We start from the raw sequence: 72,089 nt of genomic DNA, 5'->3' as shown, positions 1-72,089 counted from the left end.
CTTGGAGCATAAAACCTGAAGGCAGCTTCACCAGTTTTGGTTGGGACCCGCAGAAAAACCAGATGGCTGGGAGGCCTAGCTGGTTCACAGCTCACAGGCATGTCAGGAAGATATTGGGGTGCCAGACGAGCAACTTTAGAATCACTTCCTCAGCACAGGTCGTATTTCCCTTTTCTCGTTCAAACACTAGCAGCTGTATTCTGGACTAGCTGCAGTCGATCGATCAAGCCGACTGACGGACATTCCTGCAGTCTATGGAGAGGGCATAACACTTGTAGTAAACATGCCTTTATTCATCAGATATTCATTGCCTAGGCTCACAAAAAATAGAACAACAAGTGTGGACACTGTGGATACGAGAGAGAGAGAGAGAAAGAGAGAGAGAGAGAGAGAGAGACTGTACATTGTATTATTGGCTGTAATAACCACGTTCAAAAGGAAGCAAGGGTGCATCTAAAGAGTACAGTAACAACAATATACTCTTTTGTCACCTGAAGAGAAAGTACCAGACTTGCTTAAAAAATATGTTTTGTGAGTTGTTGAGCTAGGGGAAACTTCCTAAACTTTGTGAAACACTGTCGACATCAAAATCTGTTTTTGTTTTTTATTTTGGAGGCTTTTTTTGGCCTGTATCTTACGGTAAAACAGCTACGAGACTGACAGGAAAGAACAGAGAAGAGGGGACGTGCAGCAAAGGGACGCGGCTGGAATCGAACCCAGGCTGCTGCAGGCTCAGTGTTTGGGGTGCGTGGTCTACCAGGTGACCTCGTCTCAGTTTGTCCTGGCCATTTGTCCATTTAAGGGGAGTACGATCGGTCGGTTCATCTGCCGAGGTAAGGAGCAGAAATTTTTGAACACACCATTTCAACTGATTTCCAAGTTTCAAGAAAAACAGTATGGAAAATTCTTAATTAATTGTCCCCTTTGGTAAATTCATACCTGAATCCTGACCTTTTTTTTAATCTTCATATTGTACTTTAGCAACCTAATGATTGTTTTCTTTAACATTTCTGTGTGTGAATGCACCAAACAAAAATCTTTAGAGGCGCTGACAATGCCGAGCACTTATGTCCATGTGATACTTCATATTTCTGATTTCAAAAATTTCTAAAATCCTGTTTGGTTTTGTCATTGTTTAGTGTGGATTGAAAAGGGACAAAATGAACTGAAAAGATTTCCACGTAAGGCTGAAACTTAAAATGTTATTAACCATGAAGGTGCCTGAATACTGCTGAATGCACCGTACATCCTACCCTTGTGAGAAGGGTATCAATCCCTTCATCCAATCTGGGAACCCCTTGGCTATCATCTGACGAGGATTTTGCTTCTCTTGTTTTAGGTCCAGATGATATCTTGGCCAACCTCTATCGACAGATATCTGCATATAATATGTATAATGTAAATTTGAAAAAAGCGGATAAAAAAACCTGAATTGTTGTTGGACAATAGCCAATGGGTTTGAGACTGCATTTTGGCTAAATCCCACTAATGCTAATGTTGGCCTCTTTTACTCTCCACATGGATTGTTTACCTGCATGCAACCAAAGCCTGCTCAAACGTGATTGGTCAATACCTCTCGAATAGAAACATACTACAAACGGAAACCAGAATGCTTCAGATACCAACTGATTCTGCGTTCATATGCAGATACCTGTTTATAGAGATGACTTCAGAGCATCAACTGGTCCATGCATTCATTCATTCATTTGCTGCTCTAAGTGCTGCATATACTGTAACAAAGAAAGCAGACTGTTGCATTCTGCATCACCATTCAACCCAGCCTCTCATTTCTTCTTCACTCTCCCCTCTCTTCCGTCTTGTCCTTCCCTCTGTCTACCCCACTCTCCACACAGCCGGCTGGATTTATCCTCGTTTCACCTAGTTGACTCAGTTATTACTCATGCACTGCAGTGCCAGAAGAACTTGTTGAATTATACAAATGGATCCTGAGCAGCACAGCTCTTTGGAAGCAGCTAAAACAAACAGTTGTGTCCAATCCGAGAGCAAACTGTTGTGTTGAGAAACTGTATTCTTTCCTGGAAAGGCTTCGAAAGGATGTTAACAGCAGTTTGAGTTTGCCATCAAACAGAAAAAAAACAGTGTATTCACACATTGTTTGACTTGCCTTTCTCTCTCAATCGTGGCACTTGTCTGAGCTCACCTACTCGCCTCCAACATGCCACACTACACACATACTTTCTCTTTCCTTTCTCCCCTTCCCTGCTCTTTCTTCCACCATACTTGTGCTTATGCACACACTTTCCCTCTAACTCTTCCTGTTTTTACACAGATGATGCATATATTCCCATATTGTCATAGTTTTTACTTCTATTTATCTCCCTAAATTTAATAGGGGGGAATTTCACAGTTTTTGAGCTCAGGCTTGAGTTGAGAATGTTACAGTATGTAAATTAACTGACAGTACGTTGATTTCTGGAAATGAGTCACATCTGTTTTTCCTTAAATAGGTCCAATAATGACCCTAGAACATGTGCATTATTCCAAAAGGCAATGAGGGTGGAGAGGGTACACATCCATTCATATTTGGCTATTATAATAGTCTATAATCTACAGCCATGCTTGCAGCTTTGTCAGGCAGTACATAATGTTTTACAGTTAAATGCAGAGAATTCAGATATATAGCACTGAATAAGTGAAAATGTTCTGTTTGTGACAGTAGGTGAAAAAAACACATCAATAACTTTGATCCTTTGGCTACCGTAGATATCTGTACCATATTTAATGGCAATCCATGCTGTAGTTGTCAAGATATATACATATATATATATATATATATTTTTAATTATGTGATTCAACCATGGGGGCACGGTGGTGCAGCAGGTAGTGCGCGTGCCTCACAGCAAGAAGGTCGCCGGTTTGATCCCCGGGGTCGTTGTGAAGTTTGCATGTTCTTCCTGTGCATGCGTGGGTTCTCTCCGGGCACTCCGGCTTCCTCCCACAGACCAAAAACATGCTCATTAGGTTAATTGGTGACTCTAAAATTGTCCTTAGGTATGAGTGTGAGCATGAATGGTTGTCTGTCTCTATATGTTGCCCTGCAATTGACTGGCGACTGGTTCAGGGTGTACCCTGCCTCTTGTCCGTTGACAGCTGGGATAGGCTCCAGCCCCCCCACAACCCCGAAAGGGATAGGCGGTACAGAAGATGAATGAATGATTCAACTATGCAAGTTGTAAACTGTTTTCGGGTGATGGGTGCTTTCTTTATCATGTGAGCTGTCATTCATGTCTGTTAAATAGCTTTGTCTTTGTGCATGCATGTTTTCCCTCACAAAGGTTATAACATTGCATCATTACATTTTTGGGAGCTTCAAATACTCTGTGTAGGCTAGCCCTGTTTTTCATTCTTACAAAATGCCTACTCCGAAGGTCCCATTCCATGTTTAATATCTTAGTGTTCCTGACAAAAATATTTTATTACCATGGTCATAGAATGGTCTTTCAGGATCATTCTTTGTTTTTTTTTTCTTGAGTGAACTGTTTTCATAAGATTTATTTCATTTATTTTTGTCCTGTTTCCATCACCATTCATCATGCTGAACAGGTTCTCAGTCAAAGACATGCAGTCTTTGTCCATGTCCCCTGAATTCACTATGACAAGAGATGCCTATATCATTACATTCATTACATTCAGTAGCCAATGCACTTCAAATAATACAATTATTCCACCAGAACAGTTACTCATGTCAGACAGGTTCTCAACAATTTGTATACAACTTACATATCAAACTTAATGCAGCTTGCCTTCAGTATCCATCTTTCACGAGTCATTATAATCATGTGCAATCGAAGAGCAAGTGAAAGAACGAGCCTGCAACTGCAGAAAAGTAATAATTAGACTGAACTATACTGAACTTAACAGACTGTAATGCTGAGACTTGTTATTTTGAAATAACATGACCATCTGGTTGCACTGCGGGCTGTTCCTTTGTGAAAGTGAGGTCCATGTGTTGTGTGAGTCCATGAGGTTTTTTATAAGGTTAGTCGCATGTAGATCAACAGTTGCTTCCCTTTGCTGGCCTTTATTCCTCTTTTCGGGTTGATACTACTCAAGCGCCTGAATGTGTAATAACAGGGAAAGCATATATGTGGTGTAAGTAAAGATTGTCTGTGTGTAATACATTCACCAAATACAAATTCTAACATGCTTTCTCATGATAATCACCTCTGTGTCTCATCATCATGAAACAATGATTTTTCTACACAATTTTATCACAATGAGGAAGCAAACATGATTACAAGTTTCCCCACCCCAGATGAGGACAAAAGCAACAAGACATATACAAAATAGCTCAACAAGAAATGGTAAAATAGAGCCTTACCGCAGACGTTTGATGAAATTACAAATTAACATGAGTTAAACGTGAATGACCAACGTGGCCAACTCAGCTTAATTTGTTGATTGTGTAGGAATTTTGTTGTCCAGGAGGACAGCAGCACTTTGTGTCTGTCCACTTTCGTGCTGTCTTGTCAGCTACTCCACAATCTTTCCACGTAGCCCTTATCAACAGCAGACATTCCCCATGGGAATGAGTACCCCTGGGTGGAAAATTACAAAGAAAAAACAAATTTACTGTTGACAATTTTTAATTTGTTGACTTCATAGAGAATAGTAACTAAAGTTTAACACAGGAGTAATATGTTTTCTCATCTTTGAAGTTTCATGCATTGAGCAGCATAATGCTGGTGTTGAATAGGTCAGTATATGTCTGCAGTAGTTGTATAAGATACTTCGTCTTAGCCAGCAAAGAAGCAGAAATGGCTTTAAGATGAGGGCAAAAACTGCTGCTGCTGCTTCACAGAGTGGAAACAATTTACGGGAAAAAACAGAATTCAAACAAAATGCAGATGTCTTGTTTTTATCTTGACAAATAATGCGTTAGCTGGTGATTCAAGCTACAACTAGCTCTTCAGATAAATTACCCTTATTTCGCAATTAACTCACTCAGAGATGCTGCGTGTAGAAATGCTGTGTTTGGATTATGTTGGTTTTAGTCAGGTCTAACAGACACTTGAGCTTAATTTCACAACAAACGATGTTATGTGAAATCACTGTGCTTAAGCTGCAGTCCTGTAATGGTGTTAGTCTGTATATACGAGAAGTTTCACTTTTGGTGAGGTCCTTCAGGACATCAGCTTGCATACAAAATGTGGACAGTAGTCTTCATTAGCAGATGGAGTTGCTCAGTTGTCTGCAGATGCTTTGTTAGCTTAAATGATAAACTGATGACGACTGTGTGGTATGGTCGAAAGCTCGGGAACAAACTTGCATCAATTGATGAGGGCTGTGTGATCCAACTGAAAGGTCAGGACAAGCAAATATGGGAACTGTTAGGATCTGCAGTTTTCCTTCCTTTTCCTATGGTGCCTTCGTGTTTCCCTTCCCATCTGTCTCCTGTCTGTCTCACATGCTGCCACAGTTTATAAGGATTGGCCTTCCACCCAGCATTCGTCAAATCGTCTGTTCATCTACGTGGTGCCGAACCATTGTTTGCTCCAGTTCACGCCCTGTCAGTCTGTGTATTGTGAGTAATCTGGATTTGGACACTCTCCCTGCTTGTTTACTCTCAGTCGTCTCGTCAGCCTTTGTGTGTGGATCTCCTCGATTGTCTATTGCACATTTTAAAGTATTCATTAAACCACTGACATTTCCTTACACTGCTCCTGCCTCCACATCTGAGTTCAGCATTTGAGTCTGTTTTTCTATTGTGTGACAAACGTATCATGAACATTGGCCATGTTTCCATCAATATACTTTAATGTGCATTTTGAAGTATTGCCTTTGAAAAGGTTGATGGATATGGTAAAAATGCTAAAAATGGTTAAAAAAAAAAAATGCCCTCAATTTCACAAAGATGGTTTTTGTCTTTTTCACAAAGAGTTAATACACGTTATGGGAGATGGAAACATCTTTTCTGAATAAGTTTTGATGCAGCGAACAGTTTCCTCCAGCTAACATGAAAGAATAGCTACAACTTGCCCGCCTAAAACAAATTCCTGAAGACCTCTTTCCATTTTTCTCTTGTAGATGGCTAAGGCAGCTGGTTTTGCTTCCTCTTCTTCTTTGTGATCTCTATTTCTTCCATTCTGTTTATTTCAGCCAAATGTAAAGTAGCCTATGCTGAATTATTCTGCATGAGTTGGGGTGAACATAAAAACCATCTCCTCAAATAATACTTTGAAATGTGTAATGCTTTATAGGTTTACTGTTTCAAATACTCCTGCCTTGATACTGTGTGTCCCCCCCAGAACATGTTTCAACACAAAAGACAACAACACTGACGAATGCATTCTGTGCCTCTTGGATACATCTTTGGACCATTAGAGTGAATACAGTGAATGGGTGCCTTTCTATATAAAAATTAGCTACTTTTGAACCTGTTTTGACTGGATGGACAGGTTCAGATCAGACATCATTAGGTAACAATTACAACCATCAATTTCTAAAGGACATCATGTTATTGTGGACTGATGGATGGATGGATGGATAGATAAATGAATGTACAAAGTCCCTCAGGAGATAAATCTCCTCTCCTTGCATAGAGGAGAATTATTGCACAGCATTGCTGCGGTGGGTAGGAATGACTTTCTGAAGTGGTCCTTAACACGGAGCAGCAGAGTTGAAGACACCTCCAGCTGAAAACACGCTGCTGTCTGATGAGTCGGTCATGCAGGGTATGTGAAGTGTTGTCCATCAGCAGTTTGTGCAACATCCTTGCAGTGTAATTAGGTAAATGTACTAACAACAGAAATGGTTGAAAATGATCAAATGAAACAGTAAAAGCAATACAACGAAGAACTGGAGTTAAGGCCTTAGTTCATTCTCCTGTATATTTGCTAACATCTTCTCATCTTGTAAGTTGTGAAAGTATAAAAGAAGTTATTAAATATGTCGTTTTCTCAAGAACAAAGTAAAAACTGAATAAAATATGAGGAAAAAAAATACAGTTTGTACTGCCAAGGCTGGAGGAGGTCATGAGAGGTCAAATGCAGAGATGTAAATGCATAAATATCAGCTGTCCTGTCAGAAGGGCAGAGTTGACATACACTCTATTGCTTTACCACATTACAAAACATTTGAATAAGTTGGTCTCATTGTCTTTAAACCTACAATGAGAGTGTGAGCATGGCAGGCTGCACTAAACCAATAGTCAGAAGTTACGTAAAATCTAGACTTATTCTATCTGTGATACAGTAATCATGGAAAGGCAAGTAATTCTACTGCTCAGCTTTCCTTTGAAGAGGCCTTTTATCTGATAATCCAATAACATTTCATTTAATTCAAGGTCTCTGATATGTTCTTCTCATGTCCGCAGGGCCTCCTCTCAGGCTGTATACAGCCCCAACAAACTCTCCCAACAAGTTCGGACAGAATGTATAAAGCCTGCGTGGTGAAACCTGGGTAAAAACACACACGCAGTGCTCTCTTCTGCTTCTGAAGCTTATGGTTGTGAGCTCACTGTAAAAATTGAAGGCGAATTAGATGACCGTACAGCACTTTTATCAGTTCCTCATCTGGATTTTGGCAGCTGTAAAGTCGGGGGACAATGTTCAAAGACAGTTCAGTGAGAAAATCAATCTGAAACTATAAAAGTGAGGCAGCCAAAATTGGATTTTGAAAAGTGAGAGGGACATGCCTCACCATTCCCACTGGAAATTCCAGCACTGTTTGTCTCTATTAAGTTTATTACTTTTACTATTAATAGTAACATTATCATCTTTATGATAGTCTCACTTCCAATTTACCACTGTGTCTCTTACTTTGTTGTATTGATCCATCTTTAATAGCAACACTTGTCAAAGTAATGGAAACATCCATGTGTTGGTGGTGTTAGACAGAGGACATAGAGATTAATAATCATGTTGCTCATCAGTGTGTCTGTCAGGAAAATGGTGGATGACTAGAGCACTAGGTCCCACCTCCAGTTCCTCCATCAGCCATCTTCATCAATAAAGCTGACAAAAAAAATCTATGTGCTCAAATATCATTTGTAATAATGTCAACCAGTCCTTTAAAATGTCTTGTAATGTGTTTGTAATTGGACTGTTGCACTGTGTGTTTTTCCAGTCAAACAAGAACTGATTCTTTAATCAGAGGATAAATTAACTGAACTCGGAAATTGTTTTCTTTTATCTCCAAATAGTTGTATCAAAAATACATATCCAGTCACTGATCAAATCAAAGTTATCTAACTTTAGTTTTACAACGTGTGGAAATAATAGACAGAATTGCAGAAAAAATTATTACCATTCTTTGTGTAAGACAATTATTTTAAAAAGGAGCACATTTTCTAAACCTATTTAAATTCAGATGGTAATCAGGAGTCGCTGAGAGATAGTTATTTTATTTTTATGTCCCTCCACGGTGGTCCATAACGTCCTCATGGCGGCATCTGTCTATTTGAACACATTCTTGTGAACATAACTCAAAAACATGATAGAAGCTGCACCACAGGACCCTCCTATGGAGAGGATTATTTAATTAGATTTAAGAGCCCTAGCTGCATAAATCTGCATACTAATGCGGAAGACCGGATTTTGATGAAACCACTACTCCATTTCTTATTCTCTTAATGTGATATGATTCATATTCATTTCATGTTGCCATAATATCATCATCGTTTGTAAATGTAATTATTATTATTCATGACTATGTGGAGAAATAAATATTTTCTACTTAATGCAATAAATAGCGAAATTAAAACATTCATTATGTCATTTATTTCTATTTATTGTTGTGATTAAGTGGCCAGCTGAAGTGCCTCTTCTTTTGTTCATTTATTTTTTGCACTTTCTTTAGCTATACTCGCTCCTATGCCAACCACTACAACTAATAGGAGTTGAAACACACAAAGTTATTGAATATTTTTGGTTGACATTTAAATTATTCTGCTCCTCTACCAAATCGAAGGAGAACCACCACTCCTCCTCAACAGCAGGGTCCTGAAGTAGCTGTGATCAGAGAGAAAGCCCAATGACAGGAGAAGGGGCAATGGACAACCACACAAAAAGCAGGGTTTGTACAATGTACTTTGATCAAGACATTCAGAGCCTTATTGCTAAGAGCTAAATTTAAATGACTTATTAAGAGGACTAAGGGCCAGATTTACTACGAAATGGTATCGCACAGTGTTTGCTCCTGATTTAGTAAGACAGCAGCTCATTACGCAATCAGCTCCTGCACTTAGCCTCATAACGAACCTCCAAGACACATTCTGTCTGGGAGGGAGAGCTCATGCATGCACTTCAGTGGTGGGATTTCGATGATGATTGTCAGGCTTAGAAAACAAATGATAAATATGTGATGTTGTCTAAATGATAACATAGGGTAGTGATCTTGATTTCACAATGTTTCCTTCCAATGCAGCCAAACTCCTGATGTGAAAAAAAGTTTGTTTCTCAGAGAAATCTGACAACCTTCAGGATTATGAACCTAATGGGAGACAGATAAAATGTATGGGGAATGCAAAAGAGATGGAATGAGACACACAAATACACGTAAGACGTCACTAAAAGGAGATAGAGAGAGGGAGATGCAGCAGATCCGGCAGCCTTAGAGAGCAGCAGGTGGAGGTGGAGATGGTATCGATGCAGCTGATGTTTCAGTAAAACACTAAAGAGAAATGAATACCTGACAGATCAGTTCTGTTGCAGCCTGTAGTAATTTTACTATACAATCAATATCAGGCTCAAATGAAAATTTGAAAGCTGAAATGAAAGCTACAAGTGCCCACACCCTGTTCATTTGGTATAAAATATATCATTATTCCTCATTTTCCTTTCTGTGCAGGTTCAGGTTTAGTTATGTTATTAGTTTATTTTTAGATATGCCTCCCACAGGATATTTCAGATTACTCTCTATATGATGCCACTGAGATTTCTTTAGAGTAAAGGTGAAGTCTTTTCCTACTAAAACCTTCCTTGTGGCCAGTGTAAACCCCATCTGTGTGTTTATGGCTGCTATGCAAGTAAAGTAGCTGTAATTGTAAAATAGCTGTGGTCAGTATCAGGGGAGTATTTATATGTCTTTATTAGATAATGCCAGTAAAGATATCATAGGAAATGAAGCAGAAAGAGGTGCAACAAAGGCCTCCAGATGGACTGGAACCAGGGATGGTGCAGTTCATGGTCAGTTTTTTGCTTATGAGGTGTGGTGGTCCATCTTGCAGACTGCTACTATGTGGACAAGTGAAAGCTTTGTCTGGAGGTCCAACATAGAAAAGGGATCACCTATGAGCCTTTCCTCTCCTCCCAGAGGATGAATTGGAATAAAAAAAAAATCATGGCAATCCAGGAGATAGTTGTTGAGACAATTCAGTCTGGACCAAAGTGGTGGATTGACAGATTGACATTGTGATCCAGAGAGTCTCGCCATTAGCAAAATCCAATCCACTAACATGGCCTGGAAGAGCAAGGAAAATTATAGCCATGTAAATGCAGCCCAGCCAGCTGGCAGTGCTCACCAGGCTTCAGTCAGTCAGAGACATAAAGTGCAATTGTGTAACTGCAATAAAATCACGACAAAAGTCTTATAATAGAGCGACATCTTAACAACAAGTGCATCAGTTTAATCTAGAAATCAATGACCAATCATTCCACAAGCATCAGAGGTGACATACTTCGGTTTAATGCTGGATTTACAATTACATTTTAAAATCATTTTAAATTGTTGCCTGAATTTTAGGCTCAGGAACTGCTGTGAAGATTTTCATTCACTCAGTGATCTTTTCACAATTAGGTGTAACCTCATGGTCTGAAGGAAATCCTGCTGTAACCAAACCTCTTAAGATGATTTACAGTGGGACAATAAAAGCTCTGGACTGGAAGCCAATACTCTATTGGCCTCATATATCAGTCTCATCCTGGAAGCTGCTGTGACTGCAGGGCTCCACATTGTTGTGCTTCTCCATGTTGAGGAGTATCCTGAGGGAGCAGGAAACTGCTGGCTCTGACCTGAGTGTGCTGCTGATAAACAACCTGCACAATTCAAAGGTGCTGTACATAAATCTGAAACGTGCTACATACAACATTCTAATCTGGGTCTGGTTGTAAGATGTGTTACACTGGCCTACAAGTTAGGCCAGTCTTAACTTCTTTTTAGACTCATCGTAGTTCCACAAAAATAAAGACTCACTTGAAAGCGATCTGTTTCCCTGGCAACAATCACCGACTCCTTCAGACATCAGCATCACTGGATGTGGTTGGGCGTGGTCAGATGTGCCTTGTTGCACCTGTAACCACAGCCTAAAGTGATGTCACAATGTACTGACTCACCTTGGAGCAAACATCTGCATCAATGTAGCAGTCTTTTTTTTTTTGTCAGTTTACACCACAGAGTTGGGTAGTGGAGCAACCTCAGGTACAATCTGGATCACTTTACTCTTCAGATTTTTTTCTGTTGCACTCTGTTGTACCGCCATGTTTTTATCACTGTAAAATCTCAAATTGTGTCTAAGCTCTTTGCTAATGTTCCTAATCTCTACAGCAGAGGGATCCAGGCCTTGTTTGATTCCTTATTTTTTCTTTTGTTTTAAAAGTATATTTGATCACATTTTAGTAATACATCTCCCTATTTGGGGCGGCATGGTGGTGTAGCAGGTAGTGCACGTGCCTCACAGTAAGAAGGTTGCTGGTTTGTTCCCTGGGTTGGGGAAGAGAGTGTTGGGAGATGAACAGCAATGTACAGACAAAGCTGGCTTTAAACTGTAGGTTCTATATCAGTATATCTTATCATAATAGAAGAATGTCTCCCTGCTTTCTAATCTGCTTTTCTTTTAATTTGTTGTTGATGTTGTTTGCTGTTTGTGGAAACTCTTAAATTCCTCCATATACCTGTTGTCATGATAAATTTACGACAATCATTAGTCCCATCAGTACAACAGTCATGACATACTACATACCCACTCTGCTGCTCCGAGTTTTCAGTTTTCTGAGAAAAATACGGTTCATGTGTTCACTCACAGTATTTCTGGTCACCTTGTGCTGTTCTTTTGATCCATGTAAAGCTACTGTCAATGGCACTCAGCACTTCCTTATACATGTGTCAAAATAAAGGTTTTGCAGTAGCTCAAAGAACATACTCCCTACTGCAACATCTGTAGGAAATCTTAACTTCATTGGCAGTAGCTTAACAGCTGAAAAAAAGTCAAAGTGGAGCCAAATTAAGTGATAAAAACAACTCCAGAGATACTCTATTGCAGTTAGTGCTATAGATATGTACATTATGTTGACTTTATCATGTGAACCATTACATTACAGGGTTTAAAAGGTCTTTGAAGTAGCAGATATTTCATTTAAGGCTAAACCTTTTAACATGAGTCATCTTCATCTTCTTCATCTTCTGTCAATTCTGATGATAGGTGGCGATACCATCTCTCTACTTCATCAGATGATCAGTGAGGCAGGCCGTGTTCATGTTCTTTCACAACCCTCTCTTCTGAGTTAAATACGATTTCGGAAGCATCAAGCTGGTTTCAGGAAGTCTGTTGAATAGCAAGCATCTCTTTGGCACCCCAGCCCCGTGTGACCTCCGGGCTCCCATTGATCATCAAATGGTCCCTACGGAGCGGCACACAGCACACACCACGGGATGACACTGGTGAGTTGGAATTATAAATCAGCAACAGACTCAGTTAGATGGAGAGACCTGGAGAAATGGGCCATGATAGGGGCAGTGGATATGTTTGGGACCCATGGTTAAACTGGAAGGAGCTTAATCTCTGTTGCATGGTTTTTTTTTTAGAGGTGAGTGGGTGTATAGTGTGGTATAAAAGACCCTATAATTTCTTATGTAAACAATGATCTCTCTGGAGTATGTGACACAGACCTGGCTTTGTCCTACCTTTAATTAAAAAGGCTGCATTTTTAATTTTTATGGAAATACAAATGTACTCTATCTTTGGAAAATATACTGTTCACTTTTTAATGACACTTTCAAATAAATTGCAGCTAATAGGGAAATTTATCTAAGAATTTGAAGAATAAAATCTAACATAAATGCAGACAGGAGCAGTCTGCTAAAATTCAAACGATGCAATTGTAGGCGACAGTGTGTCAGTTTACAGCCGCACGCCTTGCATGGCCAGCATACTCACCAGACATGTCACCCATAGAGCATGTTTGGGATGCTCTGGATTGGCACATACGACAGCGTGTTCCATTTCCTGCCAATATCCAGCAACTTCGCACAGCCATTGAAGAATGGACGAACATTCCACAGGCCACAATCAACAACCTGATCAACTCGAAGGAGATGTGTTGCACTGCATGAGGCAAATGGTGGTCACACCAGATACTGACTGGTTTTCTAACCCCCCCCAGACCCCCCCAATAAAGCAAAACTGCACATTTCAGAGTGGCCTTTTATTGTGGCCAGCCTAAGGCACACCTGTGCAATAATCATGCTGTCTAATCAGCATCTTGATATGCCACACCTGTGAGGTGGGATGGATTATCTCGGCAAAGAAGAAGTGCTCACTAACACAGATTTAGACAGATTTCTGAACAATATTTGAGAGAGAGTGGTGTTTTGTGTATATAGAAAACGTTTTAGATCTTTAAGTTCAGCTCACAAAAAATGGGAGCAAAAACAAAACTGTTGCATTTATATTTTTGTTCAGTGTATATTTATATTTTTATTCTTTTTCTATTCTGTATCCTGTGCACTTTTTTTAACTTTTGTGGCAAGGTTTTTGCTTTTTGTAATACTTGCTGGCTGTAACAACTTCATTTCCCCGGTGTGGGATCAATAAAGTCTTATCTTATCCAATCTTATCTTATCTTGGTCAGATAGGGAATGGAATTAGTTAGAGGCTGAGAAGCTTGAGCTCTGTTGTGGCTATCTTTATTTTGCATCTGTACATGTCCAGTCCATATATTAATGTTTTGTTTGTAATCCTAGTCAAACAATGGGTAATACTGTAAAATCAGTGCCTGTCTGGTCTTGCTGGTATGTTACATTATTCACTTTGGTTGAGCCTGGCACCCTCAAGATGGTTAGGCATGTGGTAGAATTTGGTTGGGTAGGTGATGAACTAACATATTACTGCACCCCAGTTATTTTGCACCATATTTATAACCTGGTCAGACCAGGAATGAAGCCGGTTGGTGCAGACTCTCTTCATACAGGATAAAGACATGCTTCCCTATGAGATCTCCTTCACATTACCCTGAGTGGTGTTGGGAAGCTCAGTGGTGTGGTGTCTGTAATCTCAAATGGTGGTGGCTCTGTGCCATCTGGGACGTCATGGACTGTTTCACTGACACCAATGGCAGGCAAACCTGCAATGTACGGACATGGTTTTAGGGCTCCACCCATCCTGTCAGTGCATGAAGGTAAACATATGAATATATATTTATATTTGTTCCTCTGGAAAACCATTGATGGAAGTACTTAAACCTATGGAAATCCTAATAATAGAGGACATAACTTACTCAGTGTCAGGGGGTGCATCATTTGTGCCAGCAGATGCCACTACATGTTGCTATGCTATGTATGCAACATGGATGATACTGAACTGATTGGATTAACCAACACATTATGTACCAGAAGCAGTGATAGATAACACATCATATGCAAAGACCAGGGACAAAGTCTTCATCTGACCTGTCACTTTCAGGACAAGCAGAATCCACCTCTTGAAGATCTTCATCTGTCTAGTCAATACTGCCAAGTACATAAATTGTAATGAAAATCTGAGCCCAATAACTGAATGAAATCAGTCAATACCTTGCTTGTTGTGATAATTACTTCATCGTCATTGTAACTTGCACACTGTTTCTCAGATAATTGATCTCAATGTTTCTGTCCAAGTTCTGTTCCTCCTTGACATTCATGTCATGTAGGTTAAACAAAAAAGTAAAATGTCATTCTTTGGATGTGACAGTGTCTTCTGTTCCCTAGCTGTTGATGCTCCCTTCACAACAAGAGTCACTATATTGTAAAAAAATGTTTATCCACATAAACATCTTTTGGGACTTGCCAATTTACTTCTTTGACTTAGTGTTTGGATGAGAATCTATGTACCATGTAAATGCAGATAAATATCAGGAATATTGCTTAAAATACTCATCGGTCTGGCGAAAGTGAACCATAAATACTGGGTCTGGCAGGGGCTGGAGTCAAGCGACAGTTCTTAAGTTTGAATGGTGTGGGCATGTTAATAACTAGTGTCCAGGGTGTACACTGCACGACTTTTAAAATCTTATCAACATGCTTCACTGTGATGATGTGTTATCATACCATCTACATTTGCTTATCTACGGTACTGAATTCTATCATATTAACATTTTTAAAAAATACTGAATTCTAGCAACTTGTGCCACAATCACAAAAATCCAACTGAGAAAAATGAGAAACAAGGCTGATATCACCAATCTCCGTGCCCTGGAAAAGACACAAAAATCACCAGGGATTACCTTGGAAATCCCGAAAACAAACAGCAGGGTTGTCATTGAGGACGGATATCCAGTTTGTAAAAAGTGTTGAAGCAAAGTGGCTGCCTAAGGAGGAAACGATCAAACATGTTTGCCCGTCTTGGAGAACACCATCTGTTCGTGCAGATCAAGGTATGTTTCCCATTTATAACTGTAATCCCTTATGGAAAAAATTGTGAATGCTTAAACATCAAACTTAAAATGTGCCATATTAAATTATTTTCCACATCCTAGCTCCAGGCTACATATTTGTTGCCTGTTAACCTTACAAGCAAACACACACACACACACACACACACACACACACACACACACACACTGACCCCAGTGTGACCCCATAAAGAAATGCAGACAAAACTTCCACTGCTCAGGCGACCTGACATATGTGAGTGTGTGTATAAGTTAAAGATAGACACAGGTGAGTCTGGCTCCCTTAATTGTTAATTGCCACAATAGCCGTATTTCAATCTGTAGTTAAATTTAAGTATTAGTCCAAAAAAAAAATAAATAAATAAAAAATCTCATGCCATTGCAACCACGGCAGGGGTAAAGACTACAATTTTGAAATTGAAAAGATTTTAGGGATGTGGAGTTGAACTTAGCTTCTGTACTTCTATAGCCCACTCCTCATCTCTGTTTGAAGCTAGCTTAGCCATTACTAGCATGACACATGGAACACATGTTGACATGACGAGGCACTGGGGGCAATGCCTGTCCAAATGAACTCAAAATTAATTGTGCTACTATTCTAATAAATATTAATTATGATAACAATATAATGATAAATAATGAACACTATTAATTTGCTGACAAATCAAATTTGATGGCACTGCTTTACTGGTTATTCAAAACATGTTGTCATCATCAATGTCGATTCATGTTTCACTTCCAGCGAAGCTAGCTAGTAAAGTTTAGTTAAGATTAACATGGAACAACTGATTAGAAAGCATATACTTTCTAGTTATAAACTGGAGGTTGATTAATGGAACTTGATACATTATGACTACCTCCACACTCTTTCGTTTACTTCATTTCGTTATAATTCTCTGCATTTTGGTGTCTTACATCATAATCACATGATGCAGCATAGATTCTTTTTTATTCTTTTTATTTCACGAGTGTAGACATAAAACATTATGAATATTTGTTCACCATTGTTTAGCACTAATTTAGGAGCTATGAAGTGAATGGTTAAAAAAAGGTTATGCAGCAGTTGGTCGACTACTATACAATGACCTACTGAACATTTTAAAGAAAAAAAAAGGAGAACTTGTCTTCAGTTATTATGAATATGCGGATATGCAGACAATGTATTAATATTTAGTAAGATAGGACCAAATATCAATCAAAAGGACATCTGAGAAGTTTTCCCATGCTTTACTCTTATGGTGCACTTAATGTTTAGAGGTACAATAAAATATGAACTCAAAACACAATATGTACCATTGCAGAAGGTTTTAGTCTCTGATGTATCCTGTGACCTTTGCAGAGCCAAAAACTCAGTCTCCTCTCAGGGTCAATAATATTTCACCTTGTCTCATTTTCAGAGTATTGACAAGCCTGAAATTGGCTTGGATTTTCAGTTCCAAATATACAGCAGCATCAGTATCGCAGTGTCATCATCACAATAAATGTGTTACCACCATCATTTGTCCCTCACAAGGCTGTCAACTGAAATTATTTACAAAGTCTTTTTCCAGAGCTGTCGCCTCCCGCCTTGCCTCTATAACACTTGACAACTCCGGCACTTTATCCTTCCACGTTGGTTGCAAACACACCACAGCCCTCGAACCGAAGAGGCTAAAGGCTTTGGGTTATGATTACCCTTGAACTACAGAGGTGGCAGTTCTCGTATTCTCTTTGAAAACTAAATCCTGTCTCCGGCCCTTGACATCAAAAAAAAGGCAAGAGATCAAGACGAGGAGGAGGAGGTGCTGCTGCTGGTGGTAGGGGTGCTAATTAAAGGCATGGATTATTTATTTGCATCACAGTGGCATTTTGCTTGTTTGCCAAACAGCTGCTGTGGGCTGAGCACTGCCTTAGCTTGGCTGACTGCCTTACACTGGCTGTATTGTAGACACATGGTCATACACACAAATTCTCCTGCTAACAGATGCATTCACTGCAACACACACCAGTATTTCCGCTAGAATTTTATTCCTGTCAGGGTGGAAAAACCTCTGAAAAAGTGTTAGATGGAACTCACACTGAATGTTAAATTACCTACAGTGTGAAGGCAGGTATTGAATTTGAATTTGGTGAAACAGAAATTGTATTCCATTGTCTAAATTTATAATGTTTCCAGATTGAATTGCCATATCTCTCTAAATAATGGCCTCTTGTAAGTATTTGCTTTTGTCAGATTTGTCTCCTTGTCCTCATGCTGGCTCAGCCAAACAGCCAAAGTATGGCAGGTGCCTCAAGTGAATGATGTAAGAATGACTTATTGTCATGGTAATGCTGACAAATTATAATTGGAGTGTTCAAATGCAACTTGCATGTAGGTCACTTGCCTTGGGGATCAGATTTGGCACCGCGTGTTACATATCCATGTGGTCCAGATGGAATTTAAAAAAAAAAAAAAAAAAGAGAGAGAAATACAACTCCATGAAGCTTTTTTTTGCTGCTCACACTGATTAAAAAACATCAGATCTGTGTCACATGTGAGGGGACTGAGAACTGGGACACTTTCAGCTACAGTGTGGCTGTAACCTAAAAGTCTTGAGAGCCAACACTAATGAAATTCTTGTAGGTGGGTTACCAGCTTGTTAGGACAGAGAAAGGTTAGGACAGTTAGGACAGAGCTGTAATAATTCTATTAGAAAGGAGCAGTATTATTAGAGAAAATGGCTGTTCTGTGTCACATATAATAATATCAGATGAGTGAAAAAACATTTAATTTGATACAAACACAAACTGACAGATAGTGCAAGGGTCAAGTTTCCAGTTCATTAAGCACAGTGGTCAGTTATTATGATGATATACTGTATATATATGAAAGACGGACATTGTAGTCAACCAACTCATGTAGAATAGGTTCAGTGTAGATATTTGGCACCTACGCTCTGACCTCGTCAGTCCCCACAACAAAACTCCAAGCTGAGACAGCAGCTTGTTCAACTGCTCATTCACACACATTACACCAGTTAGCACATTATCTCCAGGTGCACATGGTCAAACACCTCTGTATTTAAAAGGTTGTTGTGCCCTTTGGGTTATCAGAGCCAGGACTTCTGGCTTTCCCATGGTCAAAACTGAAAACTAAGCATGACCATGCTTTTGCTGTGGTTACACCTTGACTCTAGAACTGCGTCACAAAGTCTCAGAGAAGCCAGATCAGTGCTTATCAATCATCTCAAAACTGGTTTGTTTTCCTTAACTCTATCTTGATTTTAAAACTTCTATTTTGTGGGTTGTACACTTAACACTGTTCCTTCTTCCCGTAAAGCACTTTGTGACGTCTGTTTTGAAAAGTGCTGTATAAATATAGTTTGCTTGCTTGCCACGACATTATGAATGTTGGTGTTGGTGACAGTCTGACACCCATTAACCGATAAATAACCACTCAATGTTGAGCTGAGGAGCACAGTGCACTGCATCTCAGTGCGGGTTTCCCTTGGAAAAAATTGTTGACAGTCCATGTGTCTTGGAAGATTTCGATTTCCTGGACAAATGGGGGAAATGTTCTGGTAAAGAACAAGATCCTTTTAATTTAACCTGAAACAGCCACAAATTAAACACAACCAAACCTTCTTGGTTCGTCTTTCCATGGGTTTGGTTCAAATAAACTTTATTTAATTGTCTCGAGACGTTACAGCTAATGTTGTACATACTGCCACCTGCTGTGCTTAATTTAGCAAACAGGTCAAATAGGCGGTTATGCCTTCCTTTCTTAGTGCACAGCTACTCAGGCCTGAACTGCTAACAGGAGTGTGTTGTGTGACTGTCCCGGACTCCAGTTACCAACTAGATGCAACTGATAACACCACAAACTGTACAAAGTAAAGGATTTACTTGGCAATATTACAATATTACTCTTTCTGCTTTGGTTTAAACTTTCAGACGGTGGTCTTTTATTTAGTGCTCTTCAACACACTACTGCTGTATTATTATATAATTATATTCTATTATATAGGACTGTGCTCTATCAATGATTAATGTAAAATTACAATATGAGTTCTTTTTCCAGTTTGACATGCACTATTACAAGTTATCAATATAACTGAGGATAAGGTCTTCTGGTATTTGTGTCCAATATAATTTCATTTTAGAGCCATATTTATATTGAATTACACTGAGTTCATCTACAGCAGTTAGTGCAATAAATATTACATTACAAAGCTGGAGTTACCTTTCAAATAACACTGAAATGTAATGATTGAATAGCAACAGTTAATACAGTACATTTTCCATTCATACTTACTTTTGAATAATGCTTGAAAATGTAGTCTTACATGCATTCCCCAAGAGAACAAACCTACTTTTGGGTAACATCTGGTTTATTTAGTCAGAGTCTTGCTACTCTAATAATGATACAGATAATTTGTCTTTCCTTTTTTCTGGTCTTCATAGTGCCTCAAATGAATTACCCATTCATACAGTGACCAAGTGCAGTGTGCATGAGAACAGGTTAATGTAGCTGTTCAAAACATGTCAAATTTGCACTCGAAGCTGTGTGATATCTGAAACAGCCATTGGGACACTCCTCAAAGGGAAGCAGAGCTGTGCTCACTGTGAGTACTTTCATCAGCGATCTAGCCAACCAATGGTGAAAAACATACCAGCAGGGAACCTTCAATTTTGTGCAGCAGTTCTGTTCACAGGCTAATCGTGTGATCATAATGTGAGGTTTGGCTCAATACATAATTTGTTGCATACCTTTCTGGTTATTAATGTTTATATGATTATGTTTGCCAGTTCTATTACAATCCATTGCTGTATCTCTGTCAGCAAACTCTAAAATTTACCTACTTCTGTTTTTAAACAGGCAGTAATGAGAACCTGCATGTCCACGGGTGTGGGTCCTACAAGGCCAACTGACTGCTTCAGACTGCCGTTCACTGCCTGGTCTCACTGGTGGGTCATGGTTTCTAAGACTACACAAGAAAATCAATGAATAAAGATTCCTGACAGGGCAGTTTTAGAGCTGAGGAGCACTGCTTCAAAAATACTGATGAAATATTTTCACGTGTCTGTTTTTAATGAGGTTTTTCATATATTCATATACTTATCAGTGTAAAGACTACCTCTTTGAACGGCCTTGGTCTCTTTCTGAAACTTATGTTTATCTGTTTCTCACAAGAGTTTTTGCTGAGAGCTGATCAACTGAGTTGTCTACTAGAGGCTGCCATCTTTCTACTCAGGGCCGTGCAACATCTCTCAGACTGTCGTCCATCTGCACAGGCTACCAATCAAGTTCCAGATCACTGTAAAGATCCTCATCTTCATCCTTCAAGTCCTTTCATTGCCAAGCACCTAATTACCTTTGGAACCTCCTCTACAGTTACACTTCATCCCTCAGTTTGCGCTCCACTAACACCACCAAGCTAAGGTCTATGAGTGATAAGTTTTTTGGTGTTTCCCTTATAGTGTGTTGAATCGCCCTGCTGTTCCTTTTTGTCCTTGGATTTCTTTGTCCTCCAGCACACAAAGTTTCGGTGTTCCAGGTGACTGCAGCAGCTGTGAAAAATGAATATACCATATTGATGATCAGCCTTTTTGTTTTTAATCAGTGCTTTGCCCAAAATGGGAATAATCTGCTGCAGGTATGTCCCATAAACAGTTTGCAGCACACAGGGGTTAAACTAACACAGTTATACAGGCAGCACCCTCAATCTGCTCACACCTATGGCACCTATGTGTCACCTGCATGTAATGAAAAGCAGCATATTTTTGTGACGGTGCCATGCATTGATAAATGTATCATAACCACTCACGCATAGCGGAGTCAGTTCCTACAGTGTTTGAGCAAATATATATAAATACGAAAAATTGCGATAATACTCTATTTCCCGGCCGTGGGAAGTGGTATGAAAGACTGACTGGCCATGTCTTTGGGATCTGTATGTTGGCAGGTTCAGCACCCTTCTGCTGTCAGAGTCCGATCACCCACTGTGTTAAACTGTTTGCCAAGCTTCCAATTTCCTTCCATTTGAGATGGCCATCTTAAAGAAACATATTTTATATATAATATTTTCTTCAGCTCTGTAACATGAAGTGTTGAACAAGTCAAAATGGAAATGAGATTGCAGCCATATCATATGAAAAAATGCCTTAAATGTTTCAAATCTCTTTAGACCATCTGAAATGGATTTGCATGTCAGTAATTGTTTAAATTGAAGCACTTAAAGGAACTGAAATTCTACCTAAAGCTGAAGCACTGTAAGAAGTTGAAGTGACAGTTGAAATAGAAACACTATAAGACAATTAAGAGGCAATTATAGTGGAAGTGCTAAAAAGAGATGAAGTACAAGCACTGAATGGAGTGCAGGTGGAAGACATGAAAAGATGGTACATCGTAGTGACAGCTGAAGTGTAACTGCCGAAATAGTGTGAAGCAGCGGTTGAAATTGAGGTACTGAAAGGAGATGAAGTGGTACTTAGAGTTTAAATGTAGAATGTGCTGAAATAAGTTTCCAGTGATGAGTAAGCATGAATATGAGTTGAAATGAAAAGTCTAGACTTTGCTGAAACGTGGGATTATTTCTTTGATGGAAAGTAGTTCCAAGTTCACATTAAGGTTTCAGTCAAAGGGACATTTCTTTCAAAAATCAGACATTGCTGTTGAGTCGTTTAAATGTCACTATTGTACTTAGCAAGCATTCCATTCATCTCCATGGAATTGTGAGAGGAGGCAAAACACACAGATAGAACACATAGAAATATCACCCCTTTTTATTGTAGGAGTGACTGTGTGGTTGACTTTTTTGTAACAAATGTGCAATATTGTTGAACTGAACAGCCTTTGACACTGATAACACCTGCATATACAGACAGACACACACACAGTGGCAAGCCTAGTGAGACTTTTGGCAGGGCCAGCGTGAAACAGAGTTCGGAACTGCAGGGTGTCACACACAGAGGGATGGGTGGATCAGATTAGCTCTGTGGGGGGAGGTGAGGATGTATCTGGGGTTGTGGGCATACAATTAATAAGCAGCCACTGCCTGCCTGTCCCAAAGCCATACTCTGATCACTAATGATTTGACACTTATCCTTCTCCTCTCCTGCTCTTTTTCCCGTTCTCATCTTTGTTAATCACGATGTGTGCTTTTCCATGGCAATTAGTGTGTGATTTGTCCACAGATATTGTAAGGCGGGTGTCGGCTCCCAGTGATCAATCTCTCTAGTGGAGTCCTTCTGCCTTTAGTGCAGCAGGACTCTACAGCGACATGAAGGGTTCTCCGCAGCTCTGATTAGCACTCAGTGATTGAAGCTGTGCCTTTGAAAGGGATGCTTTTAATTGACAAGTCTTCAGACCCCTGTCTCCTGTGATATCAGATTCAGATAAAGTACTAGATGAATTCTCTCCTTTCGTTTATCTGGAATACCAGCTAGAAGAGGAACGTGTCCTATGTCTTATGATCTAGCACCCATGTCTCTTCCTCACAATATCTTCATTTCTCAACCAGATGAAAGACAACATGTGACTGGCAAAGGTATCAAACAGAGACAAGATATAACATAGCTGGACAGTGGCCACTGTGGCCCCAAGACAAAAGCATTTAACCCATAAACTCCACAGATTCAGAATGTGAATCAGAGTCTGTTGCTGTAATATCTTGAAGCTCAGAGAACATCACATTATTGAGTGGGAGGAATGGGACCACCAGCAGGAAACAACAAACATGTATCCTGGTGAGGTACAATGTGCTTACTTTCTGTTTTGCTTTTTGTGATAAAACCAAAGGAATGCCAGCTGTATCTATGACATGCTGAACTGCAGCAACAGTCCAACTAGTAGAATAAAGTCATACAAATGAAGTGACAAAATACGGTGTTTGTAATTTCCCTGCCAGAATGACACCACGGCATATTCTTATCTGACGGCCTTGTGGACAGGACATGTTTGTGTCTACCCGGTTAGGAAGCCTTCATCACCATGCTTAAAATAAACCAACTTTTACTGGTGGTAAGTACTTCCATATAGTAGTTGACATTGGTAGTGGCGGAGTCTGCCATTCCTGGGCTGGACTCAGATTGCCTTCACTTGAGGATTCTAAGGACAATGATACATGCATGTAATCCAGCATAGCTTCATCTCACTGATAACTCACATTTTGTGTTCCATGCACTTTCTCAGAGCTGTATTCATTCACTGCTAATGCAAATGGAGCATCCCGCTGCGGCTGCTTCACATTAAAAGCATTTGAAAACAAAGGGGTGGCTTTTGTTGTGAAGAAACCATCTGAAACAATATCTACAGTTAACTCTCATCACATTCATAAAACAAACCAACAATCAAACAAAACGTCTATAAACAAGACAGTGGTCATTTTGAGCTTTTTTTGACAGCAGGTCTTTTTTAATTTTCGCAGGGAGTAATAGAAGAGTGTGCAGACACCACAGTGAGCTGTTAGATGAAGAGCTTCTGGCGACAGACTGCACACCTCCAGCTCCTCAGCAAGATAAAAAAACTTTACTGTGTCCTGCTGTTTTTAGAAAACTACTCATGCTGTGTACAGCATGAAATAAGATGGTGGTTGGAATTATCCGTGACTGACTTCTTTACTGTAACAACAGTTTATTTTGGCTGCACTATAGACAGATAAATCAGCTGGACCTTTGTTGTATTTCTGATGTGGCTGCTAAACCAGCATTTGTTGTGCTCAGAATTTTGGCACCTGCACCAGTAAACCGCACTTGCTGTCGCCACTGTACCAACAGGAGTTGGAAAATCAAGCGAGACTGAAATCTTTAAGAATTATAACTTAAACGTTCATGTGATACACCAGTTTTTGAGTCAGGGATACTTCTGTTAAAATGGAAGATCATCTGTTCCATGAGATGGACAAGCGACAGTTGTCAAAAATGTGGTTGCTGTGCCCAGGATGTGTGTTATAACTGCACTTTAGCTGATTAATGCAACAAGATACAGAAGAGAGAAGCTGTTTTCTGCATCAGGTAAGCAGGAGATCAATTATTAAAGCAGGCTTAATACTGTGCTTTCCAGAGCCCACTCTTCAGCAGGGCTCATCAATGCCTGCATTGGTTGATTTTGGTACATTAGGTTAGTATTTATGTAATATATTGCGTCTAGAACTACTCGAGTTTCATCTCATATTAAAAAGAATCATCAAAACGAACCATAAATAATGTATATTTTACACCAGCCGCACAGAGCACACCATGTCTGCTGAAAACTGAAAATGCTCTGCCAAACGTATAATTATTCTGGTTCTCGAGCCCATCTTTCCTCTAACTTCCACCCAAGAAAAGGTCTCAGTATTTGATCCCTGAGATATTCTATCAATTCAGCTCAAAGGGTCTTTGTTGATTTATCTCCTTCATGCAATCACTAAATGTCAGCACTATGCGGTTTAATACCTGGGAAACGAGATGGGAAATGAAGGGATGGGGATAGAAGAAATTTTGGGTTAATAGTGTAGTGCATTATTTATTTTCCACATTCAGGACCACATGAATAGAACACAACAAGAAACATCAGCAGTGTTGGCCCACCAACACTGTCGTCTTCCTGTAACATGAAGATGAACAAAACAGCTTTTAAACTCTGACGGAAGATTTGGTGTTTTTGCATTTTCTATTCATTCTCTTTGTTGTTCAGTCAAGTGTTATTGCACTCCATTTTTTTTTTTTTTTTAAACAATAGAATAAAAGCAGTGGAGGGTTTCATTGAGCCTCCATAGACAAAATACTGTTTCAAAGGCTTTTAGACCCTGACAAAAATAAACCTACATTTCACATTCACTGAAATTCTTATCATTTTTCACTTGAATAGAATAATTCAAAACTTCTCGGCCATTATGCATTACATTATCCAGGGCAAACCGAAGTGCTGAGTAACTGTGTACAACCTGAGCTATAGATCCGAACCCTGGCAATTCCTTATCAGACAAACGTGATCAATAATTCCAACACAGAAACCTGTCTCACGTTTGGATGTCAGTCACACACAGCACAGGATCAGTCTTATCAGGAAGTGAAGCTGCAAACACACCAAGTCTTACTCTGAGGAGCCGGTTTGACGGATGCAGGCAGTGTTACAGTTCGAAGCCTCTTTGACACTTTGATCTGAAAATATTTTTTCTTCACTGGCTTTTCACTGACGTCCAAACATTCCATCCTTTGGGTTTGCATCGAGTTTAAAGAGAAATTTCTGCAAAAAAAAAAAAAAAAATGAAGCATGTTCCTGAGGTGTTCAATTCAAATTTAGAGTATCAAATATCAACTACGGAACTTGATATTACATATTTAAACCTTATGACCTGAAATAGAAAAAGAAAAAAACGTGCCAGTGCTGCAGCATGTGTATTTTTGTTACTGGAACTTGGTTTGGGAGACAGAATTACTTCACTTTCTCTGGAAAAAAGGCAAAAAATGACGTTTGCAGTAAACAGTAGTCTGGGGCAAGAATCAGTTGATAGATGATAAATTGACTGTACGTATAATTTACTAGTTCAGACAGTGTAATTAGCATTTAGCATATTTAGACTACTCTTTAAAGGTTTTCTTTGTTAGCTAATCACATTCAAATTTATGCAACTTTATACTTCAGCTCCATCACATCTCCACTACATTTGCCTGACAGCTTTAGTCACAAGCTGCTTTACAGATTACAATTTTTCATATCCTTCCTGTCCAGTGAAAACCATGTATCTCCTACTTTTTTTGGCAACTGATGGATTAAGTGTTCCTTTTTGGAAAAGTCTCCTTCTTAAGGTAAATAAACTATTCAGAAACCCTCTTGTATTAGCTGCAAAATGCTTCGTCTCATAGCTGAAAACGGCTGTTTTTCTAAGCTCATGAAAAGCTGACTATTTAGAGATATGTGGTTCCCACAGGACAGCGATGCTAAAAACCTATGATGATCTTAAAGACTATGATGCATTGTTGTGGATTAAACTACCCAACGGTGTTTAAAGTAGTTAAGATTAGCTCAACCTTAAACATCTGCAGCAGAAAAATGCAACATACATTAATGCAGCAGTAACATTAATCCAAAAACATCATATATGATAATAAAATGTTGACAGGGAGCATTTTACTGCATAATTACCTCTTTTTTATACTTTATTTTTTGATACTTTAAGTATATTTTGCTGATAATACTTACATACTTCTACTTAAGTAAGGTCTTGAATACAGGACTTTTACATGTAGTGGAGTATTTTCACAGTGTGGTGTGTAGTACTTAAGTAAAGGATCTGAAAACTTCCTCCTTGTTGAGAAACAAAGCTAACTGCCCAAAAAGAAAATAAATGCTGAGTTGAGTTTGACTTGTGTGAATGAACTTTGCATGTGTTGGTTCCTGGTTTGACCCTTTGTTAATGATTTCTTGTGATCATCATTCACCCGATATTTCCCAACACTGGTTGGATGCCTCAACGTAATGTGTCATTTCAAAATCTTTTTGACTTGTTTTTTTTTTTCATTTACAATTTGTATAAGAATGTGAGATTCTTTCTATTGCAATCTGTACTGATTTATTCATGAAACTCCTTCAGATATTCATAGTTGCATTTGAATTGCCACTTGCACTAGGCATGCTTGGAATATCATTAACTTTTGCAGAGTTAACAATGCTGAGATTCACGTTCATTAGTTGTAAACTGATGTGTTCAGTTCACCATTCACAAAAACCATGAGCACGTTCAATGAATGTAGTCGTTTAGCGTGGTCAGACACGACGCAGTGCATCAAGGTTCTGTATGGATACCCATGGGTGTTTACTGTTAGCATTCTCATACATAACAGAGCTTTAGTGTCAAATGGAGGCTACCTCAAAGTTAGATGAATGTTTGATCAATAAAGCTCTTGATTTTAACCACGCTCTATAGGGAACAAGTTCATATTCAGCAGTTTGTTCAAGACAAAAGGAATTTACTTCACCTCAAAACAACCCTGTCAAATCTCAGATCTGGGGAATAAGATTGTTCAGTAGTGTCAACTCACTCTGTATCTGCAGGAATGATTAGATATTAATGTTAAAGGAGCTGACAACATCTTTTTTTTTTCTGAAAGTGAAGCAGCTGTCATGTCACCTCCATGCCAACTCGTCAATGTGACATCCGTGACTTAATTATTTGAATTTCCTTTTTCTCCTCTTTCCCATCTCTTTCTCTCTGCATCGCCCACTGTGTCTCTTCTAGCTTTACCTCGTCTATAGATCAACCTTGCCAGAGCCCTCAAGTCTCCGACACATATCACTTTTGACTGGTGAATCAATAACTGAATTACTTTTATGAAACCACACCACTAGAAGTGATGAGGGCTCTGCGGCTGCCTCTAGCCAACCACTTAACATTTTTAATCTTGCAGGAGTTCAGAATGGATCAGCCAGTTGGGGAAGAAGTGGAGGGAAATCAGACACCCGGATGTTTTTTAATTAGAGGCAGGAGCCAAACAAGCAATGTCAGCTAGGCCGCTTATCAACATTAGTCAGCAATAGTGAATGTGTGTGGAGGGTGGGGGCAGAATGTGCAATCGTACAGGTCACTTAAATGGACAAAAAATACATTAGCATTTTAGGCATTTGGCTGAAGCTGTTATCCACAGCAATTTACAGGAAGCTGATAAGCAGACACTAAAGGGTAAGTCTATCAGTAAGAGTTCATGATTATCAGTCAAAAGACATTCGGACTGAAACTAGGTTAAATTTAATCAAAAAAGTTAACATTCAGGTGTCTAGGCATCTTTTCAGCAGCATTATGGCATATGGCACCATCATATCATTACTACATGCTGAAATGTTGTCATTGATAAGCTTGTAGAACAATGGTGACATGTACACTAAATATAGACATTTAAAAAACAAAAAGGCTTTTCAGAGTCAACTCACTGAATATCTTTTAACTTGACTGGATTCTTACGGGGACTAATACCATTTGGAGACTGTCCTTCCAAGCAGAATGATAGCATCAGTTGTTTCAGCGAGGGCGCTGGTGCCGGCATTTTATTTTTTAAGGAATGGCTATGATCATTCCCTAACCTTAAGTTAGTGTTCCACTAATTCTACCAACATGATGTCTGGTTGGTTAGCCACCACCATCTTGTCAGTCTGAATCTTGAAGTCTTACAAGACCTTGGCTGTGTCATTTTCCACCACTTTAGGAGGTGTCTCCCATTTTGACCTTGGGGCTTCCAGCCCATACTCATTACAGATAATCCTGTACACAATGTCTGCTACTTGGTTATGGCGTTCCATGTATGCTTTTCCTGCCAGCATCTTACACCCTGCTACTATGTGCTGAACTGTCTCAGGGCCACCTTTGCACAGCCTGCACCTGACTTGTGCAATTGGCCTCCAGAGTTGTTTTCCACAGACCCATTGAGTTCTTGATGACGGCTCTTAGTGTCCTGTTGATTTTGTCCAATTCCAAGCATTCCAAGATCCATGTGTGTGGCTTTTTTGTAGTCAATCCAGGTGGGCACAGGTTGTTTTGTCTGGTCTTACAGTCTTGGGTGACCACTCTATCGACCGCTTGGCTCCTCTGGTATTGTGACCGATTTCTATCTGGATCCCGCTCATGTATTGGGCCATTCATCTTAGCCGCTATGATGCCTAACAGGAGCTTCTAGCATATCTCTTCAAGTGGGTAGCCAGAGCTGTGACTCTTTGCTTGGCGGTCTCTAGTGGCTCTGGTAAGGACAGTTGGTGGTACTTCTCGGGAATCCCTTTCTTCCCCACACCTTTCTGGAGCTCTGAGAGTTGACTTAACTTCTCTCCACATTGCCTTGATCTTGGTCTCTAGCCTCCATCTCCATGGGGATTACTGCTCCTTGTGGCTGTTCATGCTGTTCACCTCTGACCTGTCATCCTGCCTCCCCCTTGCCATAGCATTGGCGTTGTACCTCATCAATCTCTAGTTGTGATAGCAACTGCCGTTTGCGGATCTTGGAACACTGAGCTAGCCATTGTTTCATTGTTGGTCTAGATGTTGGGTTGTGCAGCATCCAGTCATCCCACATCCTCTTCATGTACCCTATCTCTTTAGGGTTACTTATCTGGTAGCACCAAGAGTTCCAGGTTTACTGCTCTTGTCCATCTATGTTTAGTTCCAGTAGCCCACTTCCCATCAAGGCGCCCTGTTTCCCCAACGCCTGATGTGGACCTTGTTGACCCGGGTGACATCCAAGCCAGTATGACTCTCATAGTTGCATATTTACTCATACTGAGGTAGGCAAGCTGCATTAAGGAGCTTGCAAACGGGTCCTCACTGGATACCCTGTGCCCTGACCAGGATTTGAGTCTTGATGCAATGATCAGTTTAGTGAGTGTAGCCTACTACTGACAGTTCACTGATTGTATTACCAGACTTCCCAGTATGCATTGTTTGAAGCTTGTTTGAAATGCCTTTTTTGTAGTTTGAAGAAAACAGACATGAAGGACCCTTGCTGTGCTTTTAATACATATTAAGATAAGCTGTGTTTGTTTTGGTGAGATGAAGGAATATCAAATTCAGTCAAATTCTAAGTCATTGAACAAGTTTTCTGAAATTCAGTTAATTTCACTCAGCTGGTTTAACTTTTTTAAACAATGAACTTATTATCTGACCACAGTTCAGTTAGCTCACATTTTTGAAGCAGTAGGGGAACATAGGTTTTAAGTTGAACAAGCTTAAAATAATTTCCAATGTGTCACAATGCCCATTCACTGTTCCTCATACTGTTGTCTTACTGCTGTTCATAATAACCAATGTAACCTTTAAAAAGTTTTAATTATGGTAGGAACAGGATATAACTGGTGGTGTATTCCTTTTAATTTTCTTTTAGTTTTCTATTTGCCAAGTAAATATGAAATTGTGAAAATCAGAAGGAGAGAGCACATTTTCTGAAGCACATATTAACACATTTTATATGCCAAAGTGCTGCATAATTTGCAAATGACTACAATAACAACAAAAATATAAGTATATTCAAAACAACCACAAAATATACACTAAGACTTTGGTCCACCGTCATCAACTCTCTATGTGACTGTGTGTTATTACTCCACAAAACAATTCAAACATTTTCACAGGATCAGTAATGAACCTGCTGGATGAGGACGAGCTATAGAATGAGGTGGTTACTTCTCTATGAGCACACTGGAAGCTGATAACCTCTGTTTGAGCCAAACCATCAGCCGGCACTCTCACTGGCCACTCACAGACTCTTCATACCCACTATGGAAATGCTTATTGAAGGACGGCAGTTATTTTATACGTGACTACATTTTGTAATATATTTCTGAAATAAATCTACAAAAATTATTCACTAGGATGACTGCAGATTTGTCTGGATGGGCTGGTTATATCCTGGTGTGATAGTAAAAACATTACAACACTATATACGTTCAGAGGAGGTCTGGGGACAGTCATGGATAAAGCCTCACTGCAGTGAAGCTTTGTGCATGTTTTATGATGATAAAAGCTCATGTTACTGGAGTGTTGGCACCAAGCAAACATTTTCCCTCTACTACAGTTGTAATTTACCATAGCCTAATTAATTAACAACATGGCATGATTAAAAATTGCTCTGTGTCAAGCAACCTGGAAATTCAATTAAAAAAAGATAACACAGGCAACTGCTACACACCCCTCCCAGTGAGGCGGCATGTGTAACCCTAGAAATGTAATTATGACAAAACCAGCATGATAAGTACACTCATCAGGCCATTTTATTTTATACAACCTAATGCCAGGTAGGAGCCCATTTGTCTGCAGGTGGACTGAGTTCTCTCAGTGTGGATGTTCTGGATGTGGTCAGAATGTTATCTGGAGGAGCGTGGACTCCTGATCAAGATGGAGCTGATGCTTTCTTAGTCCTTTCCTATTTTTTGGCCAGGCATTCATGCTGTGAACATTTTGTTTTATCTCAAAGGTGCTCTTTTAGGTTGAAATGTGGAGAGACCACAGAGTAAACAAATGGCACTGTTACATACTGATACTGTATATCCTCTTATGTTATACAAACAACCACAGCCAATGTGAAAATGTGTGCACACATGGAGATAAAAATGCAAAAGTATATGCATTAAAATTTGTAACTGACAGTGCCAGTATAGTTTCAATGGGTCAGCAGGTTGTAAATCTAATGTCACAACAATTCTACTTGTGTCTTGAACATGTGGTAACGCGTGGTTCTTAAATGACCAGGGGAATTGTTGAATTGAAGTCTGCTCCAGTGATCCAGCTCTGTTTGTTGCACCAAAACACACAGGTGCTCATTTATCAAACGCTGGTAGATGACTGGAGAGACGAGGAGAATGCACCTCTCAGCATCTGACTTGTGAAACTGTCACACAACATCAACATGACTGCTGATTGGGATCGACAAACTGGATTCACTAAAAGGAATATTTTACACTTGTCACTTATTTACATAGAATTTGCATATGACACATACTAATGCCTATTTGGCTACTCTTTGCCTACTAACAGGATGGTACTTGACACAGCAGAGTGAGAATAAACTAGATGCAAAAGAGAACAAAACTAAACACTGAGCATGGTTATAAAAGCTTCAGGATAGAAACTGGCCCACATAACAGTGTCTCCTACACTTCAAACCTACATGCTGTTTTTTACTTTATAATTGTTGTGAAGACCACATCAAATGCAAACATATAATTCTTTGAAATATGCTTACACATTTTCTGAGCAAATATGGACTATTTAAGTTTACTTAATTCACTGATAATCCACGTAGTATCAATACTATTTTCACCAGAGTATTGGGTACATAGATTAACAAGACTAAGACTCCATAGTCATGCCAGCAGCTCTTGGGGGTATTCTTTTTTCCCTTAATGGTACTTTGGCACTGTGGTGTTTACAACTAAATGCTAATATTGGCAACATATTCACATTGGTCACAATTACTTAATATTTTAATTTTCATGTTTCTTGTAATTATTTATTTTTTTATATTAATAATTATTTACCGTCACCTTCATTTATGTACAAAATTACATTGGGTGACGCACGGCTTCTAAAATGGCAGCGATCCCTAGGAATTATGGGAATTTTTTTTGGATGCATAGTCTCTATGCAGCTGGGACTATTTTATAATTTTCAATTGCATGATAGACTACACCTACCATGCAGAAAAGAAACACGCCATCAATTCACCTCACACTCCTTGCAGACAAATGTTTAGCATTCACACACACAACCAAATTCCACCTCTCCAAAGCCTTTGCTGCTGACCTTGTGTGACCATTAGGGGCCCAGTGGTGAAACCTGCGTAAACAGTTCTGTCAGGTAATGTGATCTTTCCTTCAGAGTGTTGCATGACATGAGATGTTGAATCTGGTCTAACCCAGTACCCGTACACTGTGGCAGAGGGGGGAGCCAGTCCTTTGTATATAGTAATGAGGACTTTCCTGCTTGCAAATCCCTGTTGCTCTGCTAATTTACCCAATTGGGCTACAGTTTTTGATTACCTTTGTCTTCCACAACTTCCACTATAGGAGAATTGAATGTCACACCAGTGTATGTAAATAAGAAGACTTGCTTGCAGATATTAACACTGTCCCTAATTATTAAGTTTTAACGTTTTAGAGAAAGCCCAAGAATTGAAGAAGATTGAATCCTTAAAGGTTTAATTGATTATCTACAGAGTTTATTACAATTTATTCTCACTAAACCACAGAAGAGCTCTTTCCATGTCCTCTTTTACAGCACGATAATCATTGTTTCTGAGTGGTAAAGTACTGTAATACATTTGAAATCCGCACTTTAGGTACAAGCATGGTACACACAAATACACAAATGCAAATGGAAATGCCTGGTCGAGCAGGGCGCACGCTTATGTTGTGCAACAATTTTTCAGATGACACACCCCAGAAAGTGACAACATATGAAATCGATGTTTGGTAACTTGAAGCATCTGCATTTGCATACTTGTGTGGACACTGTTTGTGTCCTTAGTCAGCTTTGTAGGAAGTTCTTTCATATAAAGGCAGATGGACAGTGGTTCAAGTACACTTCCCAGTGGCACATCTTGAGCGCAGCATTTTGAAATAAATGTACTGACCCCTTCCCATAGATAAGATTTGAGATAGTGAGTTTACCAGACCTCCGGAGCCAAATCCTCATCTCTCTTGCAAGCTAGAGCTGCAGGCTACATTAACTTTAACATTAACTACTACTATTTACTACTATTTAAATATACTATATACTACTATCTATACAGAATATCTGTATCTATATTTATCTAGAGAGATAGATAGATAGCTGGATAGATAGATATAGATACAGATATACACAACAGATAGATGATAGATAGATAGATAGGTTGAAATAGATGTGTGTGTGTGTGTGTGTGTGTGTGTGTGTGTGTGTTTGTGTGTGTGTGTTTTATGTGTTCTCATACAAGGAATATGACTCCTTCTTTTTCATTGCTTTCAACAGCTAAGAACAAGGAAAACACAGCTGCACAAAAAAGGGTAAAGAATTGACAAGACTTTCATGTGTTCTGTACATGTAAGTATGTAATAGGTGTAGGTGTATACACACAGAAATATGACCATCACCATAAATAAAATGTCTATATAGGCGACAACTTCATTGTTCTGTAAATTGTAAGCATTACAAACATTGCAAGGAAATAATAATAATAAATGGATCTACAAGGAGTGGATGATTATATACAGCACAAGCTAGAATACATGACTACATACAGTAGATGCATTGTGCAGGATTTGTATTGACAGTGTAATTGCATATTGAAATGTACACATTAACAATGGTGCATTGTTTTGGTGTTATTGACACTGCATGACTGATTTACAGTAACTGCTGGTCAGAGTGATGGCCTATGGGAAAAAAACTGTCCTTGTGCCTGCTTTCTTTGGCATACAGTGCTCTGTAGAACCTACCAGAGGGGAGAAGTTGGATAAGGTTGTGTCCAGGGTGTGATGGATCTGCAGTGATGTTTCCTGTCCTTTTCCTGAGTCCTGAGGGGGGAAGTGTGCTCTGTGGTTTGTCATTTACTTCATGCTGGGAGTTTCCTCACATGTGCACATGTGCAGAAGCTGTAGGTTTGATTTAGAAAGTGCTGGGGACATACATTTGGCAGGTGGTCTGAGATTCTTCCCTTGGAATTTTTCACTTCATTTCCTACAGTTCTACACAAGATACTATGACTAACTAATGATACCATTGTTATTATTATTAGTTGTTTTTGCAACATTTTGCAACATACATGACATACTTACTTTTACCAAGAAACTGGACCATATGTCAATCAGTCATCAGAAAATAATTCATTTTAATGTTAACTACAGTAACCTGCAGATTTGAAACTGAGGAAGACAGAATAAATAAATAAATATCAGTTGTGGAAGAATTGCCAAGGCTGCTCTTGTTTGGCTAACAAGAAGGCTATAATGCCAACATGAGAAAAACAAGAACAGCTATGTTAGCCATTAAAAGTAATAGCACAAACTCACCCTCCAGCACACCCTGTCACAACATTTAGTTATCTAGCCTACTTGTTAAGTATACTAGCTACAAGAATAAAATTCATTTACCAAACTGCTTTTGTTTGTACAGTGTTAACCTTAGCAAGACTACAATTAGTCATTTGTAGACGCTGCAAGACTATAACAATTCCTGGTCTGTAGAGAGCAAGCCGGCCCAGGACAGCTGTGTCTTTCATATCACTGAACAATCAGCGTACTTAATTTAACATTATGATCACAGAAGCACCTGCAATACAGCAGGAATATGTTTGTACAACCGATGGAAATCATATCTGATTTCAACATATATGCAGTTTATATCAAATGCATGGTGGGGGCGATGCTAGGTAATCAGAAAAGTGGTACCACCATCCATACCATAAATGATGCCCATGCAGTTAACTTTGCAGGGAAGAGGGTTCATAGTGTTTCATAGTGTTGGTGTCTGGTGACTGCAAAGAGAACAGGCCCTGGGCATGTCTGCGGGTTTCGCTGTTGGAGGTTTCCCCAGAGAGCAGAAGGGGGCAGGAGTAGGACCCTCTGCTGTTCTAGAGAGCCAGCAGGCACAAGAAGAGGAGAGAACAATCAGTTATACTTTAAGAGGTGTTCTCATGTCTCAGGGTGAAATGACTGCTGGCCAATTGGGATTCTGTTTTTGGAGCTAAGGGGATCTGACATGAAAAACAAGACTTGTCTGGTCTTGTTATGTGTCTGGTGTAGATACAGTCAAAGATGTTCTGTTAAAGTATGAAAGTGCTAGCTATATCGCCATGGCCCTACAGCAGAAACAAATTCTGATATCCAAGACCTAATTCTCAATCAAGTCTTCATTCTGCCCCATACATGCATCACTGGCCCCCCACTGCCCCCACCTGAATTACTGTGGAACTCAAAATGTTAACCCTAGTCCTATGCCCCTAACACCATACCTATAAGACACAGTCGACAGAAGTGTGGCTGGCAGATGAGCAAGGACTGATTGGCTTCACCTCCTCCTCAAAGGTCCCTTCAAAAATCTACATCTACAGAAGTCTACTTTCTGCCCCCGTAATAGTAACAATAATAGTTATACAAGTTTTTTAAATTGTTTGTGTAATTATATTTTTATTATTTACAGACAAGCAGGAATCTGAGACAATGCTGGCAACCATTTCTGTCAGTTAAGATAACACTGTTCTCACCAAGTTCATTCCTGAGATCTGAGAACATGACAGCAAAGAAATGTCAAACAGGTCGAGATACAAGTAGTCCAATGATCAGACATGTTCAAAAGGAGTCATAGCTAGATTGTCATTGCCAAGTTATTTGGTATTTGCTTTTGAAATGTCAATAATAATCCCTTATTGTGAGATTCTTATGAACATGATCTCTAAATGCTTCTAAAGGATGTCTAGTTATCCTTTTTATATGTCACTAAAACATACCTATATCACCTGACTTCTTCTATGCTCCACGCTGACATCATAATTACTACAGATGCTGTATTCTTTGTCATTTCAATGTAAACATGAGCTGTTTTGGTACACAGTGTCTGGTTTTCAACAGCTGGTCTCAATTCTTCTCAATCACAGCACCTGCTGTGCTGCTTTCCACAATGTTCAGGTTGATATACTGCCAGAGTTCCAGAGATCTTGACATCATCAAGTTCTTATTTTTTTTCTCTTGTAGGACCAAAAAAAGAATCATTTAAAAAAAAAAAAAAAAACATTTTATGCTTATCATCCATCTGCAAAATGCTTTTCAACACAGTCAGCACCAGATCAACCAACTGAAGATCCAGTTGAACCAGGCGTGGTATCAAAGGGATCAAGTGCTGATTGAAAAGAAGAGGTGAAAATGACTGAAATCGTGGATCTCAAAAAGGAGAAAGGCCATCTCTCTAACATGCTCAAAGAGGCCACAGAGGGCATCAAACTTCTCACAGAGAAGTTTGCAGAGCAGTTGGCCGAGAAGGAACAGACCTGGGAGATGAGAATCAAATGGGTTAGGGCAGAGGAGGAGAACCTGGAAAAGCTCTGCGAGACAACAAAGGAGCCAGTGGCAAAGAAGAAACACAGCTTCTGGTCTCACCTGAACTGTTTTAAAGCTGGACAGACAGAGGAAGACAAGGTAGAGATGAAGGAAAGGAAAGGGAAAGAAAAACAAGAGGAGGAGAGGAAAAGGAAAGAAAAACAAGAGAGGGAGGAAAAGAAAAGGAACCAAACTGAGGGATAGACAGAGGAGAACAAGCCTTTCAACGGCTGCGTCGGTGAGAAGAAGAGTGATGGTGACACTGAGGTCGAGGAAGCTACAGGTTGCTCAACTTGTGTAACAGCAGGTCCCTCTTCCTCCTCCCTTCACCCCCTCGACCCTCCCCCCCTCCTCCTCACCCCTCCATATCCTCACCTAAGCTCCAGTCTGACCCCAACTCTGACCTCACCCCTTCCAACTCCCCTTCTATCCCTTCTTCTTCAGTCACCAGCCTCACCCTTTCCCTTTCCTTCCCTTCTTCCTCACTCTCCACCCTATCCTCACTCTCCAGCCTAACCCCCCCCCCCCAACCCAAGAACAGCGCCATGGCTCAGTGACCACACTGCATCACCTCCACCTTGTTTTTCTGGACTGTGTGGGTTACGACCGGTGCTGTATGGGTTTACTCCTGGTGCGCAGGTTTCCTCCCACTTAGAATAGTAAATTTGAAAAAAAAAAAAAAATTGAAAAATAAAAAATCAATTTGAAATCAATCATTTTGAAAAAAGGCATGTGTCGGTGAATGAAGCCGTTAAGACATTATGGTGGTTATAAAGAAGAAGTGCTGGTGTCTGTCATCAAATACTGTTTTTGAGTTACTCTAGATTTCAACATTAAAGTCGTTTGGATCGGATTAACTTTACCTAATATGTCCTTCCAAATGGTAAATAACAGGAGCTGCTTCTGTACTGCTCAGTGGTGTAATGTATAGAAGAACATTTACTCAAGTACTGCTGTTAAGTACAAGTTTGAGGTACTTATACTTTACTTTAGTCCCTTCTCCAAAAACACCTGCATCTGAAACATTCCACAGGTAAACAGGTTCATTGATCACAGTTATTCTGTGTGCCCATATGTATGTATTAATACATGTATGTTCAAATAATATAAACATAACTGATATTGTAACTACACCAAGATTTCTGGCTTTGTAGATTTTATTCAAAGTGAGCACTGACATTTAATCTTTCTTAATATGATGTCCCATTTTATTTGTAATTCGACATCTTTACTGGTGTTGTGTATTGTTGTACTAAACATTGGGCTCTACACCATTTCCACATTTTGTGCACTTCATTTGTTGCCATACAAATTGTTATTATGAGCAAATACATTAGACTACAAGTTGTATGCATAATTTCTCAAGATCTTCCCACTCATAATGATCAATTGGACAATACTGGTGCACATTCTCTAGTCCATTGATGCTTCATGGCAGAGACCCCAGGATCACCACAGTAATAAATAAAATACTGTTAAACCAAACTATTCTATTAACCTCTTCCACAAGAGGCTTGTCTAATAAATAGATAAATAGAGATACACTATGAGGACAGGTTTAAAAAACAAAATAGATATCAGACTCAAGCCACCTCAGTGTCATTCATGCCAGTTTCAATTTGCATTTTACTTTCTGCATTACAGTAATAGTTTTAGCACAACAGAAAATATACATGGCATAGTTACATCAGTTTCAAGGAATAATATAGATACAGTATACAATGGTAATTATTACTGCAGACTGACACCAACTGAATATCATAAGAACATCTTGTGGATCTATTATATAAAGTCACAGGCGCTCAGTCATGCAGTATGAGGGAAACAAGACAAAGTGGAGGCATTGACGGCATTTTTTCACTCTGAAGGATGATTACCTTCTTTTCCTAATAAAAGCAGAATTCCACATCTATCCATTATTACATGGCTGACAGAACAGTTGTTTTGTGTGTCTGTATTTTAGGAATCACTTTGTACATCAGGAGTTTGCTGGTATGCCACTCAGGAGTGGTTCTAAATTTATGTGCATTCTCAAGCACAAGAAGAAACTGATGGATCTGATTCTGTGCATAGAACTGAGTTATGCATGGTTGATAATTGAAGCCCCTGGTGTGGTCGTCTGCTGCTGTAGTCTATTTTCTTCAAGGTTCCATGAGTTTTGTGTTCAGCAATGAACTTTGAAAACAACTGCTGCTACTTGCATGTCTTGTTAGCTTTAACAAGCATGGCGAGTCTCCTCTGACCTTGTGACAAAGTGTTTTAGCCACATAAACTACTGCTAACTGCATTTCTGTGTTTGTTTATCACTTCACATCCTGTAAATTGTAGACGCTCTGGTGAAAGAAAATCCCATGAGTTTCAGCAGCTTCATGACATTGAAGCTCCCGTGTCTGGCACCAGCAATCACAACACATTCAAAGTCACGTAGATGAGACATCTGGCTCATTTTGAGATTTAGTCAAACAGTAACTGAACCTCTTGACTGTGCCTGCATGCTGGGTGTATTGAGCTACAGCCACATAATTTGATGTTTGGAGGAGCAGGCTGTTTGCTTTACCAGGCAGGTGTTACTAATGAAGTAGCTACTGAGTGGATATAACACTAAGGAAAGCTGCAACAGCCGCATTTTCCATTGGAGCATTATCACACCATACCTTATGAACTGGGATAGCAGCCCTTCAAAAACACACTTTAATCAAATAATGCTAAATCTCAATGATTTGGCTTCAGTTCACCATTTTATTTCTTATGTTGATATGGTTCTGCAAATGAGCCTTCATCAGAGCATCAGGAGTAACATCTTCATCCTTCTTTTATGGAGAATATCCAAACATTCACAGGTGGGTAAGAGTTAACACCACTCTTCAATGTGTCTACAACAAACAGGTTTAATGACAAAAGAGAGGAAAATTCTAATTGATTTCCAGTGGTTGCATTGCAGTCAGCTGGCCAAAAAATGTGCTTCAGGTTTCTATCCAAATGTAATGCTAATTTCAGCCAAATTTCCAGAAAATTAGCAAAACAAATTGTAAATAAATAAGTATTTGTTTTGCAAATGCGGCGCATTGATATTGTGACCCACATTAAAATAAGTCCCAAAAAATTAATAGATATGTTCATAAATAGAAATGCATAAAGAAGTTGAGTTCATTAAATCACTAAACGAAAGAAGATTAGTAAAAAAAAAAAAAATTGGAGAAATGCTGAAATAATGTGTATTTGTAATGTGAGAGGTAATTTCCCCTTTCAGACTCACCTCTAATCCAACAGAGCAGAGCGGAGGAGGAAGAAACTGAAATACTTTACAAGTGAAATTCAACTTGTTGCTTTTAATAGCATTGATCTAGAGGACAGTGAAGATTTTGCTCTGAATTTTGCTTAAGAGTTCACCTTGGATTGAGGCAATTTTAATGAGTGATTGTATTCTTCTCTTTTCAACTTTGAAACACGTGTCAGATTGTGCTAGTGAAGAGGAATAACAAATGCAAATGTCCATGGTTGTTATTTTTCCTCTTATAAAGAAACCAACTGTAAAAGGGAATTTTTATTTGATATGTTTAGTTTTATTCCATGTGGAGAAAATGCCAATATCAAAAGTGCAGACGGCGGGAGGTAGAAGTACTGCTGGAACTACTCCCTGGACTTCCCAGCTACAAGTTTCCTCTGTGCACAGTCAATAAATTCATATTTTCCTTTACTCCCTGTCTGTGTGTCTGCTATTGAGTTCAATTCAAACTGCAATGTCACACCCAGTGTCACCTGGGATGAATAAATCTCTGGGTGTTTCCATTGCTTGAGTGACAGCTTTATCAGTTACATCACTAGGGTTTCGGAGCATACCATTGGGACCAAATCTAGTTAACTCTTTAAATCATTGGAGCTGATTTTTAGAAAATCCATTGGCTTGTAAACACTGTATTGCACCCCCTATGCAGGCAGGCATCACAGAAATCGATCTAAATGAGGAAAATTAAAGAAATTGGTCAGTTGATCAACATGATAGAAAATTCTAAAAGCATAATGAGTCCAGTTTGTAAGTACACAAGTCTGAGAGCCGCTGGGTGTAAACACTTGTCGGGATAAAAATTGTTTGGCTCTCGTATAGCTGTAAAACTGAAACAGTGGATTGGCCCATATTTTATGACATGAGCACACGCTGTGTACTACATTAAGAAATTAATTCCCTGCAGAAAGACAGATACTGGCCCTCTAAAGTCAAGCCTGACTCAATTAGTTGGAGAAGATTAATTGCATCGGTTATGACAAAACATACAACCTACATATCATTTGTGCAGCGCCTGCAAATGTTATATCACTCTTTATGGGTAATTCAGGCGGAGTGGAGTACACCAAATAAATCATGGCAAGTTGTAGCCATTTGCATGACTTATTGAATTTAATTTCTTAAGGCTCATTTTATGAATATACAAAAGACAGGCTTTCATCAAATAGGCCTGATTAGACTGAACCTCCAAATACCAGCGAAGAAAGCCTGTAAGTATGCCTTTCTGTTTCCCAGTGAGTCCTGCTGACCTTGATGCCAATGCTAGCTCAGCACAGGTGCCGTGGGTGATAAAACGCAACTGATGCTCCTCCTCATTATCTCTGGTCGAGAAGTCGGACAAAAACTACTAACCACCGCCCAAACTATCCATTAGATATATAAAACTTGTGTAAAACTGTCTGGCAACTGTAGTTTCCTGAAGTGTACATTGGAATCCAAACCATGATATACTAACTCTAATCAGGTTATTTTGTGCCTGAACCAAACCAGACGTTCAAATGGGAGGAGGGAGTAAGAGCTTGAGCACAGCTACAATTTGTACACAAGCCCTATCAAAGCTCTGTTCTTTTAACTCTATACTCACACAGCGTCTGCTCAGGCTGCTGTTGAATACAGTGCTGCAACCCAGCACCAGTATGCTCAGTGTGACTGTGTGTTTAATGGCATCCAGACAAGACTTATCCTAAAAGTAAAGCAATTCAGTGTAAGTAAAGCGAGAATACACAGCCTTAAACCTATCTCAGTGAGAGTTGACCTTTTGCATGCAACATGAGTGATGTCAAGATGTAACCAAGGCCAGTGCTGTTTTCCATGGATTACATTCATATACATAGTGATTTGCATTCATTGGCACTATTCATTGCAAAGTCAGAAAGCAAAAGCAAAGTAAGTGCGGTTCAGCACCAGCAAACTAGGTTCACATCCTCATCCTCATGCTAGTAGCATGTTTGACATTTAGCCCTGTCCACCATCTCTCCTTGGCCTTAACCAAGCTTGCGTAGTTGCTACAGACTAGAAATGACACATTCAGCAGATACACTGAATAGACACAATTATGAGGGCACCTGAAAGTTCCACTTATATGTGACTTGAATATGTTTCTGGGAACAATCTGCACCAGATGTTGAACCTGGCTGTGGGGATTTGCTCCTATTTAGCCAGAAGAGCATTCATGAGGTCCAGCACTGATGATAAGGCCTGAGGGCCCCCTACAGGACAGAGCCTCATGCAGGTGTTGTATGGCTTTACTGGTGCATACAGTGTTACCCATCCAATTTACAATTAATCAAATCTCATGTAACCTTCAGCCCTCAGTCTGGAGCCCTTTGGCAGTAACCCATTTTGCCTGGTTGGCACTCCAGCCAGGTTCAATTGTTCACCACTTTGTGAACACATGATTGTATAAAGGATATTACTACATGGGCTCAGGAACAGTTTGTTAAACCATTGTCGGCAAATATAGTTTGTTTGCAAAGGATTGCATTCTGTTTTTATTTACATTTTTTTTAAAATCAAGGATGTATATGATATTTGTGAAATAAATGAATAAATAAATGAATGAAACACAGCTATGCAAACATCCCCAGCATGTTCAGACATTCAAAGCCAAATATTTGTCATTATCTCTCTTTGATTGTAAACCCCTCATTTTCCCTGTGAGAACATGCCAAATTCAGTTTCTTATGGAATGAGCTGGCAGTCTCTTGATGTGAGAGGCCTGAGCAAAGCTAAGCATGAGGCTCTATGAAGTCAGTCCAACCTTTTATTAAAAGCTACTGTCTACTGAATTAAGATTTGAAATTGCTGAAGAATACACATATGTCATTAATTTTCTTATCTTTTGTTGGACCGTCAAGCTGCCAGGTTCTTGGACAGTCACAGACCTTTTACCTAATGGTAATTATAGTAATTGCTCTTTCTCTCTATCACCACCTGTCATTGCAATGGTAACCAGTGCCTGAGCCCAGCACTCCAGTGAGTGAGCTGTGCCGAAAGCCCATTTGACTCTCAGAAAATAAAGGGATTATGGCTCATAATTGACAGAGGGCAACAGGATTTTGTGGGATTTATTGCCATCTGAGCACATCCTTGCTCTGATAGCCCACACTGCCTGACCAGCTCTCCAATCCATTGACTGTCCAACAACAACATCTTCTTCAGAGTGCTGAGGCCTAATATCAGCCATCATGGCTCAGTGTTCGACAAAATGCATTTAATTCTTTACTGTCTTTGCACTCTGGATCCTCAAATAAATGGAAGGATTAAGCAAGTACACAAGTGAGAATGAAGTCTGTAATTATTCACAAGGAGGAAGAATAGGAAGGCAGAGAGACATTGACTTGAGGTCAAACTGAAAACAGCGGGGCATTTTAAAAAGCTGCTGGGCTGAGCGAGTGGCTGTTTAAGTGCAGAAATTAGTGGCCTTGTAGGCCTGGAAATTAGGCACTTCAGCACACATACACACAGAAGTTTCCCCCGCTTCATCACCCAGACACACGCAAACACACATGAAGAGGAACTCTGTGCAGTCGCAGGTGCAGGCCGAGTCAAGAGCCAGGATGCATTCGGGGACACACTGCGTCATCCAACCACTCTGGGATCCCGAAGTGTCCAGGAGAGCAATCCAGAGCCAGGAGGGGGGGATGACAAGCCAGACTGACCTTGTCTGCGTTAACAGGTCGAGTAGAATAAATGACAGAAAGGTGAACATCAGTCTTTAGGGCCATGGCAGATTTAGGAGTGATTTCCACCCTCCCTCCCAAGTCCACAGTGTGCAGTGAGACGCCTGGCATTTTCTGTTCTGAGGCCTACAATCCGTTAGATTCTCATTCAGCAAAGTCAGACTTTTCTTGGCTGTGCTCTCACCTGCAGGATCGTACATCAGATACAGCTCATTTATCTTCCTAAGGCATGGACCCAGTGGGAATGAGGTGGATGGACCACAGGAATACTTTAAATGGGAGAAATGGAGGATGGGAGAAATGGCAACTCAAAACCAAAAGATTAAAAAAGTCAAAGTTGAAAGGGGCAGTGAGAAAGATTTTTATTTTCCACAGCACAAATAAAACATCCTCCGAGGATCAATACCATGAGCAACACAGAGCAAATACTGGCTTGGAAAATTCACATTTTTTTACATATTAAAACAACTTTTCAACAACAAAGGGCAGGTGAATGTACAGGTGCTGCCAGAGAGCTAATGTCAGCCTACCGCTGTTCTTGTAACTCCTCTTAAGTTTCCAAGTATGGTGCAATAAATTACACATTATTAAAGTGTGTGTGTGTGTGTGTGTGTGTGTGTGTATGTGTTTTCTTTTTCAAACTGAGTTTTAGTTTTCTTGTTGCAGCCTAATGGTATCAGTAATGGTAAGAGGTCTCAGTTTATATAGCTTGCCAGGCCACAAACAAACCACTACATACAAAACACTGTCATTATATTCATAAAGATCTGCTTTTTGGGATGCAAATGCATTGCCAATGCCAAAATGAGAAGCTATCAACTGTCCAATCACAAGCAGAGGACAGGGCCAAGGGAGGAACTTATTGTCACTGACACAAGCTGATGGCAGCCATGACAGACAGCCTCTCACATAAAACAGCTTCCTGTGGGCGAGCCAGCTGGTGGAACACTACTGTTGACTGTACATTTAGTTACATTTGTGCTGGACTCCCTGCAGCGTTAAGGGAAGGACTGTGCTTCAGGGAGATGTACAAACAGACACAAACAGAGGAATCTTCATGGCAGAATACTCAGTAAGTGCTGACAGGTAATTGGTGTAAGCTAGTGTTATCTTACAGAAAACATGGACTGAAACGGAGGAGGATTAGGTAACGCTATGTCAATCTAGGCATTTTAAGTCTTTCATAAACCACAGGTCACAGCAGCACAGTGTATGCGGGGTTGACTTTAAATAAACTGCATAGTCTGCGTTCATGGTATTAAACGAGGATGTCACCCAGTACAACATTTTTTTAGAGTTTTGGAGTGTTTGTGTTCACTGTCTGTTCAGCTCTGTTTTGGTCTCCACCAATCCTAAGTGAAATAGCTCTCTCTTTCAGCCATTGAATGTGAGTTTATGTTCCCCAGCTAGGCTGTTTCAGCTATTGGGCACTCTTCAGGGAGTGGGTTTATCCAAGCTTTTTCTGTGACAACAGCTGCCTGCTGCTGCTGGAAACAAGACGCAAGACAGCAATAAGACTGAAAGAAAACAGGAAATCTATATGTAGCCTGGTGATAGTGTGAAAACGATACCGGACACAATATTATATATGGTGATCTTTATTCTCGACTACTCTCAGACCAAAAGAGCAGCGTTAAATCAATTTGGAGTGTTTGATTCGTTTAGATTTTAACAGACTCTCTTCAAACCAACGGGTTCACAACTTCTGATACAAAATAACTCCACAAGTGTGGTTCATTTTCCAAGCATTCAAAAGATTTCACCAATCTCTGTTTTGCCTACATGAAGTGTGTAAACCAATCCTAATATGACTGAGGTATGCTAACTCTAATTGTCTTCAATATGCATAAAGTTATTATATAAACAACTGCAGCGGCAGCTCTGTTAACAGAAAATAAAAGAAAACGAAAACACAATCAATTTCAAGTACAGCGTGAAATACCTGGCACATTAATATTAATTAAAATGATGCAGTACATTTCAAAATTACACTCACCACAACTGCCAATGTAGGTGTGTATATAGCGGCAGCCATCAACCCCACACACCCCACAAATTACACAATGAAAATAAACACCATTTTCAGTACGCTATACATGCACAAAAGTTTCTTATAATAACACAATATATTTCTGTGAAGTGGACTCACATGACTTTCAGAATGTGTTAACCTTACAGCCCTCTCGTAACCAGTGCAGTCTCGGCGAGGTACTCAACACGTGCGGTCGAAATCGCCTTCCAAGAACACGATGACAGGAGAGCATTTGGGCGACTCAGAATGGGAAGACTCTCCACCTCCTGCTCTCTGGCGTGTTATTGCCTTAGCAACCAGGGGATACTTGAAAGGGCACGGTGCCATCTAGTGGCTAAATTGGACACAATACGTATTCCACTCGGCTACAAAAAGAACAAAATATAAAGCTAAAAGTTGCTAAAATGCCATGGAGAGTTGAAGTGAACTACATGATATAATAATTCTTTATAGGTTTGTCACTGTGAACAACACATACAATGACCCAATGTTACTGTAAACATTTGGATTAGTACATGTTATCATCCTCACACGAATCCTGACCAGTGAGTACCATACATAGTAACTACTTTAGAAATCAGATCAAATTGACCCAGGATTCCTTGAGCACTTATTGTGTCTATCCCCAGTTATCCCCAAAACAGCTTGGCCCAGCAAGCCTTATCTTTAAACTCTCTGCCTTCGACCAAAAAAGTTGTTTCTCCGTCACCCAGCGATTAAACTGGTTTATAGATGTTCATTTGTGATCAAGTATTGAGGACAAAGTCAATGAAAGTAAGCGGGGGGACAATCGTTCGAAATGGATATGATATACTCCAACCTTTATTCCTAACACTCGTAAAACTGACAGACAGAGTGGAGAGAGTCCTTTATCGCTCTTTGGAAACTCAGTCTTTAATAAACTCAGTGAATTTGCATTATAGAGACACAATTAAAGTCATTGCGAGAGTGGACAGAGATGTATTATCCATCCGCCTGTGGGGGAGCTGGTTCTGGTAATGACATAAAAATATAACCGTAATTACAAATGAAGGCAACAGCATGGAAATGAATCAATCAAGCTGTCCTTGTTTTAAGATACAGTGGCGTTTGTCGATGTGTCGGCTGTTAGAGAGAGCGGGATGCCTGCAGGACGCATCCATCAGCTGAGACAGCACCAGACCTGTGATGATGGTAAACAAAGCATCACAGAGTGTTAGGTGAGCTGAGAAACACTACGGAACAAACTAATAAGACACGAGAAGCAAACATCTGGGGGAAAAGCTTCACATACAGCTAGAGTTTTAAGTAACACAACCAGTTTTTAAATCACTAACGGAGCTGCAGCGGAGTGACCTGTCTGTGACACTGCAGATTCACTTTCTGTCCAAACTGAATTGTGAGCCTAATTTTGAATTTTAAGTGCACTCAAGGAAGCACACACACGCCCACACATGTTTGAAGAATGAGCAATTTGAACAGAACACAGGGCAGGCCCCACACTCTCTGGGGCTAGAACGTAACCTCCCACCCCCCTCCCTCCACTCAGAGCCCGTTGCTGATGCTGCAGTGCAGAAGTGTAGATGGTAAGACTTTTTAGAGACAGAGAATTGAATACATTCTGGCATTAGTAGCATTGTGTGTCAATAGGGAAAAATCCACATTAGCACTGAAGAGGAACTGACTGGGTCAGGTGTTGGGGGGTACTACTGCATTTGTCTGCAGAGGAAGCTTTAAGATGTCTGATAAATGTCCTCAAGTGATGCCACTTGAGTGTGGAGTTAGAATGATGTGAGGTTACCAGACCTGTGTCACTTGCTCCTCATCTCTGCTCCAGACTACATTAGCCACTCCTAGCATAACAAACTTAACGGATGGGGGTTGAGTTTATTGTGGGTAATTAAGGCAATGTATTTTGACAGGGAACAAGAATGAACTGAAAAAGATATCTCTGGGTTCCCTGAGTTCCCTTTTTCCATAGGAAGGAGTCTCCAGAAGTCAGAAGGCTGACTGAACAATGTAATTGCATGTTTTCAGGCTGTTACTGTCACCTCTCCCTAACTGACTAACCACATGTTGAACAGTTTTCAACCAGAACAAACAGGTTATGTTTATGGAGGCCGTGTGTATGTTTCTCTTTGACTAACTATGTCCTACTGACAACTGTAATTCTTTGTCTTTGTTGATCCAGAGCTTGCATATTAACTATAATGGCTTTTTCCCAGAAGACATTTTGTGATGCCACAGTGGAAAAGTGGAGGTATAAATAATAAATGAATGATAACAAAATTCCATTTAGTTGCTTCAGTATCAGGCTCCGGGTGATGTGCATGCGTGCTCACTGTCACAGTGTCATGGCTGACTGGGACACTAGAATACAGCAGAGCTATTGTTAATGTTATGGTAACGTGTTCTGTGCTTTTCCTACCGTGACAAATCAAAATGTCTTTTGTCAGAAATGTCTTCCTCCCGATCTCCAATCAAATCATTTCTATGAAGGGAGGGCTGAGATAAAAAAAGACAATTATCTTACAGTTCAACACATTTAATCATTTTACAGGATAGCTCTCTATGTTTGTGTTTTTCTCAGCACTGTTCCGTAGTTTGAAGTGGGTGAGGCCCAGGTGGAAAAACATGATGTCGCCTAATTCCATGCACCAATCAGAATGTAGCAGTATTTGAATTTGGTGAATTGTTTGGCCAGTGTAAATCTAACTGGACGAAAACACAGCCACCCAGTCCTGATGAAGCAGATTCAGTTTTTGAATTTTTTTATTTTTATTTATTTATTTTTTTTTAACTTTTTCTTTGATTGTTGTTTATTTGGCCACGAATACTTAATGAAATACTTTGAATTTAAAACCAAGTTTGGAGGGGCTTTAAGAAAAAGGCTGAGCATGTTGACAGGGTGTTCCTCTAAACTGTATTCCTAAGGCTAATGAGTTGCTCATAAACCTAACTGATGGGAAAAAAGGCCTTAAAAACTGCAGTTTGTGAAGCAGTAGCTCACATGTGACAGACTATTGCATACAAGTCCAGTTTAGAAGCACCTAAAGTTAGACAAGGCCAGCTGGACTTAACAACTTCAGTGAACACAAACAGTAACAGGATAAATAAAACTGTGATATCTGACTACCTTTTGTAGCTGACGGATTGCATTGACAACAGAGTAAAACCCACTGACGAAGTCTTTTGGGACGACCATGAGATAAACTCTGCTTCTTCGGTTTGTTCATTTAACTCCATCCGCTGAAGAAGCACACGGAATATAGTTGAAAGCACCAGAAAACACAATCAAGTTGATTTATTATGATTATAAAATCAGACCAAAGTCAGGAATGAGGCCTGAACATGCTCATACTTTAAAGTTTTTCTCTTGAAAACGAAAGGTAAGAAGCCATTTAAGGGACAGTAACTTTGCGATGTGTAAACGTGCTGAACTCCAATTAAGGTAACACAAAGAATGGAAGTTTCATTGTATCTGCTGAAGGCACTAATATGTTTTGGAAAGCAAAAATAAAAACAGTAAACAAATATTCAGTCATATGTCTTACTAAACAATTAAACTGTGACAAAAATAAAAAGAACAAAAGACATTTTATTTGTAATTTACTCACTTGGGGGTCCCAAGCAGCTTAGCAGCTTACTTTCCCCAGGCCTCAGGCTGCCTTGAAAAATATTCTCTTATATTTTTACCAAAGTATTTAAAATGCTACACTGAATGGTCAGATCACTATCACAGAAATTGAATTTGCCAGTGACTCTTTGAGATAGAAAAGTTTTAAAGCAGTGAACCTGCAGTCAGTATGAAGTGGGCATTTCCTTAGGCAGCAGAAAAACACTGAAGCTTTGAAACCACTGTTCTATCTGTCTGTGTTTGCAACTTGAAACGTTTTTTTTTCTGCTGAGATTGTGCTTACCATACCAGCTTTCTCATTTGCCTTTACAGTCTGCATTGACACATTTCTCACACTGTGCTCACTTTGCATTCTCTTTTCTATACGCCATGCCATTAAGCCCACGTTAGATAGTGCTGTAAAATGCTCCCATGCTTTAATCCTGGAGAAAAAAGAGCTGGGATATAAAAGGCATTTCATGAAGGTACTTGCAGTAGCAATCTGTGACTGGCTGTGCCGGATGGTGCCATTATGAAAGTGTAAGTCTATTCACTTCTCCGGCATGACTTCATCAGCAGGTGTGGGATATCTATGCAGAGGTCAAAATGAAAGGAAAAAGCGAAATGTATATGTCGTGTACCTGAAAAGTAACCAGTTTGTAGATATATAAACATATAACGCTGCCAACCTGAGATATTAGGTACAAAATGGCTCTTCCTCCTGCTGTTCCATATCTCTCAAAGAGGGTTTCAGTGTCTTTGCAAATACATATGAACTGGTTCTCCAACACTTGTCTGACCCAATTTAAATGATGTGTGGAGAAGAGCGAGCGGGGGGCATTTAAATGCAGGAGATGACAACATGTTCGCCCCCGCATGTATAGACTATGTGGCTTCTCTCGCTCACTTTCACACCACGGCTCCCTCCCTCTCTTCCTACTCACAGTCGTCTCTTCTTCACACTCTCTTTTTTGTTCACTTTTCTTTCCTCTCAGTCTCTGTCTCTCTCTCTCTCTTTCCTCTGGTTGTTACATTAGCATAATGCAGCCTTTGCCTGCCAGTGAAGGGGAGCGTATCCGGCCCACACTTCCCTCGTAGTGTGCCAGCCGCGGCTGTATATACTGTCGAGGCTCACAGAGACGACAGCAACCCTCTCTCCTCACATATGGAACGCCGTTGACAGGATTATAATTAATGGAAAACAGGGGACCCACAGTGAACTCGCAACAAGTTAACTTTGTAAAGCTGCATTTGGAAACAAATCCCACACAGTCGAGTAATGTTTGGTTAAAGTGCCCATAACACAAAATGCCTCATTTGCATCAACTCCAGAAGTGTGTTAGCTAACATGTCATGATACCAAGACAGACTGCAAGGCATAAAAACACCAAACACTGACAGCCTGTCAGCTTGAAATTAGAGGAGTTTATCTCAGTCAAGTGCAGTTCTGAGATACTGAGCATGACAGAATTCACATTTCACCTTCGAGAACCGTGATAGACTTCAAATAGTTAACCCTACAGGGGTATTCCAAAAAATAACCCAATAGAAAATAAAGATTGTGAACATGGATAACACATCTGATTAAAAAAAAAAAAATTAAGCATATCTTAAATTCTAAGCTCATGATTTACTGAAACTAAAAATGCAACAGAATAAAACCACATATCGAAGCTTTACAATAAAACACAAAGTAATTATGATCTCTATTTTAGGTTCCAATGTTAAACTTGATTTTATGCTGTGCTTTTAAACTGCCTGCTGTGGCACAGCAAGCAAGTGCTCCCTATTTTCAGGGAAATATCCTGACCATTCACAGATGCAGCAGCATCATCAAAGCATGATTCTACTTATGCTTAGCTTTAAGTGTCCCTTACATTGTCCTATTCTATTGGGCTACTTTCAAAAAAGCCATCGAGAAAAAAATGAAAAAGGAATGTATGACAGTATCCCACATACATGTACAGTATATTCTATTTCTCCTTGTTTGCACTCTTCTTTTAGTGAATGAGTGAGTGATCTTTTCAAACATAAAATAAGTTGTTTTTATGGCTGCACCATCAGATCAAATGGAAATATTAATATCTGGATGATGTGTGCATAATTTTAAACATTTCCCCCCAAATTTAACCTGACATATTTGGTATCTGTGGACATCTCCACTAGAATTTAGAATTTCTGTTCTTAAATATTCAAAAGAGTTTTACAGAGGTTTTATGCACTGACCACACAACGTGACTTTGTTATAATAAAGCCAATGCTGTGTGTGTGACTTAAAATTAATACAAATATTTTTTGCTTGAGTACCATATGAAAGAAAAGCCATTGATCTCTCAGTTCACCATGTGCAATATGACAGCCTATTAATGACATCAAGAACGTAATAAATATACGTGACCCCTGTAATCATGAACCCTCAGTTGTGTCAAATTACTGGCAGTTCTAAACAGGAACATCCTGACCACCTGAGTGCTGCCAGATGCAGTCAGGCCCTCCCTGGCCCTCCGCAGTCCCAAGGTTGCATATTGTACTTTGTCACCTGCAGTACTCAAAGTACACATGACAGCTACAACTGGACAGGAAAAAGCTGACAAAACCTTCTGTGTCTCAAGAGAGAGCTTTCTCATCTCTGACAAATGTCCTCAAGTGATGTCACTTGAGTCAGCATCAGTCGGTTTTGAGGACTACAAGTTTGAAAATCCAAAAAATCTTGAGGTATGGATTTGGAAAGAAGTGAGTTCACTCGACTCAGGCTACATTTGCCGGTCTCACAGTGTTAAAAAAGTGCAATACTAAATCTGGGGAGTATTCTTAATTCTGCTGACATTGATCCAAGCCTCAAGAGCATACCACCCTAATATTGTGTAGGTCCCCCTCATGCTGCTAAAACAGCTCTGACCCATCGAGACATAGACATGGGACCACTGGAGGTGTCCTTTGGTGACATCATTAAATCCTCTGGGGTGTCCTTTGGTGACATCAATAAAACCACCTACCTAATATTGTATAGGTTCCCCATGTGGTGCCAAAATAGCTCTAACCCATCGGGGGTGTCCTTTGGTGTCTGGCACCAGGACGTTGGCAGCGGATCCTTTGGGTCCTGTGGGTTGCGGTGTGAGGCCTTGGTGGATTGGCCTTGTTCCAGTGCATCCCACGGATGGTCTATCAGATAGTTATCTGGGGAGTTTGGAGGCAGAGTCAACACCTTGGGCTCTTTGTTGTGTTCCTTGAGCCTTCCCTGAACAGTTTTTGCAGTGTAGCATGGTGTTGCCACTGGGGAGTGCCAATGCCTGGGGGGTGTGTGCTTGGTCTGCAGTGGTGTTGAGGTGGGTGGTATGTGTAAGTAACATCCACATGTATGCCAAGACCTCAGGTTTCCCTGCAGAACATTGCATTGTAATGAGATGATCAATGTTATTCACTTCATCTGTTGGTTGCTTTAAGTTCCACCTGCTCAAAATGGAATACTCAATATTTCTAGGATTGCAATTTGTAACACCTGTAACACAGTAACACTGATGCATATATCTCTGCAGTTTGTTCACAGACTTATAATTTATTAAATTGAAACCAATATCATGCACTTTCAATCAAACCTTGTATGTTGCACCAGCACCATCTTCCTTATTTCCTTGAGTACAGTGTACATATGTGTGTGTGTGTGTGTGTGTGTGTGTGTGTGTGTGTTATCTCATTAAACTTTCTTCAACCAAACAATGCCTCCTTGCTGTTGATATGCAAATTATTTAAAGAGGCATAAAAGTGGAAGCGTGTACAAAGTGGTTGGTCACAGTAGCAGCACACGAACACATTTAAAGAAGCAGAAGGGTTTCTTTGCATCTCTGAGGCTGTTTAATCAATAGAGCATATATCCCAGAGAGAAGGGCATTTTCTGCCTGGCTAAGGTGGAAATAGCCAGAGAATTAACATGTTTTAAAGTCCTGAGAGGGACCTTAGCCGTGAGGTCAGTTTGGCTAACAAGATTATCATGCTTGGCTTGAGTAGCAGCTGAGCAGTAATATTGTTGTGACATCCTGCATAAAAGATCTGACCACAATTTCACACAAGCCAAGGTGACTGTCTATAACATAGCTTTCAAGGTCTTTAGCAAAAAATGCTTATAGGTAGCAGTTATGTTTGGAGAGATAGGTGAAATGTATGCTGGATTTACGCAAATGCCTGCATTCCACTTGTTGATGAGAAAATCATTTTTATGCAAAGCAAACCTGCATTGTACAAAAATTGTCTATGTACTTCTTCAAGAGTGAATCATGTCAGTGTTTTTCAAAGTCATTGTTTGTATTTATGTATTTATTTTCTTAACGAAGAAAGGGGACATTTGGTACATCAGAATACTCCTTTAGCCTCCAGGCCTCTGAATGACAGCTGAGACGGCAGCCATGCAGAAAGAAAATGTAAAGAAAGTTTCCCTCGCAACTGCTTACAAGCCAAGTACAGCCAGTACCACCATTAATGGTGGCCAGACGGTCATTCAGTGACAATGTTCACTGAGAATGAGGTATTAGTATTATTTATTTATTTATTTATTTATTTTAACTTCAGTATGTCAGTCACATACACCAGTTTGGAGAAGAACTCATCAAGATTGTATTTATATAGGCCTAGAGCTTGCATAATAGCTGGTCTGAGGTTATTGTGCTGTCCCATTCAGATGTGCAAAGTACTCACTCAGTCAGCTCCCACTTGTTGATGTAATACAAAGTGACACAAAGATAACCAATTTTGTGGTAATCATCTGCCTACATATCCAAAGTACCTGCGCCATTGTAGCCATATCCTCGGCTCCAGAATAATGTTTTGTCCTCTGCATATCTTGTCAGTCTGCATGATACAGTTGTTGGACCAGTCAGAACCGGCTGAGCAGCACTGATGTTAAACAAGTCCTGTATCAGTTGAATCCATCACCACACACAGTTTGCTGTTTTCAATGATCTTATGTACCGGCACACAAGTTTTACCGCAACCTGGGTTGTGGCCTCCATGTCCTCCCATTTTGATGGTTTGAGTGTTGTGTTCTTGGATCTGTCGACTGGAGCATTACATGTGCTCGTACAGCTGTCAGTGTGTTTCCTCAGTGATGATGTACCTAGCCAAAATTCTTCTCGCAGTCTCTGATCATACCAAATTTCTCACGAACATCAGACTTGTATTGTCTGCTGGCTATTTTTGCCTTTATTTCATTCATTTTTATGTATTATCTAGCAGCTAGCTTACAGTGCTGCTGGATCAGGGATGTTTATTTGGTTGAATGTGAATTTAAGGGTCAAAGACTTTAAAGATATAGATGTTAAAGATATAAAAAATACCGCACAATCACAATCACAAAAACCACTGCATACCCACATTTACACCATTTTACCTGAATCCAAGAACTTATATAAATATATGTATCTATTTTTTTTTAACCTGTTACGGGTTACCTGGGAGGTACCTGCAGGTAGACAACCCAGTGCATGCATGATTTAGTGAGTGTCGCAGTCAGCTAGTTGTAGCAGATGAGCAGCTACTCAGCATTTAAGTTTAAAATGAAATTATTTGATTGCATGCACAGAGTTTCTCTGTCTATGTAGACATACAAACATGTGTTTGACTGGTGTATGCATTCAAGGGGACGCCATTATGACAACAAAGAAATTAATTGTATAGATTTCTATATAGTTTTTTTTTTTCCTCAAAGCAGCAGTACATGTATTTTAACAAAGTAGAAGCTGAGAGAAAACATAAAATTTCTTTTCAGTTGAACTTAATGAGTCTTCCCTTTTATTGCCTTTTTTATGATTTTTTTTCATTTTATGAGCCTATAGAGGATGTTGTCTGTATATGACGAGACACTAGAATATCACAACACAATGAAGAGTACCTGAGGTGTTTTGTCCTGATAAACCTGCTTGGCACACAATTGCAAATGTCATCTTTATAGGTTGAGGAAGTGTATTATAAATAGAAGTTTATACTTGCAAACATTAAAGCAAGTTGTGACCTCTATATTTTTAATGATAGCCTGGTTACTGCAGGCAAAAACATAATTGCTTTTTCTCTAATGTGAAATGTTCATCTCTTCTGTGCATTGTGCTCTTTATCATCAGATAAAAGCAAAATCATTAAGTTGTGTAACATGTTCTGTGATCACAGGGGCTTGTAATGAATTTGGGAAAGGAGGAAGGACTCAAAAGTAATGTCAAGCTTTTGCCTTAAAGGCACACCAACTGGGAACCAGTGAGCTTAGCTAATTGAAGTTGGGCTTTGTTCTGCGCAGTGCCCACTGAAAAACACGCTTCTTAAGTTGAAAATAGTTACTGAAGTTGACTGGGGAAGAGAACAGCAGAGAGTTTGGCCAAAGTTGCTCCAGTCATAAGCTGTGTTGTTAGCGCTGCCCTGACAAGGCTGGGGAAGCAGAGACATCATTGTCAGCTCTCAAGGCAGTTCATTTAGGATTGAGCTTGGTGAGTGGACTGGAGCTGGAGCTGCATCTCCAGTGACATCAGAAAGACAGATCAAATTCAAAGGCTAAACAAAAAATAATTGTCATTCCTGCACTTGCAAAACCATTCCCAAAACTCTCACAAAAGCAGCAGCGCTTGATAATGGCCATGATGATTTAGAAACACAACAATATTTGATACGACCCCAAGCCTTGGAAAACATTCCCTTTTTACCATGTGTTTTCTGTGATGAATTCTTCTTCCTCAATAATCCCCAGTTGAGAATCACCAATTAGCCAAGCTTAGCTTGGCAGTGCACTTGCTTGTGTACAGAGTGTACAGTGCCAGGGAGGCAAAAACTTTGACAGAAAAAGACAACATGTTATTTACTCTGTCGACAGACCCAGAATTCTCACTGCACATAGAACACACAGAGAGCAGGAGGCTTCGTCTGGCTGACAGCTGGGCTCCAAAATCCTCTTTCTCTTTCCCTTCCAAAACTTTCCAGGAGCGAGTGGATCTGCCATTTGGCATGACAGCACAAGGACCAGATATAGTGAAATTCAGCTGTGTGAACTGTATGAAAATTACCTGCAGTGGTGAATTATGAGCAACATAAACATCTCAAGCCCAAAGAGGCTGCAGCTTTCATCACGTCATGTAAGAAGAATGGCTAAAACATTTGAGTGTGAACGCAGAATTGCACGACAAAACAATATAAAACAATAAAGCCAAATTCAAAAGGGTCATTCTTCTTGGAGAGCACAAAATTGCTCAGAAAATCCTATAACAATCACACCAAAATTAACACTTATATGCAGGTTTTTTTAAGCATGGTAAACCTGTTAAAAATAAGACACTGAGTTCGCCTTTCTGTTTTTTGTTTTTTTTTTATTTGATGTGTCATGTTTGACAGCACAAATGCACCAGAAAACAGTAGAAAGCAACATGGAGGCCAATGAAAATATTATGGTGGTTCCTTTTTCTGAGAGGTTCCAGCTCAGTAAATTGTATGTGATCACATCTTGTGGGACTTAAGATAGTGACTGCATCATTTCCATGTTTATGACTTACACACATTTACTGTTCGTCATTGGAAAACTCAAGAAGACCACTGACTGAAGGATGAGGCTGGCGATATCTAATATTTTTCTTATTAACGTCAATGTCATTATAATACACAAAAAAACATCAGTTGATCCTAACAGGTATTATATGTGTATAAAAGCCCCGTTCATCTTTTCTTCTCTGTGTAACAGAGCTCCTCTGTTGTCTGAAACCTCTGAGTGCTACACTGTTGGGCAAGTTACTAATATTATATATAACTTGTTACTTTCATTTGAAAGTACTCATTTACTTTACAATATTATTGTCTGTGTGGAGTAATGCATTGCTGATTACACTTCTTTTGTGTTACTTTCACCAAAATATCCACAGATGTATGACTATCGTTATATTTGGCTATGCATTATAGGCTATATTATGGTTTCTAATAATAATGCCATCACTACTGTAGTCTCGGCATAACCTGGTCTCTATGGCAATGTTAGCTTACCTTATGATTTGTTTGGACAGGAACGTTGTTGTTCCTACTTGCACATCTCTAACAACAGACACGCTCTCATTTTATTCTCTGCAGTTGTGTGCATGGTTCTGTTTTTAGCTTTGTTTCAAGGGTGTAAATGCAACCTGAAGCCTTTATTTACAGTTAAAATCTTCAACAGCATGGGAGTAAATGCAAGAATGATGCCCATTAAAAAGACCCTGAATAAATGTATTGTGTGGTCAGAAAAGAATAGAAGTGTTTTAATGCCAGCACCTTTTGGATTAGATTAATTTTCTTTGTCCATTGTTTTGACATGTTGTTTTTAGTGTTAAGTGTTTCTTTCTTTTTACCTTTTTTTCTTTTCCTTTTCCTTCTTGCCTTGGAGAAACACAGAAACCAATGTGTCCTTCTTGCAGTTAACTGACTGCTTCTTGTTTCTTTCCAAAGTTGCCCTATAAACATCCGTCCTTTACATGCTCCATCACACTTCTTTTCAGTGCCATGTACAAAGACAGATGACTCACAGCAATGCTATGAAATCCTGAACACAAGTTAGGGCTTCAATGATATGTAACAGGCTTTTTTTTCCCCTCTTCCACAAGAAACATAGGAATAAGGTTTTAAGAGGTCAGAATCAGGACTTTTACAAACTTCAAAGTCCTCACTGAATAGATTGTTCTGTCACATAGTGGAGAAACCTCCCTTGGAGAAGCGATTGTACCTTTGAACTCAATGCTTCATAAAAATGGTTCTGTGAAATAGTAAAAGACCTGGGTCAGACTTCTCATTGTCTCTGTTTGAAGCTTGGACTGAGACCTATCTCCTGCAAAGTATGACAAATTGCTTCTGCTTCAGCAAGATGAGCAAACAGAGCGCAGTGGCTTTGTGATTAAATATGGGTGTCTGGTATCCTCTGTCTGAGCAAATATGGACATGTCCCTATCCATGTCCTTTATTAACATTAAAAAAATATCACTCAGCAGTCAGAATGGGAAAAGAATCAAGTAAGGAATACAATGTTCAGTGTACACATCTAGGTATTTGGAAGTTAATTCATTGAAAGCTTTGCCCGTTCTCATAAAATGTCATCTAGTGCTGTCACAGATGGAGGGAAAAAACACAGTAAATGGCAAATGAAGGCTAACTCTTTCAGAGCAGAGCAGCTTTCATTTGAGTTTTACCAACTTTCATTATGTATATGCACATTCATCACTATACCTTCACAGAGACTGAATAAACGTCAGTGGGAATTATTTATTTGTCCCCAGAAGAAGACTGAAAAAATGTTATGTTAACGACATGGTATTTTAAAAGCAGTATTAAGATTACAGTGGACAAAAAATAAAAAGAGGTTAATAAACTGTGGTGTGGATGTTGTCTGTATTTACTTGCTGAAAAGTTCAAGAATACATGCAAAGAAGCCCTGTGAAGCTGTACAAAGCAGTGCTTTGAGTTAAACGCTAACAGCAACAGCACAAATCTCAATGCCAATGCTAACATGTTCATGTTTAACAGGTATAATGCTGTATCATCGATATATCATCTTAGCTTAGTGTGTTAGCATACCATTTGATAATTAGCACAAAAACACAGCTGAGGTCAAAACGTGTATAAAGTCATAAATATAAAATATACATATAAACAAGAAAGTATTGGGCAAAGTGATGACCGACTTGATGATGGCACTCACTGAAGTACAGGGGATCACAGTTATTACAATTCATCCTGAAGGGAAAATGACTGTCAGTGTTAGTAGACGTTGAGATATTTCACTGAATAACTGAAAACTTTGACTTGTTGGTGCTGCTAGAAGAAATGTCAGAGGATCACCAAAGTCATCAGAGGGAGGGAGCTTTCATATATGTTGAAAAATCCATCCTTCAAGATATTTCACTGTGAACATGAACGTTTTTAAGAAATTCCAGGTCAATCCATTCACTTGTTTTTGAGGTATCTGTGTCTGGACCAAAGTGCTGGACTGACTGACTGATGGACACTTCCATCCTTAGAGCCATGCAGTGATCCTGGCTCAAAATGCTGGATCCTGTATTCCCATAATGCAACTCTGTGGCATCTTTGATTAAACTCACACTGCCTTGTAAATGCCAGTGCATCCATGCACCCAGTTTAGAATGCAGGCTTCCTGATGAATGTATCATCTCCAAACCCAAGCCGACATAACCTTGAGGACATCACTATGGCATTATTAGGGTTATACTTTCAAAATCTCCCTGCAGTGTCATACAAGACATTCCACAGCTGTTTCTCCAGGCTGTGTAGCACTCCTCATGATGAGCAGTTTGTGAGGTGGCCTTTTAAAGGATTGATCAAGCTACAGAAATGTTTAGACAAAAGGGACCAAAAGACAAAATAAGTTTCTGTGATCACAGGCTTCAGAGAACTAGGAGTTTGAGTCTTCTACAGTTGCAGATCATAAGGATTAATTGTATTAAAATTACATTCTCAGTTCATTTTATTTCAGTTGACTCAGTATTTGTATTTGCACAAAACCAAGCACCCGCTTATTTGCTGTGACAGCATTGACTCTGCATTATTTGCCTAGGGACGACACATGCATAAAACCAACAAAGCAATGGAACAGATAAGAAGTAAAACTTCAGAAAAGCAAATACATGAATTATGTTAGCCATTTTCAAAATGCGTAATTAAATCCCTGCTGAAGTCAAAGAGAAGAAGAAACAAGTGTACCCAATGTCAATGAAGAAAACTTTGTGTCAGTATTGAACAAAGGCTTGTTCCATTATGTGAAATGTTTCTGTGATGGAAAACAATGAGAAAAGTTGTCACCTCTACACAGATGCATGTTGGGCCACAACAAGGTATGCCAATAAGGCAATATGATGTGGGTCTGGATATCTTATGTAGATCACAAAAACACATTAATGCAGGTGTAAATGCACGCTAAATACATTTTGATCTAAATGCTATTGTATTAGCCAAACTACATTGAAATGTGAATTTTAGCCAAGTCCAAATGCAATCTCAAGTCTGCTAAACATGTTGAACATGCCTAACTCTGTCTCTTATTAATTTCTCAAGCTCAACATCCACAAAATATAGAATACATTTCTCTGCAAGAAGGTATAAAAATGTGTGTGATAGTTGACAGTAGACCAGCTCAAGTAGCATTTAAACATCAGTCAGTTAAAAAAGCAAACAACGAACTTATTGTGAAAACAAATTTGAAACTGACAAATTGCTGCTGTTGCTATTTTTCAGTCTGTAGCCTAACTACTCTATTACTCTTTTCAAGACTGTAATTAGACTAACTGTTCACTGTGAGTACAATCTGCTTAAAGCCAAACTCTGCCAAGTGCAGCCCACCCTAAACACAAGGCTGCAAATGACACAGCACACATAGGCAGAAGGTGTGATAAGTGCCTAATTAAACACACCTTCTATGTAAGAACACATAAGACTACAACAGATGCTAATGACAGAATCTAAATAATGGTGGTAAGTGAAGGCACATCTAGGACTATACATTAAAAGGGACAGACCACTGTGTTGCCAGCAAAGGGTGCTGAAGCTTCAGTATGTGGTAATGTGAACACATGTTGTGCACATTCAGTTTCCACAAGAAAACACATCCAGTGAAAATGGTGGCTTTTAGTTGCTAGCAATGCTTTCGCCAGCAAGTGTCCGGCTCGGATTATATGTCATTAGTAACATTAGCCTTCACTTACTGATGTATGTACTGAAGTGTCAACACATTCTCATGCCACTTTTTCAGATACTGATGCTGCTTTGTCATGCATCTCATCTCATCTGATACGGAAGCACAACAAACCCTTTAGTGTCTGTGTATGACACGCGAAGCCGTCCTCTCAGAAAGCCTTTCTAACATGTGGGATACATTGTCAAATTGTCACTGCTATGAAACACTTGCAGTTTTGTTAGGTTTAACTTCTTGGTTACAGTTCTGAGAAGATCTGTGACTTTTGGTGTAACTTTTAAGACTTTTGGTTTCACACGGGATAGGAACCCTGGTCACCTTTGTGAAAGCCCTCTGTTAGGGCCACCATTTTTACCCCAATCCCCACCCGCTAAGGACTTTGCGGAAGAATTGAATAATTGTGAATCTTTGAATTGAACCAAAACAAACAATTAGCTTTAATCAGCAGAGTGATTCATAATTTATACCTCCATTCCCTTCACCTGGGACATGCCATTGTTATGGGGGTGTAACAATGCATGCATGTGAGAGTGCAACATAAGATGGGACACAGAAAGTGAAATGCAAATAGGTGTACAATTTGTTATCACACATAAAGCTGATTCACATTTAATAAAACTGTAGGTATTCTGCCTTATCTTTGAAGAAACAAATAAAACCTCCCGAGGCTAACAAAATCGAGCAGTAGGCTAACCCAGTCAAACCCAAAAGTCTTTGTAATCACAATGCACAACTAAATGTTAGCACTAGAGCCAGAGCTAACAAGACTAACACAGGCTAATGTTGTCTAAGCTGACCGATCTCAACAGCCCTGAATCACATAGTTTCACAAAGGTTTCACAGAAGTTGACGATGAGGAGGACCGGGGTACCACTGCCAGCCATCACCCATGGCGTCGCCTCAGATAACTCAAGCCCCTGGCTCAGCCAATCTGCAGCAGCCACATCCTTGGAGGTCAGCCAATCCGTGCTGGAACCGGCACCTGTCACATAACACACAGATCCTCACACAGAAAAGAGGTCTCACTCTGCACCATGAACAGATTTATGCAATGCACATAATAGACATAATATATCTAATAAGAACTGGGGACCTAACAGCCGTGTTTGCTGACAAATCCACAAGCTTCACCTGCATAATTTGTATATTGAAATCTGATCACAATGTGGGTACAATTACGAGTGTAACTGACTTGTATTTGCAAATCCATATTATTCACACATTACATGTTATGCAACTGAATTCAGAAAGCTGCATACAGCAAAGCTGTATACAGGTGAAGTTACATAAAGGGCAGACAAAAGAACTGTTCATCTGATGAAATTATCATGGAAAGCTGCTCTGCAAGTTACTAATGGGTGGAAAAGATTCAGTAAAACTAAACTACTACTGCTAACTACTAAAATATATGCTTTATTGTGCCATTGTAATGTTATTTTATGTAGCAGACCAAATGTCTGTAATATATAATGTACATAAATGGCTGACTGCTGATGGCTATTTAAATAAGCCCTGCAGCGCAACTCACTTTGAGGAAAATCTGGAAGATCCTCTTTGTACAGAGAGCAGTGGGACTTAATATATCTCAATTATCTTGCCTGCTTTAAAGTACAATGCGTGTGTGTGTGTGAGTGTGTGTGTGAGTGACACAAATTACATTCTGCCGTGAACTTCTAATGGACGTCCTGCTTTGGATTCTGTGGATGACTCATCAGACTCATAGTCAACATTCAGTTATCAGACACTGTTTTTCCAAGACTGGAAAGAGAAGCAAGCATTCCTCCTCCTGAAGTGTCCTATAGCAACGTACTACTTCCTGCTAGCTCCTGACCTTGACCTGCCTGTGGAGAGGGTGAGTGAAAAGAAATTTCCCTCCAGAGACCATTGACATATCCACTGGTATCAGTATTGAACTTAAACAGTCAAGTTTCAACATGAGACGTTTGTAAGAGTTGTGCATTGGATGGATGGATGACTGTGTTAAACACTACCAATTCAAAGCTTGGATAAAATTATTCTTAATTTACTCTCAGGATCAAAGTCCTCCATTATTCTCAGCAACACTTCTTCTCTCTTCTAGCAAATCTTGTGATTCTTCTGCTTCTCTGTGCATAATGAGTTCAGGGGATTTGCATCAGAGTTAAGTCTGACTTTTCACCTCCGGACCAAAGTGAACAATTATAGAGTGTGCTGTAAAGGTATAGTACTGCAAATGTTTGTGTGTGTGTGTGTGTGTGTGTGTGTGTGTGTGTGTGCGTGTGTGTGTGTGAGAGAGAGAGAGAGAGAGAGAGAGAGTGTTGAAGCTTATGTGCCACTTCTACAGTGTTTTGATGTCTGTTCAAGCAGTTGCCTGTCAATATGCCAGCTACTATAATCCTTTAAAAAGATTAGGATTAATGGCCCTTGGGATTCACTGAATGCTCCACTTGGAAAGATAAATACTTATGAATGAATATACATTAAAATAATCAGTTAGTGTTTTTTTTTTACTTCATGTTTGAGAGCAGGGGTCGTGATTAGGTTCGGCCATGGGCCAGTTTTTATAAGTGCTGTTCCCTGAGGACCCAGCAGGTTCAGTGGAGTCACAGGATTTCATTTTGATAGTTTTAGTTTGATTACATGTTACCTTCTTATTCATTTGAGCATTAACTGATTGACAAATACTTTTTTATTCTTATTCTATTTTATTTTTTATTCCTGAATTCCTATCATTCTCAGTCATATTTAATATTTCCAGTAAGTGCTGATGTGTGTGGCCACTTGGTGGCAGCACGACACACTGTAGATACAACAGTAACATATTATAAACATTATCTAGTTGATTTCAACAAACAGTTGCCCATCTATACATCCAGAAGACACAGAGCAACAGTGTTCATCCCTTTAGAGTCCTGTTCCTGTCCATCACTAACACATTCACTCTTCTTTTAGCTCTGTTTTGGTCTCCACCTACTCCTAAAAAGAATATCTGATTATCTGATTAACAGCTAAATGCTCCACTACATTCTCCAGTCAGTCTCTAAATGCGTCTGTCTGTTTTGTCCTGAGCAGGTAGTGCACAGTGGCTTTAATTAGATGTTTTTCTGCCTGCAGTGGCTGAAAACCAGCCCGAAGAGTGAACCAAAACAGTAAAGTGATGGGCCGTAAAACTGAAACAATGAGCTGAAAAACAAGAAGAAAAGCACTTTGTAAGCTGAGGGGAACTACAGAGTCAGGTGACATTGGGGCGAGCCCTATCACATTGCATGTAGTAATTTGGCTCATTGGTAGTATAGACATATTAATTAGGTGATGTTTTCATACCAAATTAGCTTGCTATCATTGTAACATTAAAGTTTAAATGTTACCTGAAACATTAGCATTTTCATAGCTTCACATATTAAGATTAACAACACAAAAGTAATCAAGTATAATTTTAAAGTACTTGTACTTATATATATGTTCTACTCAATAATATTACTCCACTACTTTTCAAAGGAAAACTTTAAAATGCTACATTTATCTGACAGCACATTGTTCAACATTACACCAGCTGAACATGTTTACATGTCTTTTTGTCATGTATCAGATGTGTTAGCTTTTCCACCAAAGAGACATTTTCACATTATAAATTTCTTACTTGCTTTCAAGAAAGTGTGTGTGTTTTTTTAAGGCCCAAAATGGTAAAATCATCAAATATTTCACAAAATGTAAAGAGGAAAGTTCAAACAATGAAAACAAATGTGTGTATCAGAACTTTTTCTTCTTTGGTCTCCCATTAATCATCTCATGACCCCTCAGATTTACTTTGTGACCTCTTGGAGGAGCCCAACCCCTAGATTGAGAACCACTGGACTGAACTAGTTAACTGTATATAAAATAGTTCAAACTATCTACACAATAAAACACTGATACATCAGCAATGACACTCTAATAATGTCAGACAGAATAATATAGAAATCAGAGGAGACACGTTACTACAGAATAAGTACTTTTACTTTTCATACTTTCTTACTTATGTACATTTAGTAAGATGAATAGGGTTTTAAATCGAGGCCTTTTTTTGTTTCATCTCAGGACAGGAAAGTTGGTAATACACTTTTTATCCATCCAATTTTTTTTTCTGACTGAGCCCATAGAGCAGGAACCATGCCGACAGACTCTAAATCTTGTTTCATTGTATTTTGCTATAATATTACTGAGAATCAGCCTTTGGTAGGAAGGAGAGTCCATGCAATTTCTATTCCCATCAAACATAATTCAAATACAATTCAAAGACCACCACCAGTGCTTGAATTAATGATTCCCCTTTCAGTTTTATATTAAACCAGGCTACTTCACACGCTTGTCACAGCTGGAGACTCCAAATAGAGTCAGAAGTTCACAGCTTCAAAAATGTTTGAAATTCAATGCCCACTGTTCGTGTAAGATGATATGAGCGATTCAGCCACTACCCTGGCCACTAAGCGTTATACAAAAGGACAAGTGAGGCAAAAGAGCTAATGCTGGTGGATCTCATGAAAGGCTCAAAGAACAAATTGAGTTTCATATTTTTAGATTTAACGCTCTCTTTTAGGGCAGATTTTGCAAAAGTTCATGCATTTACTGCACTCAAGTAATGTGATTACTGAACATTTTTTGCCAGTAATCTGATTGCAAAGATGTTTTCTCTCTCAGGTTCATGACACTAAGAGCTACCCATCTGACACAGGTAGGTTTCTGCAGAATCCTGACCTTATGGACATGTTAATGTTTAACCAGGACTCTTACACATTTTAAAGAGTGTGTGTGAGTGCATGGAAAAGATCATAGGATCGAGACGTGATTGTTGTGGAAATAGTGTAGCAGAATGGAAGAAAAGATCATCACTTGTGGCTGTGCATCACTCTGTGCAGGATGATTCAATCCAAGATCAGACTTGAACTGAACGATGCTGCATTGATTTTCTCTGTAGTATTCAAACTTAAATCTGATATTTCTGTTTCTGCTGATGTTGGAATTTACACTTGTGACAGTTTTTCTGTCATTATTTATTATTGTAGCTTCTAGGAATTACAAAGATTGAACAGAGAAAGATGCTCCACATGCTAAATAATGACTGAATGCCGTTTAAACAGTTAGTTTGTAGCATAGAGTGTGCTATAAATAAGTACTACTACTAATAATAATAATAACAATAAAACAGACAGGGAAAGTATCCCATTGGTGTATCTTTGGTGTGTGTCATCTAGCATGGAGATTGCCTTTCACGTACCACAAACTGCAGTGGAATTGGATCAATGGGTTTTACATAGTTTAAATATACTTTTAACTGTGGTAGAAGTATGACATATTGCTGAGTACTGCAATTATGCTTAATCTATAAGCACAATGACATTAACACAGAGTGTTAATGTGTTTCTGATTGTTGGGGAGGCAGTAATGCATTGAAGTAAACCTACAGTTGCAGTAACTATATCAAGGACTGTAGGATGATCTTTGTTTTCTAATTCATGTTTTCATTTGAGCTGATCAGACAACCTAATGTTATCCACACTCCACTCCATAGATGACACTGTTTGTTGATCAATTGCTCGATTGGTCTACCACATCGGTTCAGAATGAAATGTCTAGACAATACAGCATAGATTGTCATGGAATGTGGTGCAGGCAGTCATGTTCCCCACAGGATGCACTGTACTCTGATTGGTTCTAGTTAGTAAGCGGTGAACATGGAAAACATTATACCTGCTAAACATGAGTATACTGTCATTTTCATTCTGAACACGTTAGCATACTGATTCTGGCATTTAACTTGAAGCACACAGGACATAATAATAATTACATAAGTAATTACATCATAATTTTTATCATGATTTTTAACTCAGGATGTGTTTTTATGCCTTCTATCTGATGAGCTGTAATCACCCATGCTAACATTTCTGAAGCATCAGAAAATCCCCAAAAAGGTAGGTTGAAAAGCATCATTAATGTCACCTCATGCAATTTTTAGTATGATTATTAATTGGGCCCCACCTTAATTTGTCATATACTCTAATGGATAGACTTCCCAAAACTCCACTGCTTCTTTCCTCCCACACTCCCCAGAAGCATTCAACATTGTAAGGTGAACAAAGGTGAGCAACTATAATTACTCTTTAAAGTGATACTTCACCCTTCAAGCCTTAAAGTGGTTGTTTCCTTAAAATGATGGAGAACAGCAGCTGTAGTCAGGAGCATGAATTTAATAAGTTTCTCCAAAAAATTGTGCAGTAGAAGTTAGGGTTGGGAGATAGGACAGTATGTATATACTGAAATTTGTCAATGTCAGAGATTTTGCCATATACTATTTGTCATGCAAATCTATCAGCGCAGCTGTTTTATGGCTTTAGTGTTAGCATGATTATTAAATGTTTTACATCTATATGATGAAGGACGTTAATAAATACATTATTAGTATATTATTTTGGGATCTGGTAGGAGCAAGTTTGGTTATTAGAAGAAATTAAGGCTAGTTATTGATACCAGTAACTCCATGAATATCAATGAGATAAGAAATATGAACTAATAATAATGGGGCACCACCCTGAGATAAGGGACCAATCACCATTAAGGTCAGTGTTCAGTGTTTGTGGGGGCAGAGGGCAGGGAAGGAAGGGGGAGGAGAGCTGGGAGGGAGTTCAGCATCCTGATGGTCTGGTGAATGAAGCTGTCTCTCAGTCTGCTTGTTCTGGTCCGTAGGCTCCTCATTCTCCTCCCGGAGGGCAGGAGGCTGACGAGGCAGTGGGTGGGATGGGTGGAGTCACCCACAATGCTGAGTGTTTTGCGGACCAGGCATGTGCTGTAAATGTCCTGGAGGGAGGGGACGGGGGCACCGATGATCCTCTCAGCTGTTCTTACTATGCGCTGCAGGGTCTTCCGGCAGGATACAGTGCAGCCGCTGTACCACCCAGTGATGCAGCTGGTCAGGATGCTCTTGGTGGTTCCACGGTAGAAGGTGTGCATGTTGGGGACTGGTGCTCTGTCTCTTTTCAGTCTGTGGAGGAAGGAGAGGCACTGCTGAGCTTTCCTGGTCAGTGAAGAGGTGTTGCTGCTATAGGAGAGGTCCTCAGTGAGGTGCACGCCCAGGAACTTGGTGCTTCTCACCCTCTCCACAGCAGCACCGTTGATGGTCAGTGGGGGGTGCTGGGTGGAGGCTCTCCGGAAGTTGACAACAATCTCCTTCATCTTCTCCACATTGAGAGAGAGATTGTTGTCTCTGCACCATGCGGCCAGTTGGCTCACCTCGTTTGACTCATCGTTGTTATTGATGAGCCCCACCACAGCAGTGTCGTCCACAAATTTAATGAAGAGGTTGGTGTTGTGTGTTGGTGTGCAGTCGTGGGTCAGCAGGATGAAGAGGAGGGGGCTGAGCATGCATCCTTGGGGGGGCCCTGTGTTCAGCATGATGGTGCTGGATGGTGCACAGACCACAGACAACTGCTCTTTAAATGTGGTACACACAATCAATATGACGTGCTGAGCACATGGAAACAATCAACAAGTACAATGACTGAAGTATCTCAAACAGCAACAACAGGCCTCGGCAGTCAATTAATTTCACAACAATGCAGTAAAGCATTCATGCATCATTAAACTGTCTGTGGCCAGACAAGAACCTCTTACTTGAGATCACTTACGATTAATGTGTGTCAGTCCATCTGGTGCGTCCGGTGGCGTTTCTTTGAGCTCAGACAGTGGGGAGCTGTTGTGTCACTTGTCTGCAGTTTATGGCAGGCTGGTTTTCATAGGCAGCAGAGGAAACAGCGGAGAGTTGACTCAGTTGAAAGAGAGCAGAGTTTCTTTCTTTTTCTTTCTTTCTTAAAGAAACAGTTAATCCATATCTTTCTTCTGCAGGCACAGTGAGGTAGCCGAATATGCAACAAGCTGATCTTTTTGACGAGCCAAGCAGTCTGTTACTTGTCCAGCAAGTTAAAGGACTATTGCCTTGGCTAATTAAAGAACCAATGTTTGATTAGGATCAATTTTCCCTGAGTTCCGGAGGGTCTCGTCCAATGGGATATCAGCATTTTGGGATTCAAACTGTGTCTTACACTCAGGTGAGATTTGCAAGGCCTGATAGAATTTTGGTGATATTTTCTTAGTCCTGAGCACTTTCCCAGGCTTCTCTTTTTACATGTGGGCCCTTGCTCAGGCTTTTGGTTTTACATGCAAGCCTATCTTTGTTCATCGTGAGGTCCCATCAATTATATATGCTGGGATATAGGATTTTATTCATATAATCCAGTCTAAAAATTCAAGTGACAAAAAATATACTCTTTTGCTCTGCATTAAGCACTGAATTTCGGTGTAATTATTCATTCATTCATTCATCTTCTATACCCGCGTATCCCTTTCGGGGTTGCGGGGGGCTGGAGCCTATCCCAGCTAGCAATGGGCGAGAGGCGGGGTACACCCTGAACCGGTCGCCAGCCAATCGCAGTCGGTGTAATTATGTACAAACTATTTTACTGCAATGCAATGAGCATACTGATGGGCAGTGGAGAAGCTGATTGTGCTGCAGGAGTGGTATGACTGAATTCAAGCTGACCATATACAATCTTTTTTCAATCAATGAGCAAAATCCGAACTTTTTTATGACACTACTTCACACAGCTAATGAGTATTTAATACTGTAAAAGAAAAATAAAATGTGTGAAGTATCTCCTTGTAACAACCTAGTTACAAGGAAAACTAGTGCTCTTAACATTTATTATGATTATGAAGTACAGGAAATTATAGGGCAGCCATTAATTATCTCTTGTCTTTCTCCTTCATTTCCCTTCTTTCTTTTTTTATTTTAATTTTCTTTCATTTTCAGAGGTATTGCATACAATCAAGACATTGTCATTGTTTACAAGTAGTCCAAGAAGATAAAAACAGTGCAGTCTTGGCAGTATGGATACAATTTTAAACCATCTCAACCTCGATACCCCTCTTTTCTGTCTTTTCCCCCCTTTCACCATTACCTTAACAGGGGTGTGATTTTAATTAAACCCAGTCTTGATGTCAGCTCCCTTGCCACCAAAATGATCCCAAAAGCCAACTTTGGACACATCATATCCCACTGTTGAGCTGCCTGTGCTAACATGAAGATATGCTCTCTGGAATGACTTGACTGTAGGCTGCGGTGACATGTTACTGGTGGGCACTGTGGATCTGTTAACAGCCATCCTCTGATTACCTGCTCCATCCTCATACTGTAGGGTTCTGAGCTGGAATAAATTGTGGCAGTGACTCAACCTCTTTACCTGCAGGACAGTCCTCTGTGGTAGAAAATAATCTAGCCCTGTGTAGCAGATCATTTCTCTGTACAATAGGCTGCACACACCAGCATTTATCATGTATGACATCAGTTGTTTTAAATAAGAGGTAAACTCATGGCATAATTAGAACGTCTGCTTTTCACTTCTGCTGTTATAAGTACAAATACTTAACCAGATTCCCGTATAATGGCACATGCGGCCTTTGTCTTTAAATCAAACAGTTGCTCTTTTGCTTAGAGTTTCACTGGAACCTTGGGTCACCCCATTTAGCATCTGATTGTCCCTCTCCAAAAGATGTTTGCATTTATACACATCTTCCTTTGAATTCCTGCCATAGCACTGCTACTTGGAAATCTCTTTAGCCCTGCGTTGCCATGGCAATTCAGCTCCACTGAGCTGGTGAAGGGTATATATGTGTGAGTGTCTGTGCAGTTGTGCCAAAGCAAAAGGGACAAAAGCATGATTACTGAAATGACTGAAGAGATAATCTGTAAAATGTTGCCAGTTTTTGCGTAAGTTCCTGGCACCCTTCTTTCCTCACTTTGCAGACAGTTATTTGTGGGTATTTTACAGGTGATTCATGATGGTGGATTAATGGAGACCCTGAGACTTCTTACAGCCCTACAGCAGTGGGGAGGGTTTATTAATCTCTCAGGATTAAAGCCTCTCGAGCTGGTAAGGCTTGGTAAAATGTAGACTGGGATCGACGTGAGAGGGAGAGTAGGAGCTTTTGCACCAAACTTTACTCCAAACTTCACTTGGCTACTGGATGAAAGATTGAAGGATCACATGTTACCATTAGCCAAATATGGTTGTAAGATTATACTGTATTTGTTAGAACTGGTAAAAGTAAACCAGGCGTTCTAGAAATCTTCATTAAAGAGGTTCTCCAGGGATTTATTGTGCTTCCATAAGTGCATGATTTTCAAAGGACAGAGATTTTCTGAAAACTAGTTTTTAAGGCAGGTTTGTGGTTTCCAATAAGATAAGACACTAGAGACTGCTGTTCTTTTTGTTATTGTTTTTCTTTAACCATGACAATGTTCTAAACTGACCTAAATCAAGTAGTCTAAACCTAACTAAAACCATAGCACTACTGCGTTACATGGGTCATATGGAGAGCAAGGCTTCTAACAAAATGGCGCGACAAAACCAAGCTACAACTAGCAAACCCAGTTGTTGTTTCACCTTCATGCATTTCTGTTTTTATAAAAGCAATACTGCACATCTTTTGAGTATCAAATACCAGGCTTGAAAGGTGGCTCTGAAGAGTTGGTAAGTTGCAGCTGTCATCTTGGATTCACAAGTCAGAGTGGATACAAGCTCATCTAACTCTCTCACTGAATGAGCGTATTTCCCAAAATGTCAAATTATTCCTTTAGGACCAGATAACATTGTATATAAATAGTGCATATTTTGTCTTGTTAATGTATCAACACAGGAATGTATAGG

The sequence above is a fragment of the Chaetodon auriga genome, chromosome 21, assembly GCF_051107435.1.
Source record: "Chaetodon auriga isolate fChaAug3 chromosome 21, fChaAug3.hap1, whole genome shotgun sequence".
In the NCBI taxonomy this organism is placed as follows: Eukaryota; Metazoa; Chordata; class Actinopteri; order Chaetodontiformes; family Chaetodontidae; genus Chaetodon; species Chaetodon auriga.
Note: the sequence above shows the minus strand (reverse complement) of the source record.